Source organism: Meles meles, chromosome Y (assembly GCF_922984935.1).
Source record: "Meles meles chromosome Y, mMelMel3.1 paternal haplotype, whole genome shotgun sequence".
NCBI classification, from domain to species: Eukaryota; Metazoa; Chordata; class Mammalia; order Carnivora; family Mustelidae; genus Meles; species Meles meles.
In genome coordinates, this window is record NC_060088.1 from 19,322,284 (window position 1) to 19,394,372 (window position 72,089).

A 72,089-nucleotide genomic window follows, 5' to 3' on the forward strand; every position below is an offset into this window, starting at 1 on the left:
GTAGGAGGGATGAAAGACTGGCTTGCCGAATATAAGAAGAAACAGTGAAGAGAAAGCAAAACAGGCCATATCACATATAGGTGAAGAAAGAAAGAGAAGAGAAATGAATTCTAGTTTTATTATCTTACTGATTAAAATTGTATGCAATTGCTTTCCTTTAAGGACCTTATTATGTGAATTGGGTCATTGGACATTGTAAATCAGTCTTCCCTCTTCCTACATTTTTGGGAATAGATGAGAAAAACCGACATTACCATTAAATGTCTCGAATTGTGGACCAGGGGTTGATTTGACATGGCTTTCTGTGTGTTGGGAGATCTTTAAGGACTCCTTCTAAAGCCTCAAAAGCTGCTTCAAAAGTCATTAATTAAGACCTCAGATATGTATGACTGATGATCTTGTCATGGTAGTGCGTATGTGTCTTCGAATTTATCCTTTTCTCTCTGGTATTGGATTTGCTGGCATACTTGTGTGTAGGGTTCTTTTAGGTAAGGTTGTTTAATTAATTAAATAATTCTTATAGTTGAGGAGTTAACTTATCCAGTTTGGACGGTTTGTTACTTTGATACTCTAAGCTTTTCTTTTTTTAAGGTATTTTCTCTGAATTTTGCTTCATGAGTGCTATCCCTCACAAGCTCCCTAACTTCTCTGGGACCCTTTTAAGAGTGTGTGGGGTGTGTGTGTGTGTGTGTGTGTGTGTGTGTGTGTGTGTGTATGTGTGTGTGTGGTGTTGTACAAAACGCTAAAACGATATTTTAAGAGATATGAAGCTGCTCTATTCCAGATCACAATTCACCTTCAAATACAGTGGAAACTCACGTTCCACCCCATTTGGCCACATTTCCTGCATTGAATGTCCCTTTTGATCCACTTTTAGAAAGGCAGATTCTGACTAGCATGCCTGGAACAAACACCAAATTTTGTGTGCCTGGTTAGAGTCTCATTGCCTGTCCCTTTTTCTTGCTTTTTCACATGTTTCTTTACTTCCACGAGTGAGAGAAATCGTATGGTAGTTGTCTTTCTGTGACTGACAGATATGACACAGCCCAATGCTCTCTCCCTTTCTGCAACATGTCACAAGGAACAAGAATGCCTTCTTGCTTATGGCTCCATAAGAGTCCACAGTGCATTTGGAACATTGGGAGATGGCAGAAGTGTCTGGGAGCTCCAGGCCTGTCCTCAGCCATCAGCCCAACCAGAACATGACCACATCAATGTGAACATGGCATAAATGGACCTGAAGCCTAGAAATCACATTCCACAGCGAAAGAGAGAAGAAGTCACCAAGACCATGGGGGAAAGATTTAGACAGTGCTTATGGGAGAATTGGACGGTTGGTGCTTCAGAGGTCAGGGAGCCATGGCCAAGACAAAGGCACAAGGGAAATAGCACACTTAGAACCCATAATTTTAATGTTGACCCATAGCTGTTGGCAGAGAATAGGAGAGAGTCTGACGGACATGAGTACTTGCAATGCAAGGATCTTGAGGCCCAGGGATTCCAATGAGCATGCTTTGCAGACATAGACTCCAGACAACACCGTGTATCTCCTGGAGAGGACACCAGCAAGCAACCAGGTGCCGACAGCCTGGAAAACATGATCAGAGACAATACCTGTTGACACCGTGGTAAGATAATTATTGCTTTGGGTGCATTAGTGATGTGTGCAGTGTTGGTGGAGATGCCTCAATGGCCGCCAAAGATACTTGGGCTCTACGAACACCAGCATCAAGAATGAGAAGTGGCCACAGGCAGGATGGTGAGGACATTAGCTGCCTAACGTGCAATCACGGATTCCCAAACCTGAATTCTTCAGGCCACATTGCTTTGTCGCAGGAGAACTGAAAATCCTGCAGGAGACTAGAAGAAAGCCCTGCCCACATCGTCTCACCTAGCCACAGAATTCAGCAGGCCTTGAGTTTTGTGGTTCGGGTTGAATGTCATGTTTCACAGGCACGCCATATTTGGCCCAGACACCAAACACTCTGAATAGAAGGCAAGGAGAACCTCTGCAGAGGATGAGCACGCAGGAGAGTGGACAGCCACAACACAACCCTAGAGGGCATGTCACACACACCTGAGACTCTCTCCAGTGGCAACACTTGGACACTCCATGAGCTCTTCTTCCTAAAGAAATTATCTTCAGGTTAGATAACAGAAAGTGCGTTTTGAATACCAAGAAGACAGAGATCTTTTGTGGATTCACGTTGTCTTCCTGAAACTGGCCCAAAAGCCTTTTCTGAAGGTTTCACATGGGTATTGGTTCTCTTCCAATATGCTCCGTGCTTGTTCCTGTGAGCTCCAAACAGAAGAATCCGCCCTGGGCCTAAGCTTCTAGGGTGTAGGGTCTGATTTTAATGATTGGTAAGCTGGGAAAATTGGGAGGTATTTATGGCATGATTTTTGAGAATGCAAGAAGAACTCGTGTCCTCACTGTTGAAGACTCCAGACAGGTCTTTGCTATGGTTGCGGGTGTTAAATCTGAGCTTTCTTCAGAGGGCGGGGGGCGCTTTTCCTGGTCAGAAGCATCCTGGAAGGGTGTGAGGACCATGAATATGTGGATGGCGTGGAGTTCCCGTGTGAGGCTCTTTGTACTCCTGACTCTTTCTTGACCTTACGTCGATAAGGTAGAATTGCGGATTCTTGCACCTGTCAGGAATCCAGAGGGGTGTTGGTGACAGTCACGACCAAAGACTACAAATTCAGCCATGGAGAAGGTGACCCCAAATCGCTTCACAAACTCTCTTGGGGAAATACCCAGGGAGATCCAGGGGTTTGGAGTGATTTTGATACTCCTGGCTGACGCAGAATTACTCAAGTCAGGTGAAGTGATGAGGCTTGGTTTGGTGAGGAGTGGTTGCTAGGACCTCTGAGCTTTGTGACGTCACAGAAGGTGAGTTCACTGAAGTAGCATCCCCATTTTCATGACATATGAGTCCTATGGCTTTAAGTAGATAGACCTGGTAAGGAACAAGAAAGAGCCATGTTAGCCTGACATTGAACTCAGGTGGTCTTTTCTACTTCTATCCCACTTCCCATTTCTATACAAAGAGAAAAGAAAACGATGTTCTGTATACCACTCTTTAGACCCACATTTCTCCACAGAGAGCAAGGTGTTCCTATTTCCACTGCAATTTCTAGAGATCTCAATCAACAGCGAGGCCTCTTGGCTACCAATAGGTCTCTGGGAGGTTGGATATCCTTGGGTGAGAGGGTGCATTCTTAGCTTCTGTTCCCTATGGTTTCTCTGGTGTAAGGTATGCCTTTGGTGCTTGATCGTCTTGGAAAGTGAGGGAAAAAAGAAGGGAAGGAAAGTCACAATACCAGGGAAAATTGCCAGGGCAGAGATGCATTGTACTGTATGTGTCCTTATCAGCTAGTGTCTTGAAACACCAGTCCCAAGGGATGAAGGCTCTGTCTACCTTACCTTACCTGAAACACCGTTGCAAAGGCTTCATGGAGAGTGAAACACTTCTTCATCCCTACCCCTAAAGATAGAGCCCTGGTCAGCACACCTTGTCATCATTAGTTAATGCTACATGCCATAGTCATGGGGAGCGCCATGTTGAGCAACTCTCTTTACTCAGATGAAAATGAACAGCCAACATCGATGGCCTGCCACGCCCACTCTAGCATCACTGTTGAAGGAACCGAGATACCCATTTAAGCGCTAGTGGATAAAGATGATTATGAAGATGGTGATAAAGAAGAAGATTTCCAAATGAAAATTCAAGCAAACCAAGGGAAATATTCTATGGCTTCACTCCTATGTGGCCCATGAGGAATACCATGGACATGAGTAGTAGTAAGGGAAAACGGAAGGAGCCGAGATACCCTTTTTAGCACTTTGGATAAAAATGATTATGAAGATGATGACAAAGAAGATGATTTCCAAATGAAAATGCAAGCAGACCAAGGGAAATATTCTATGGCTTCACTCCTATGTGGCCATGAGGAATACCACGGACATGAGTCGTAGTAAGGGAAAATGAAAGGAGAAGAATTCAGACAGGGAGACACACCAGGAGAGACTCAGGACTTTAGGGCAAAGCTGAGGGTTACAGGAGCATAAGAGCTGCCATAAAGAGGGAAATGGATAATGGATATGAAGGTGGTGTGGCATTATATGAGGATGAGCACTTGGTGGTATATGCAATTAAAGAATCAGGGAACACTATGTCAAAATACGTAGGAGGGATGAAAGACTGGCTTGCCGAATATAAGAAAAAATAGTGAAGAGAAAGCAAAACATGCCCTTTCACATGTAGGTGAAGAAAGAAAGAGAAGAGAAATGAATTCTATTTTAATTATCTTACTGATTAAAATTGTATGCAATTGGCTTTCCTATAAGGTCCTTATTATGTGAATTGGGTCTTTGGACATTGTAAGTTAGCGTCTTCCCTCTTCCTACATTTTGGGAATAGATGAGAAAAGTCGAGATTACCATTAAATATCTCGAATTATGGACCAGGGAGTGATTTGAACCTGGCTTTCTGTTTGTTGGGAGATGTTTGAGGACTGCTTCAAAAGCCTCAAAATTGGCTTCAAAAATCATTAATTGAAACGACAGATATGTATGACTCATGATCTTGTCATGGTAGTGCATATGTGTCTTGGAATTTATCTTTTTCTCTCTGATATTGGATTAGCTGTCAGACTCCTGTGTAGGGATACATTTAGATAATGTAGTTTAATTAACAAATTAATTAATAAATGATTTATGGACAGGTAAGGAGTTATCTTATCCAATTTGACTTGATCCCTAACTTCTGTGGGTCTCTTTTAAGTGTGTGTGTGTGTGTGTGTGTGTGTGTGTGTGTGTGTGTGTCACAAAATGCTTTAAATGTCTGTACTTGAGATGTCAGATATGTATGACTCATGATCTTGCCATGGTAGTGCATATGTGTCATGGAATTTATCATTTTCTCTCCGGTATTATATTTGCTGACAGATTAATTCTTGATAGGTAAGGAGTTAACTTATCCAGAATGGAGGACAGGAAGATGGTAGAAGTGTCTGTGACCTCCAGGCCTGTCTTCAGCCATCAGCACAACCATAAGATGACCACATCAATGTAAACATGGCATAAATGTACCAGAAGCCTAGAAATCACATTCCACAGCGAAAGAGAGAAGAAGTCACAGAGATCATGGGGAAGGGTGTACACAGGGCTTATGGGAGAATTGGATCGTTGGTTCTTCAGAGGGCAGGGAGCAATGGCCTAAGACAAAGCCGCAGGGGAAGGAAGCACACTAAGAACCCACAATTTGAATGTTGACCCAAAACTGTTGGCGGAGAAAAGGAGAGTGTCTTAATGACACAAGTACTTGCAAACCAAGTGTCCTGAGGACCGGGGGTTCCAGATCAGAATTCTTTGCAGATATAGACTCCAGACAACACTGAGTATCTCCTGGAGAGGACACCAGCAAGAAACCAGGTGTAGCAGCCTGAAAACCATGATCAGAGAAAATACCTGTTGACACCGTGGTAAGATTATTATTTCTTTGTGTATATTGGTGATGAGCAGAGTTGGTGGAGATGCCTCGATTGGACCCAAGATACTTGGGCTCTACGACCACCAGCATCAAGACTGAGAAGTGGCCACAGGCAGGACAGTGAGCACATTAGCTGCCCAAACTGCATCACGGATTCCCAAACCTGGAACACTGTTGGGACTGCCTTAGTCTGGCCAAGATGCTTAGTCCCAGGAGAAGAGAAAATCCTGCAGGGGACTAGAAGAAAGCCTTGCCCACATCCTCTCACCTGGCCACAGAATTCAGCAGGCCTTAAGTTTTTTGGAGTGGTTTCAAAGTCACGTTTCACAGGACCACCATATTTGGTGTTCCTATTTCTTCTGAAATATCTGGAGATCCCAATCAACATCGAGGCCTCTTGGCTAACAATAGGTATCTGGGAGGTTTGATATCCTTGGGTGTGAGGGTGCATTTTTAGCTTCTGATCCCTATGTTTACTCGGGGGGAAGGTCTGCCTTTGGTGCTTGCTCAGCTTGGAAGTTGAGGAAAGGAAGAAGGGAAGGAAAGTCACAATTCCAGGAAAATTGCCAGGGCAGGGAAGAGTTGTGCTTTCTATGTCCTTATCTGCTAGTGTCCTGAAACACCAGTCCTAAGGGATGAAGGCTCTGTCTACCTAACATTACCTTAAACACCTTTGCAAAGGCTTCATGGAGAGTGAAACTCTGCATGATCGCTACCCCGAAAGAAAGAGCCCTGGGCAGCACTCCTTGTCATAATTAGTTAATGCTACATGCCATAGTCATGGGGAGAGCCATGTTGAGCAACTCTCTTTACTCAGATGAAAATGAACGGTCAAAATCGATGGCCTGCCATGCCCACTCTAGCATCACTGTGGAAGGAACCGAGATACCCATTTAAGCGCTAGTGGATAAAGATGATTATGAAGATGATGATAAAGAAGAAGATTTCCAAATGAAAATTCAAGCAAACCAAGGGAAATATTCTAAGGCTTCACTCCTATGTGGCCCATGAGGAATACCATGGACATGAGTAGTAGTAAGGGAAAACGGAAGGAGAAGTCAGAAAGGGAGACGCACCAGGAGAGACTCAGGACTTTAGGGACCATGCTGTGGGTTACAGAAGCATAAGACCTGCCATAAAGAGGGAACTGGATAATGGGTATGGAGGTGGTGTGGCATTTATATGAGGATGAGCACTTGGTGGTATATGCAATTCAAGAATCAGGGAACACTATGTCACAAAATGTAGGATGGATGAAAAGCTGTCTTGACGAATATAAGAAAATATAGTAAATAGGAAGCAAACAGGTAGTTTCACGTGGAGTAGAAGAAAGAAAGAGAAGAGAAATTAATTCTAGTTTTATTATCTTACTGATTAAATTTGTATGCAATTGGTTTTCCTATAAGGTCCTTATGTGAATTGGGTCTTTGGACATTGTAAGTTAGAGTCTTCTCTCTTCCTACATTTTGGGAATAGATGAGAAAAGCCGACATTAACATTTAAAGTCTCGAATTGTGGACGAGGGAATGGATTTGAACCTGGCTTTCTGTGTGTTGGGAGATGTTTGATGACTGCTTCAAAAGCCTCAAAATCGGCTTCAAATGTCAGTACCTGAGAAGTCAGATATGTATGACTCATGATCTTGTCATGGTAGTGCATATGTGTCTTGGAATTTATAATTTTGTCTCCGGTATTGGATTTGATGGCAGACTTCTGTGTAGGCGTCTTTTGGATTAGGTTGTATCATTAATTATTTAATTAATTAATTCTTGATAGGTAAGGAGTTAACTTATCCAGTTTGGATGGTTTGGTACTTTGATTCTCTAAGCTTTTGTTTTTTATGGTATTTTCTCTGAATTTTGCTTCCATGAGTGCTATTCCTCACTTGCTCCCTAACTTCTGTTGGACTCTTTTAAGAGTGTTTGTGTGTGTGTGTGTGTGTGTGTGTGTGTGTGTGTGTGTGTGTGTGTGTTTCACAAAACGCTAAAAATGATATTTTAAGAGATATGAAGCTGCTCTATTCCAGATCGCAATTCACCTTCAAACACAGTGGAAACTCAGGTTACATCCCTTTTGGCCCCATTTCCTGCATTGAATGTCCTATTTGATCCACTTTCCGAAACGCAGATTCTGACTAGCCTGCCTGGAACAAACACGAAATTTTGTGTGCCTCGTTAGACTCTCATTGCCTTTCCCTCTTTCTTGCTTTTTCACACTTTTCATTACTTCTATGAGTGAGTGAATTAGTATGCTAGTTGCCCTCTCTGACTGACAAATATGACACATCCCAATGCTCTCTCCCTTTCTGCCACGAGGCACAAGGAGCAAAAATGCCTTCTTGCTTATGGCTCCATAAGAGTCCGCAGTGTATTTGGAGGACAGAAGTGTCTGGGAACTCGAGGCATGTCTTCAGCCATCAACACAACCAGAAGATGACCACATCAATGTAAACATGGCATAAATGGACCTGAAGCCTAGAAATCACACCCCACCGCAAAAGAGAGAAGAAGTCACAGAGACCATGGGAGAAGTGTGTAGACGGGGATTATGGGAGAGTTGGACGGATGGTGCTTTAGAGGGCAGGGAGCGAGGGCCTAAGACAAAGGCCCAGTTGAGATGAGCACACTTAGAACCCACAGTTTGCATGTTGACCCATAGCTGCTGGCAGAGAAACGGAGAGTGTCTGAAGGACACGAGTTCTTGCAACCCAAGGGTCTTGAGGCCCGGGGATTCCAGATCAGTATGCTTTTCAAACATAGACTCCAGAGAACACTGTGTATCTCCTGGAGAGGAAACCAGCAAGCAACCAGGTGCAGATAGCCTGGAAACCATGATCAGAGACAATACCTGTTGACACCGTGATAAGATTATTGTTTCTTTGTGTGCATTTTTGATGGGCAGTGTTGGTGGAGATGCCTGGATGGGCGCCAAAGATACTTGGGCTCTACGACTGCCAGCATCAAGAGTGAGAAGTGGCCACAGGCAGGACGTGAGGAAATTTGCTGCCCAACCTCATCACGGATTCCCAAACCTGGAATACTGTTGGAAATGCCTTAGACAGGCCAAGATGCTTAGTCCCAGGAAACAGAAATTCCTGCATGGGGACTAGAAGAAAGCCCAGCCCACATCCTCTCACATGGCCACAGAATTCAGCAGGCCTTACATTTTGTGGAGTGTGTTGAAAATCACGTTTCACAGGCACAACATACCTACGAAGCTTAACATCAGCATATTTGGCCCACACACCAAAAACTGAAAGGAAGGCAAGAGAGAATCTGCAGAGGACTCGCCCACAGGAGAGTGGACAGCCACAACACAACCCCAGAGGGCATGCCACACACACCTGAGATTCTCTCAATTGCCAGCCATTGGGCACTCAATGGGCTCTTCCTCCTAAAAATATTTTCTTCAGGGTAGATATCATAATGTGGGTTTTTAATACAGAAAATACAGAGAAGACAGTGACCTTTTGTAGATTCACGTTGTATTCCTGAAAAAGGCTGAAAGCCTCTTCCGATATTTTCACATGGGGATTGATTCTCTTTCAACATGCTCCGTGCTTGCTCCTGTGAGCTCCAAATAGATGAATCCTTCCTGGGCCTAAGCATCTAGGGTGTAGGGTCTGCATTTAATGATTGATCAGCTGGGAATATTGGGAGACAATTATGGCACGATTTCTGGAGTGTAAGAAGAAATCTTGTCCTCAGTGTTGAAGACTCCAGACATGTCTTTGGTATGGTTGCGCATTTCAACTCTGAGCTTTCCTTGGATGGCGGGGGGCACATTGCCTGGTCAGAAGCATCCTGATAGGGTGTGAGCACGATGTACATGTGTATGGCTTGGTGTTCCCCGTGTTAGACTTCTTGTACTCCTGACTCTTTCGTGACCTTACGTGGGTAAGATGGAATTGTGGATTCTTGCCATTCTCAGCAGTCCAGAGGGGTGTTGGAGACAGTCATAGCCAAAGACTACAAATTTGGCCAAGGGTAAGGTCACCCCAAATCGCTTCACAAACTCTCTTGGCAAAATACCCAAGTTGCTCCAGTGGTTTGGACGGATTTTGATACTCCTGGCAGACCCAGAACTACACGTCCTGATAGGGTGTGAGGACCATGTATATGTTTAAGGCGTAGAGTTCCCCATGTGAGGCTGCTTGTACTCCTGACTCTTCCTTGATCTTATGTGGGTAAGAGGAATATTGGATTCTTGCCCTTCTCAGGAGTCCAGAGTGCTGGTGGTGACAGTCACGGCCAAAGACTTGAAATTTGGCCATGAAGAAGGTGACCCAAAATCCTTTCACAAACTGTATTAGTGAAATACACAGGCGACACCAGCGGTTTGGAGTGATTTTGGTATTCCTGCCCGACACAGAACTACTCCAGCCAGGTGAAGTGATGAGGCCTGGTTTAGTGAAGAGTGGTTGTTAGGACCTCAGAGATTTGTGACATCACAGAAGCTGACTTCACTGAAGCACCAATCCCATTCTCATGACATATGAGTCCTATGGTTTTAAGTAGAAAGTCCTGGGAAGGAAAAAGAAAGAGCCCTGTTAGCCTGATCAAGAACTCAGGGTGGTCTCTTCTGTTTATTTTCCACTTCCACATTCTATACAAAGAGAAAAGAAAACGGTGTTCTCTATACCATTCTTTAGACCAACATTTCTCCAGAGAGAGCAAGGTTTTCCTATTTCCACTGCAATTTCCAGAGAACTCAACCCACAGCGAGGCCTCTAGGCTACCATTAGGTCTCTATGAGGTTTGATATCCTTGAGTGAGAAAGTCCATTCTTAGCTTCTGTTCCCTATGGTTTCTCCGGTGTAAGGTTTGCCTTTGGTGCTTTGTCAGCTTGGAAGGTGAGGGAAGGAAGAAGGGAAGGAAAGTCACAATTCCAGGACATTTGCCAGGGCAGGGACGGTTTGTGCTGTCCGTGCCCTTATCTGCTAGTGTCCTGAAACACCAGTCCTAAGGGATGAAGGCTCTGTCTACCTGACATTACCTTAAAAACGCTTGCAAAGATTCATGGAGAGTGAAATGATGCATGATCGCTACCCCTAAAGAAAGGGCAGTGGTTAGCATTCGTTGTCATCATTAGTTAAGGCTACATGCCATAGTCATAGGGAGAGCCATGTAGCTACTCTCTTTATTCAGATGAAAATGAATGGCCAACATCGATGGCCTGCCATGCCCACTCTAACATCATTGTGGAAGGTGCCGAGATACTCTTTTAAGGGCTAGTGGATAAAGATGATTAGGAAGATGATGATAAGTTGATTTCCAAATGAAAATGCAAGCAGACCAAGGGAAATATCCTATGGCTTCACTAATATGTGGCCCATGAGGAATACCATGGAGATGAGTAGTAGTAAGGGGAAAGGAAGGAGAAGAAGTCAGATAGGAAGAGGCACTAGCAGAGTCTCAGGACTTTGGGGACCAAGCTGAGTGTTACAGGAGGATAAGACCTGTCATAAAGAGGGAACTGTTTAATGGGTATGGAATTGGTGTGGCATTATATGAAGATGAGCACTTGGTGGTATATGCAATTAAAGAATCAGGGAACACTATGTCAAAAAACGTAGGATGGATGAAAGCCTGGCTTGCTGAATATGAGAAAAAATAGTGAATAGAAAGCAAAACAGGCGGTTTCACAGGAGCTGAAGAAAGAAAGAGAAGAGAAATGAATTCTAGTTTTATTATCTTACTGATTAAAATTGTATGCAATTGGTTTCCTATAAAGGCCTTATCTGAATGGGGTCTTTGGACATTGTAAATTAGAGTCTTCCCAATACCTATATTTTGGGAATAGATGAGAAAAGCTGAAATTACCATTAAATGTCTCGAACTGTGGACCACGGAATTGATTTGAACCTGGCTTTCTGTGTGTTGGGAGATGTTTGAGGACTGCTTCAAAAGCCTCAAAAACTGCATCAAAAGTCTTTACATGAGACGTGCGAGATGTATGACTCAGGATATTGTCATGGTACTGCGTATGTGTGTTGGAATTTATCCTTTTCTCTCTGGTATTAGATTTGCTGGCAGACTTCTGTGGAGGGGTATCTTAGGTAAGGTTGTTTAATTTATAAAATAATTAATTAATTAACTAATTATTTGAAGTTAAGGAGTTAAATTATCCAGTCTGAACGGTATATTACTTTGATTCTGAAAGATTTTGTTTTTTATGGTATTTTCTCTAAGTTTTGCCTCCATGAGTTCTAATCATCACTTGCTCCATAACTTCTGTGGGGCTTTTTAAGTGTGTGTGTGTGTGTGTGTGTGTGTGTGTGTGTGTGTGTGTGTGTCTGTCTTTGTTGCACCAAACGCTATTTTTTATATATTTATATATATATATATAATATATATTATTTTTATACAAATATTTATATATTTTTATATATAATAATTTATACATGTATAAATTATTATATAATTCCATGAGTCAGTGAAATCGTATGGTAGTTGTCTTTCTATGACTAACAGATATGACACAGCCCAATGCTCTCTCTTTCTGCCATTGTCACCAGGAGCAAGAACGCCTTTGTGCTTATGGCTCCATAAGGGTCCGCAGTGCATTGGGAGGAAAGGGAGATGGTAGATGTGTCTAGGAATTCCAGGCTTGCCTTCAGCCAACAGCACAACCAGAAGATGACCACATCAATGCAAACATGGCATAAATGGACTTGAAACCTAGAAATCACACTCCACAGCGAAAGAGAGAAGTCACAGAGACCATGTGAGAAGGGTGTAGATGGTGCTTATGGGAGAGTTGGATGGTTGGTGCTTTAGAGGGCAGGGAGCCCTGGCCAAAGACAAAGGCCCATTGGAGAGGAGCACTCTTAGAACCCACAATTTGAATGCTTACCCATAGCTAGTGGCGGAGAAACGGAGAGTGTCTGAAGGACAGGAGTTCTTGCAACCCAAGGTTCTTGAGGCCTGGCGATTCCAGATCAGCATGCTTTGCAGACATAGACTCCAGATAACATTCTGTATCTCCTGGAGAGGACACCAGCAAGCAACCAGGTGCAGACAGCCTAGAAACCATGATCAGAGACAATACCTGTGGACACCATGTACGATTCTTATTTCTTTCTGTGCATTACTGATGGGCAGTGTTGGTGAAGATGCCTCGATGGGCGACAAAGCAACTTGGGCTCTATGACCGCCAGCTTCAAGACTGAGAAGTGGCCACAGTCAGGAAGGTGAGGACATTGGCTGCCCAACCCGCAATCACGGATTCCCAAACCTGGAACACTGTTGGGACGCCCTACTTCAGGCCATGTTCTTTCCTCCCAGGAGAACAGAAAATTCTGCAGGGGACAAGAAGAATGCCCTGCCCACATCCTCTCACCTAGCCACAGAATTCAGCAGGCCTTAAATTTTTTGGAGTGGGTTGAAAGGCACGTTTCCAGGCACACCAGACCCACGAAGCTTACCCTCACCATATTTGGCACAGACACCACACACTGTGAATGGAAGGCAAGGAGAGCCTCTGCAGAGGACGAACCCACAGGAGAGTGGACAGCCACAACACAACCCCAGAGGGCATGTCACACCCACCTGAGACTTTCTAAAGTGCCAGAACTTGCGAACTCCATGATCTCTTCTTCCTAAAGAAATTAGCTTCAGTGTAGATAAGAGAATGCGTGTTTCGAATACAGAGAAGATAGAGACCTTTTTACGTTGTATTCCTGAGACTGGCCTAAAAGCCTTCCCAGGGGGATTGGTTCTCTTCCATCATGCACTGTGCTTGCTCCTGTGAGCTCCAAACAGATGAGTCCATCCTGGGCCTAAGCTTCCAGGGTGTAGGGCCTGCCTTTCATGTTTGGTCAGATGGGAAAATGGGGAGGCATTGATGGCACGATTTCTGGAGATGCAAGAAGAACTCATGTCCTCATTATTGAAGACTCGAGATATGTATTTGGTATGGTTGTGGGTGTTACCTCTTAGCTTTCCTCAGAGGGCGGGGGGCACTTTTCCTGGTCAGAAGCATCCTAATAGGGTATGAGGACCATGGACATGTGTTTGGCGTGGAGTTCCCCGTGTGAGGCTGTTTGTACTCCTGACTGTTTCTTGACCTTATGTCGGTAAGATGGAATTTTGGATTCTTGCTCTTCTCAGGAGTCCAGAGGGGTGGTGGTGACAGTCACGGTCAAAGACTACAAATTCGGCCATGTAGAAGATGACTCAAATCGCTTCACAAACTGTCTAGGGAAATCCCCAGGCGGATCCAGCGGTTTAGAGTGATATTGATACTCCTGGCTGACCCAGAACTACACCAGCCAGGTGAAGTGAGGAGGCGTGGTTTGGTGAGGAGTGGTTTCTAGGACCTCAGAGATTTGTGACATCACAGAAGCTAACTTCACTGAAGCAGCAATCCCATTCTCATGACATATGAGTCCTCTGGCTTTAAGTAGAATGACTTGGGAAGGAACAATAAAGAGCCCTGTTAGCCTAAACAAGAGATCAGGTGGTCTTTACAGTTTCTTTCCCACTTCCCCTTTCTGTACAAAGAGAAAAGAAAATGATGTTCTGTATACCATTCCTTAGACTCACATTTCTCCAGAGAGAGCAAGGTGTTCCTATTTCCACTGCAATTTCTAGAGATATCAATCAACAGCGCGGCCTCTTGGGTACAATTGTGTCTCTGGGAGCTTCGATATCCTTGGGTGAAGGGTCCATTCTTAGCTTCTCTTCCCTATGGTTTCTCAGGTGTAAGGTCTGCCTTTGGTGCTTTGTTAGCTTGGAAGGGGAGGGAAGGAAGAAGGGAAGGAAAGTCACAATTCCAGGAAAATTGCCAGGGTAGGGAAGCATTGTGCTGTCCATGTCCTTATCTGCTAGTGTACTGAAACACCAGTCCTAAGGGATGAAGGCTCTGTCTACCTGCCATTACCTTAAACACGGTTGCAAAGGCTTCATGGAGTGTGAAACTCTGCATGATCGCTACCCCTAAAGAAAGAGCCCTAGGCAGCACGCCTTGTCATTCTTAGTTAATGCTACATGCCATAGACATGGGGAGAGCCATGTTGAGCAACGCTCTTTATTCAGATGAAAATGAAAGGCCAACATTGATGGACTGCAATGCCCACTCTAGCATCAGTGTGGAAGGAGCCGAGATACCCTTTTAAGGGCTAGTGGATAAAGATGATTTTGAAGATGATGATAAAGAAGATGATTTCCAAATGAAAATGCAAGTCGACCAAGGGAAATATCCAATGGCTTCACACCTATGTGGCCCCTGAGGGGTACCATGGACATGAGTAGTAGTAAGGGAAAACGGAAGAAGAAGTCAGACAGGTTCTCATGGCAGGAGACACTCAGGACCTTGGGGACCAAGCTGAGGGTTACAGGAGGATAAGTCATGCCATAAAGAGGGAACTGGATAATGGGTTTGGAGGTGGTGTGGCATTATATGAGGATGAGCACTTGGTGGTATATGCAATTAAAGCATCAGGATACACTATGTCAAAAACCGTAGGATGGATGAAAGGCTGGCTTACCGAATATAAGAAAATATAGTAAATAGGAAGCAAAACAGGTCGTTACACATGGAGATCAAGAAAGAAAGAGAAGAGAAATGAATTCTAGTTTTAGTATCTTACTGATTAGAATTGTATGCAATTGATTTCCTATTAGGTCCTTATATGAATTGGCTCTTTGGACATTGTAAATTAGTCTTCCCTCTTCTACATTTTGGGAATAGATGAGAAAAGCTGACATTACCATTAATATCTCGAATTGTTGACCAGGGAATTGAATTAAACCTGGCTTTCGGTGTGTTGGGAGATGTTGGAGGACTGCTTCAAAAGCCTCCAAAGCTGCGTCAAAAGTCTTTACATGAGACATCAGAGATGTATGACTCATGATCTTGTCATGGTAGTGCGTATGTGTCTTGGAATTTATCCTTTTCTCTCCGGTATTGGGTTTGCTGGCAGACTTCTGTGTAGGGGTCTTTTAAGTAAGGTTGTTTATTAATTAATTAATTCTTGATAGGTAAGGAGTTAACTTATCCAGTTTGGACGGTTTGTTACTTTGATTCTCTAAGCATTTGTTTTTTTATGGCATTTTCTCTGAATTTTGCTTCCATGAGTGCTATTCCTCACAAGATCCCTAACTTCGGTGGGACCCATTAAGAGTGTGTGTGTGTGTGTGTGTGTGTGTGTGTGTGTGTGTGTGTGCGTTTTGTACCAAACTCTAAAAATGATATTTTAAGAGATATGAAGCTGCTCTATTCCAGATCACAATTAACCTACAAACACAGTGGAAACTCACATTACATCCCATTCAGCCACATTTCCTGCATTGAATGTCCCATTTGATCCACTTTTAGAAAGGCAGATTCTGACTAGCCTGCCTGGAACAAACACCAAATTTTGTGTGCCTTGTTGGAGTCTCATTGCCTGTCCCTTTTTCTTGCTTTTTCACATGTTTTTTACTCCCATGTCTGAGTAAAATCGTATGGTAGTTGTCTTTCTCTGACTGACAGATATGACACAGCCCAATCCTCTCTCACTTTCTGCCACATGTCACAAGGAGCAAGAATGCCTTCTTGTTTATGGCACCGTAAGAGTCCGCAGTGCATCTGGAGGACAGGGAGACTCTAGAAATGTCTGGGAGCTCCAGGCTTGTCTTCAGCCATCAGCACCACCAGTAGATGATCACATCAATGGAAACATGGCATAAATGGACCTGAAGCCTAGAAATCACACTCCACAGCGAAAGAGAGAAGTCACAGAGACCATGGGATAAGGGTGTAGAGAGGGCTTATTGGAGAATGGGAGGGTTCGTGTTCAGAAGGCAGGGATACATGGCCAGAGACAAAGGCCCAGGGGAGAGGAGCCCACTTAGAACCCACAATTTGATTCTTGACCCATAGTTGTTGGCGGAGAAATGGAGAGTGTCTGAATGACATGAGTTCTTGCAACACAAGGGTCTTGAGGCCAGGGGATTCCAGGTCAACATGCTTTGCAGACATACACTCCAGAACTGCAGAACACTGTGTATCTCCTGGAGAGAACACCAGCAAGCAACCAGGTGCAGACAGCCTGGAAACCATGATCAGAGAAAATACCTGTAGAAACCGTGGTACGATTCTTATTTCTTTCTGTGCATTCCTGATGGGCAGTGTTGGTGGAGAAGCTTCGATGGGCGACAAAGTAACTTGGGCTCTACGACCGCCAGCATCAAGACTGAGAAGTGGCCACAGGCAGGAAGGTGAGGACATTGGCTGCCCAACCAGCAATCACGGATTCCCAAACCTGGAACACGGTTGGGACGGCCTTCTTCAGGCCACGCTTCTTCATCCCAGGAGAAGAGAAAATCCTGCAGGGGACAAGAAGAATGCCCTGTCCACATCCTCTCACCTAGCCACAGAATTCAGCAGGCCTTAAATTTTTTGGAGTGGGTTGAAAGTCACGTTTCCAGCCACACCAGACCCACGAAGCTTAACCTCACCATATTTGGCACAGACACCACACACACAATTCAGATTAAAATTGTATGCAATTTGTTTCCTTCAATGTCCTTATCTGAATTGGGTCCTTGGACATTATTAATTAGTTTTCCCTCTTTCTGCATTTTGGGAATTGATGAGAAAAACCGACATTACCTTTAAATGTCTTGAATTGTGTACCAGGGAATTGATTTGATCCTGCCTTTCTGTGTGTTGGGAGATATATGGGGACTGCTTCAAAAGCTTTCGTCATTATCTGAGACGTCAGATATGTATGACTCATGATCTTGTCATGGTAGAGTGTATGTGTCTTGGAATTTATACTTTACCCTCGGTATTGGATTTGATGGCACCTTGTGTGTAGTGGTCTTTTTTGTAAGGTTGGTTAATTAATTAACTAATTAATTAATTCTTGATAGCTAAGAAGTTAACTTATCCAATTTGGACGGTTTGATACTTTGATTCTCTTAGCTTTTATTTTTTATGGTATTTTTCTGAATTTTTCTTCCATGATTGATAATCTTCACTTGCTCCCTTACTTCTGTGGTACTCCTTTAAGGGTGTGTGTGTGTGTGTGTGTTTCACAAAATGCTAAAAATTATATTTTAAGAGATATGAAGCTGCTCTATTCCAGATCACAATTCACCTTCAAACACAGTGGAAACTCACGTTACATCCCGTTTGGCCCCATTTCCTGCATTGAATGTCTCATATTATACACTTTAGAAACGCATATTCTGACTAGTCTGCCTGCAACAAACACCAAATTTTGTGTGCCTGGTTAGAGTCTAATTGCCTGTCCATTTTTCTTCCTTTTTCACCAGTTTCTTTACGTCCATGAATGTGAAATCGTATGGTAGTTGTCTTTCTGTAACTGACAGATATGACACAGCCCAATGCTCTCTCCCTTTATGCCACATGTCACAAGGAGCTAGAATGCCTTCTTGCTTTTGGCTCCATAGGAGTCTACAGTGCATGTTGAGGACAGGGAGATGGGAGAAGTGTCTGGGAGCTCCAGCATTGTCGTCAGCCATCAGCACAACCAGAAGATGACCACATCAATGTAAACATGGCATAAATGGACCTGAAGCCTAGAAATCACACTGCACAGTGAAAGAGAGAAGAAGTCACAGAAACCATCTGAGAAGTGCGTAGACAGGGCTTATGGGAGAATTGGAGGTTGGTGCTTCAGTGGGCACAGAGCCTTGGCTAAAGACAAAGGCCCAGGGGAGAGGAGCACACTTAGAACCCACAAGTTGAATGTTGACCCATAGCTGTTGGTGGAGAAAAGGAGAGTGTCTGAATGACATGAGTTCTTGCAACCCAAGGGTCTTGTGGCACAGGGATTCCAGATCAGTATGTTTACAGCCATAGACTACAGACACCACTGCATATGTCCTGGAGAGGACACCAGCAAACAACCAGGTGCAGAGAGCCTGGAAACCATGATCAGAGACAATACTTGTTCACATCGTGGTAAGATTATTATGGCTTTGTGTGCACATGTGATATGCAGTGTTGGTGGAGATGCCTTGAAGGGCGCCAAAAATACTTGGGCACTATGACCGCCAGCATCAAGACTGAGAAGTGGACACAGAGAAGATGGTGAGGACATTACCTACCCAATCGGCAATCACGGATTCCAAAACCTTCAACACTGTTGGGACTGCCTTCTTCAGGCGAGGTTGCTTAGTCCCAGGAGAACAGAAAATCCTGCAGGGGACTAGAAGAAAGCCCTGCCCACATCCTCTCACCTGGCCACAGAATTCAGCAGGCCTTAAGTTTTGTGGAGTGGGTTGAAATTCATGTTTCACAGGCACACCAGACACACGAAGCTTAAACTCAACATATTGGGCCCAGACACCACACACTCTGAATGGAAGGCAAGGAGAGCCTCTGCAGAGTACGAGCGCACAGGTGAGTTGGCAGCCACAACACAACCTCAGAGGGTTGTCACACACACCTGAGACTCTCTCAAGTGCCAGCCCTTGGCACTCCATGAGCTCTTCTTCCTAAAGAAATTATCTTCAGGGTAGATAACAAAATACATGTTCGGAATACAGAGAAGAGAGATACCTTTTGTAGATTAACGTTGTATTCCTGAATCTGGCCCGAAAGCCTTTTCTGATGGCTTCACTTGGGGAATGGTTCTCTTCCAACATGCTCCCTGCTTGCTCCTGTGAGCTCCAAACAGATAAGTCCGTCCTGGGCCTAAGCTTCTTGGGTGTAGGTTCTGCCTTTAATCTTTGGTCAGCTGGGAAAATTGGGAGGCATTTATGCACGATTTCTGGAGATGCAAAAAGAACTTATGTCCTCAATGTTGAAGACTCCAGACATGACTTTGGTATGGTTGCAGTTGTTAACTCTGAGCTTTCCTCAGAGGGCAGGGGGCGCTTTTGCTGGTCAGAAGCGTCCTAATAGGGTGTGAGTACCATGAACGTGTGTATGGCTTGTAATTCCCCGTGTTAGGCTCTTTTTACTCCTTGTATGGGCCTGATTAGCCAGAGGAACTGTAAACCCCAGATATAGGGGCGGGCCAGGCCAGATAGCCATATCCAAGTAGTGGGGTGCGCATGTATTAACTGTGGTGGGTTGAAATTCATTGGCCACTTGTGTGTTGACCGGGTTCAACCACTTCTATAAAGGTTAGTCTGTGAGGCTGGGTGGGGGAGAATTTGAAGACGTTAGAATAGCCATTGGAGAAGTGGAGGAGTTAGAATGGCAGTTAGAATAGCAGTTAGAATAGCCGTTAGGGTAGCCTTGGGAGCCATTAGGGTAGTCATAGGTGTGATAGCGTTAGGGTCATCGAGAGCAGCACCGCCCCAAGCCGTGGCCCCGCCGCTGGTGGCCTTGCCGCCACCAGCTGCAGCCCCGCCACCAGGGACCTCACCGCCCTGAGCTGCAGCCCCACTGCGACCAGCCTCGCTGCCTCCAGCAGCATCGCTGCCCCCAGCTGTGGACCCGCTGCCAGCGGCCTCACCGCTCTGAGCTGCGACTAGGTCTGGAATGATTTGGTCGGGAGCGGCCTCGCCAGAGCAGTGTGATTCCAGGGAGCGGCCTCATTGGCATGCGGCCCGTCCTTGAGTGGCCTCGTCCAGAGCAGCCTCTTCATCGTGGGAAGCGGCCTCACCAGTCTGTGGCCCCTTCTGTGGAGTGGCCTTGTTGGAGTGGCATCATGGGGAGCAGAGTCTGTGTCATTGGGGTTGTCATCCTTGTCATCCTCGCCCAGAGCAGCAGTGGAAGCGGCGCTGCCTCGAGCTGTAACATGAGCGAGCGGCACCGCCCCGGGCACCAACCAGAGTAGCAGAGGCAGCGGCATGACCTCAAACAGTACCACCTCAAATGGTACCACCCCATGCTGCGCCCAGGGCAGCATTGGGAGCGGCGCCGCCACCAGCAGCACCACCCCGTGCACCAGAGCAGCAGCAGCAGTGGCGCCACCTCGAGCTGTAGCAGGAGCGGTGCTGCCCATGCACTGCCCAGAGCAGCAGCGGCAGTGGCGCCACCTCCAACAGCTTTGCCCTGTGCACTGCCCATAGCAGCAGCAGACAGCAGCACCACCACAAGCAGCACCTCCCAGAGCAGTAGCTGCAGCAGCGCTGCCACGAGCGATGCCACCCTGAGCCAGAGTATCAGCAGCAGTGCCGCCGCAAGCAGCCACGCTGCCTCGGGCAGTGCCACCATCAGGAGCAGCCTCTCAGGAGCCAAGGGTGCAGACTCGCTGGGAGTGGGTCTGTGGTACAGTGAGGGTGAGGCAGGGATCCTCCAGGAGGGACCCCAGTGACTGGGAGGCGGTGGTCCCCAGTAAGACTTGGGCACCTACCGGTCAGTTTGGTTTCTGATGCAGTTTTGTTTCTAATACAGTTTGGTTTCTGATGCAGTTTGGTTTCTGATGCAGATTGGTTTCTGATACAATTTGGTTTCTGATGCATGGCGTGAAATAAAACATTGTTTGATTCTCCCTTTGTGTCAGTCTCTTTCCTTTGATCATGGACCCTAACACCACGAAGCTTAAATTCACCATATTTGGTGCAGACACCACACACTCTGAATGGAAGGCAAGGAGAGACTCTGCAGAGGACAGGGCCACAGGAGATTGGAAAGCCAAAACACAACCGCAGAGGGCATGTCACACACACCTGATACTCTCTCAAGTGCCAGCCATTGGGCACACCATGAGCTCTTCTACCTAAAGAAATTATCTTCAGGGTAGATAACAGAATGCGAGTTTTGAATACCGAGAAGGCAGAGACCATTTGTAGATTCACGTTTTATTCCTGAAACAGGACCATAAGCCTTTTTAGATGGCTTCCCATGGGGATTGGTTCTCTTCAAACATGCTCTGTGCTTGCTCCTGTGAGCTCGAAACAGATGAGTCCATCCTGGGCCTAAGCTTCCAGGGTGTAGGGTCTGCCTTTAATGTTTGGTCATCTGGGAAAATTGGGAGGCATTATTGGAAGGATTTCTGGAGATGCAAGAAGAACTTGTGTGCTCACTGTTGAAGACTCCAGACATGACTTTGGTAGGGTTGCGGGTGTTAACTCTGAGCTTTCCTCAGAGGGCGGGGGCGCTTTTCCTGGTCAGAAGCATCCTGATAGTGGGTGAGGACCATGAACATGTGCATGGCGTAGAGTTCCCCATGTGAGGCTGCTTCTACTCCTGATTCTGTCTTGACCTTACATGATTAAGATGGAATTGTGAATTCTTGACATTCTCAGGTGACCAGAGGGGTGGTGGCGACAGTCACGTCCATAGACTACAAATTCGGCCATGGAGAAGGTGACCCCAAATCGCTTCACAAACTGTCTTGGTGAAATACCCAGGCGGCTCCAGCGGTTTGGTGTGATTTTGATACTCCTGTCTGACCCAGAACTACTCCAGCAAGGTGAAGTGATGAAGCCTGGTTTACTGAGAAGTGGTTGCCAGGACCTCAGAGCGTTGAGATGCCACAGAAGCTGACTTCTCTTAAGCAGCAATCCCATTCTCATGACATATGAGTCCTATGGCCTTAAGTAGAAAGACGGGGGGAGGAACAAGAAAGAGCCCTGTTAGCCTGAACCTGATCTCATGTGGTCTTTTCTGTTTCTTTCATACTTCCATTTTCTATACAAAGAGAAAAGAAAACGATGTTCTGTATACCATTCTTTAGACCAATATTTCTCCAGAGAGAGCAAGGTAACCCTATTTCCACTGCAATTTCTAGAGATCTCAGTCAATAGCGAGGCCTCTTGGCTACCATTAGGTCTCTGGTAGGTTGCAAATCCTTGGGTGAGAGGGTCCATTCTTAGCTTCTGTTACCTATGTTTTCTCAGATGTAAGGTCTGCCATTGGTTTTAGGTCAGCTTTGAAGGTGAGGGAAGGAAGTAGGGATAGGAAAGTCACAATTCCAAGAAAATTGCCAGGGCAGGGATGCGCTCTGCTGTCCATGTTCTTATGTGCTAGTGTCCTGAAACACCAGTCCTAAGGGATGAAGGCTCTGTCTACCTGACATTACCTTAAACACCGTTGCAAAGGCTTCATGGAGAACTCTCCATGATCGCTACCCCTAAAGAAAGAGCCCTGGGCAGCACTCCTTGTCATTTTTAGTTAATGCTACATGCCATAGTCATGGGGAGAGCCATGTTGAGCAACTCTCTTTATTCAGATGAAAATGAATGGCCAACATCGATGGCCTGCCATGCCGACTCTAGCATCACTGTGGAAGGAGCAGAGATACCCTTTTAAGGGCTAGTGGATAAAGATGATTATGAACATGATGATAAAGAAGATGATTTCCAAATGAAAAAACAAGCAGTCCAAGGGAAATATCCTATGGCTTCACTCTTATGTGTCCCAGGAGGTATACCATGGACATGAGTATTAGTAAGGGAAAACGGAAGGAGAAAGTGTAAGACACACCAGGAGAGACCCAGGACTTTGGTGACCAACCTGAGGGTTATAGGAGGATAAGACCTGCCTTAAAGAGGGAACTAGTTAATGGGTATGGAGGTGTTGTGGCATTATTTGAGGATGAGCACTTGGTGGTATATGCAATTAAAGAATCAGGGAGCACTATTTAAAAAACGTAGGATGGATGAGAGGCTGGCTTGCTGAATATAAGAAAAAATATTGAATAGAAAGCAAAACAGACCGTTTCACGTGGAGATGAAGAAAGAAAGAGAAGAGAAATGAATTCTAGCTTTATTATCTTACTGATTAAAATGGTATGCAATTGGTTTCCTATAAGGTCCTTATCTGATTTGGGTCTTTGGACATTGCAAATTAGAGCCTTCTCTCTTCCTACATTTTGGGAAAAGATGAGAAAAGCTGACATTACCAATAAATATCTCAAATTGTGGACCAGGGAATTGATTTGAACCTGGCTTTCTGTGTGTTGGGAGATGTTTGAGGACTGCTTCAAAAGCCTCCAAAGCTGCGTCAAAAGTCATTACCTGAGAAGTCACATATGTATGACTCATGATCTTGTCATGGTAGTGCGTATGTGTCTTGGAATATATCATTTTTTCTCCGGTATTGGATATGCTGGCATACTTGTGTGGAGGGGTCTTTTAGGTAAGGTTGCTTAATTAATTATTTAATTCTTGGTAGGAATGAGTTCACTTATCCTGTTTGGACGGGTTTTTACTTTGATTCTCACACACATTACAACCCGTTCAGCCATATTTCCTGCATTGAATGTCCCATTTTATCCACTTTTAGAAAGGTGAATTCTGACTAGCCTGCCTGGAACAAATACCAAATTTTGTGTGCCAGGTTAGAGTCTCATTGCCTGTCCCTTTTTCTTGCTTTTTCCCATGTTTCTTACTTCCATGAGTGAGTGAAATCATATGGTAGTTGTCTTTCTATGACTAACAGATATGACACAGCCCAATGCTCTCTCATTTCTGCCATTGTCACCAGGAGCAAGAATGCCTTCTTGCTTATTACTCCATATGATTCTGCAGTGCACTTGGAGGACAGGTATATGGTAGAAGTTTCTGGGAGCTCCAGGCTTGTCTTCAGCCATCAACCAAAATATGACCATATCAATGTAAACAAGGCATAAATGGACCTGAAACCTAGAAATCACACTCCACATCGGAAGAGAGGAGAAATCACAGAGACCATAGGAGAAGGGTGTAGAGAAGGCTTATGGGAGAATTGGACAGTTGGTGCTTCAGAGGGCAGGTAGCCATGGCCACAGAAAAAGTCCCACTGGAGAGGAGCAAACTTAGAACCCACAATTTGAATGTTGAATCATAGCTGTTGGCGGAGAAAAGGAGAGTGTCTGAAGGACATGATTTCTTGCAACCCAAGGGTCTTGAGGCCCTGGGATTCCAGATCAGCCTGCTTTGCAGACATAGACTACAGAGCACACTGTGTATCTCCGGGGGAGGACACCAGCAAGCAACCATGTGCAGAGCCTGGAAACCATGATCAGAGACAATACCTGTTGACACCGTGGTAAGATTATTATTTCTTTGGGTGCACTCGTGATGGGCAATGTTGGTGGAGATGCCTTGATGGACGTGAAAGATACTTGGGCACTTCAACCACCAGCATCAAGAGTGAGAAGTGGCCACAGAGAGGATGGTGAGGATATTAGCTGCCCAACCTGCAATCACGGATTCCCAAACCTGGAACACTGTTGGGACTGCCTTCTTCAGGCCAGGTTGCTTAGTCCCAGGAAAACAGAAAATCCTGCAGGGGACTAGAAGAAAGCCCTGCCCACATCCTCTCACCTGGCCACAGAATTCTGCAGGCCTTAAGTTTTGTGGAGTGGGTTGAAAGTCACGTTCCACAGACACACCAGACCCACGAAGCTTCACCTGATCATATTTGGCCCAGACACCACACATTCTGAAAGGAAATCAAGGAGAGCCTCTGCAGAGCACGAGCCCACAGGAGAGTGGAGAGCCACAGCACAACACCAGAGGGCATGTCACACACACCTGAGACTCTCTCAAGTGCCAGCACATGGGACTCCATGAGCTCTTCTTCCTAAAGAAATTATCTTCAGAGTAGTTAACAGAATGCGCATTTTGAATACAGAAAAGACAGCGACCTTTGGTAGATTCACGTTGTATTCCAGAAACTGTCCAAAAGCCTTTTCAGATGGCTTCACATGGGGATTGGTCTCTTCCAACATTGCCCATGCTGGCTCCTGTGAGCTCCAAAGAGATGAGTCCGTCCTGGGCCTAAGCTTACGGGGTGTAGAGTCTGCCTTTAATTTTCGGTCAGGTGGAAATTTGGGAGGAATTTATGTCACGATTTCTGGAGATGCAAGAAGAACTCGTGTCCTCACTGTGGAAGACTCCAGACATGTCTTTGGTATGGTTGCGGGTGTTAACTCCAAACTTTCCTCGGAGGGCCTGGTACGCTTTTCCTGGCAAGAAGCATCCTGATAGGGTATGAGGACCATAAACATGTGTATGGCGTGGAGTTCCCCTTGTGAGGCTGCTTGTACTCCTGACTCTTTCTTGACTTTAGGTCCGTAAGATGGAATTGTGGATTCTTGCCCTTGGCAGGAGTCCAGAGGGGTGTTGGTGACAGTCATGGCAAAAGACTACAAATTCGGCATGGAGATGATGACCCCAAATCGCTTCACAAACTGTCTTGGTGAAATACCCAGGAAGGTCCAGCGGTTTGGAGTGATTTTGATACTCCTGGCTGACCCAGAACTACTCCAGCCAGGTGAAGTGATGAGGCCTGGTTTAGTGAGGAGTGGTTGCTAGGACTTCAAAGCATTGTGACGTCACAGAAGCTGACTTCACTAAAGCAGCAATCCCATTCTCATGACACATGAGTCCTAAGGAATTAAGTAGAAAGTCCTGGGAAGGAATAAGAAAGATCCCTGTTAGCCTGATCATGCACTCAGGCATTCTTTTCTATTTCTTTCCCACTTCCCCTTTCTATACAAAGAGAAAAGAAAACGATGTTCTGTATACCATTCTTTAGACCAACATTTCTCCAGAGAGAGCATGTGTTCCTATTTCCACTGCAATTTCTAGAGATCTCAATCAACAGCGAAGCCTCTTGGCTCCCATTAGGTCTCTGGGAGGTTGGATATACTTGGGTGAGAGGGTCCATTCTTAGCTTCTGTTCTCTCTGGTTTCTCGGGTGTAAGGTCTGCCTTTGGTGCTTGGTCAGATTGGAAGCTGATGGAAGGAAGAAGGGAAGGAAAGTCACCATTCCAGAAAAATTGCCAGGGCAGGGATGCGTTGTGCTCTCTGTGTCCTTATCTGCTATTGCCCTGAAACACCAGTCCTAAGGGATGAAGGCTTGTCGACCTGACATTACCTTAAACACCGTTGCTAAGGCTTCATGGAGAGTGAATCTCTGCATGATCGCTACCCCTAAAGAAAGAGCCCTGGTCAGCACTCCTTGTCATCATTAGTTAATGCTACATGCCATAGTCATGGGGAGAGCCATGTTGAGCAACGCTCTTTATTCAGATGAAAATGAAGGGCAAACAACGATGGCCTGCCTTGCCCCCTCCAGCATCACTGTGGAATTTCCCGAGATACACATTTAAGGGCTAGTGGATAAAGATGAATATGAAGATGATGATAAAGAAGATGGTTTCCAAATGAAAATCCAAGTCGTCCAAGGGAAATATCCTATGTCTTCACTCCTATGTGGCCCATAAGGTATAAAATGGACATGAATAGTAGTAAGGGAAAACGGAATGAGAAGAAGTCAGAGAAGGAGACGCAAGAGGAGAGACTCAGGACTTTGGGGACCAAGTGGAAGGTAAAAGGAGGATAAGACCTGTCATAAAGAGGGAACTGGATAATGGGTATGGAGGTGGTGTGGCATTATATCAGGATGAGCACTTGGTGGTATATGCAATTAAAGAAGCAGGGAACACTATGTCAAAAAACGTAGGATGGATGAAAGCCTGGCTTGCCGAAATTCTGAAAAAATAGTGAATAGAAAGCAAAAGAGGCCCTTTCACATGGAGCTGAAGAAAGAAAGAGAAGAGAAATGAATTCAACCTTTATTATCTTACTGATTAAAATTGTATGCATTTGGTTTCCTATAAGGTCCTTATGTGAATTGGGTCTTTGGACATTATAAATTAGAGTCTTCCCTCTTCCTACATTTTGGGAATAGATGAGAAAAGCCCACATTACCATTAAATGTCTTGAATTGTCTACCAGCGAATTGATTTGTACCTGGCTTTTTGAGTGTTGGGAGATGTTTGAGGACAGCTTCAAAAGCTTTAGTCATTACTTGAGACGTCAGATATGTATGACTCATGATCTGTCATGGTAGTGCTTATGTGTCTTGGAACTTTTCCTTTCTCTCCTGTATTGGATTTGCTGACATACTTGTGTGTAGGTAAGGTCTTTTCATTAATTAATTAATTAATTAATTAATTCTTGATAGGTAAAGAGTTAACTTCTCCAGATTGGACGGTTTTTTACTTTGATTCTCTAAGATTTTTTTTTTTTTTAGTTATTTTCTCTGAATTTTGCTCCTATGAGTGATATTCTTCACTTGCTCCCTAACTTCTGTGGGACTCTTTTAAGGGTGTGTGTCTCTGTGTGTGTGTGTGTGTTTCAGAAACGCAAAAATTATATTTTAAGAGATATGAATCTGTTCTCTTCCAGATCACAATTCATCTTCAAACATAGTGGAAACTCACGTTACATCCCGTTTAGCCACATTTCCTGCATTTAATATCCCATTTGATCTTCTTTTGAAACGCATATTCTGACTAGCCTGCCTGCAACAAACACCAAATTTTGTGTGCCTGGTTAGAGTCTAATTGCCTGTCCCTTTTTCTTGCTTTTTCACAGGTTTCTTTACGTCCATGAGTGAGTGAAATCGTATGGGAGTTGTCTTTCTGTGACTGACAGATATGTCACAGCCCAGTGCTCTCTCCCTTTCTGCCACATGTCACAAGGAGCTAGAATGCCTTCTTGCTTATGGCTCCATAGGAGTCTGCATTGCATTTGGAGGACAGGGAAATGGTGGAAGTCTCTGGGAGCTCCAGGCCTGTCTTCAGCCATCAGCAAAACCAGAAGATGACCACATCAATGGGAACATGGCATAAATGGACCTGAAGCCTTCAAATCACACTCCATGAGAGAAGAAGTCACAGAGACCATGGGAGAAGGGCGGAGACTGGGAATATGGGAGAATTGGATGGTTGGTGCTTCAGAGGGCAGGGAGCCATGGCCAAAGACAAAGGCCCAGGATAGAGGAGCACACTTAGAACCCACAATTTGAATGTTGACCCATAGCTGTTGGTGTAGAAATGTATAGTGTCTGAATGACATGGGTTCTTGAAGCCCAAGTTTCTTGAGGCCTGGGGATTCCAGATCTGCATGTTTGCAGATATAGACTCAAGACAACACTGCATATGTACTGGAGGGAACACCAGCAATCAACCAGGTGCAGACAGCCTGGAAACCGTGATCAGAGACCATAACTGTTGACACCGCAGTAAGATTATTATTTCTTTCTGTGTACATGTGATGGGCATTGTTGGTGGAAATGCCTCGATGGGCGCCAAAGATACTTGGGCTCTACGACCGCCAGCATCAAGACTGAGTAGTGGCCACAGGCAAGACGGTGAGGACATTAACTGCCCAACCTGCTATCACAGATTCCCAAACCTGGAACACTGTTGGGACTACCTTCTTCAGGCCACATTGCTTAGTCCCAGGAGAACAGAAAATCCTGCAGGGGACTAGAAGAAAGCCCTGCCCACATCCTCTCACCTGGCCACTGAATTCAGCACTCCTTACGTTTTGTGGAGTGGGTTGAAAGTCACGTTTCAAAGGCACACCAGACCCACGAAGATTAACCTCACCATATTTGGCCCAGATACCAAACACTCTGAATGGAAGGCAAGCAGAACCTCTGCAGTGGACGAGCCCAAAGGAGAGTGGACAGCCACAACACAACCCTGAGGGCATGTCCACATGCACCTGAGACTCTCTCAAGTGCCAGCCCTTGGGCACTCCATGAGCTATTCTTCCTAAAGAAATTATCTTCAGGGTAGATAACAGAATGCTTGTTTCATATACAGAGAAGACAGAGACCTTTTGTAGATTCATGTTGTATTTCTGAAACTGGCCCGAAAGCCTTTTCCGATGGCTACAAATGGGGATTGGACTCTTCCAACATGCTCCATGCTTTCTCTATGAGCTCCAAATAGATGAGTCCATCCTGGGCCTAAGCTTTTAGGGTGTAGGGCCTGCCTTTAATCTTTGGTCAGCTCGGAAAATGGGGAGGCATTTATGGCATGATTTCTGGAGATGCAAGAAGAACTCGTGTTCTCAGTGTTGAAGACTCCAGACATGTCTTTGCTATGGTTGCGTGTGTTAACTCTGATTTTCCTTGAAAGGTGGGGGGTGCTTTACCTGGTCAAAAGCATCCTGATAGGGTGTGTTGACCTTGAACATGTGTATGGCCTGAATTCCCTGTGTGAGGCTGCTTGTACTTCTTGTAGGTGCCTGATTATCCAGAGGAACTCTAAACCCCGGATATAGGTGTGGGCCAGGCAATATAGCCATATCCAATTAGTGGGGTGTGCATATATTAACTTGGTGAGTGAAATCCCATTGGCCACCTGTGTGTGGGTCGGGTTCAACCACCTCTATAAAGGTTAGTCTGTGAGGCTGGGCGTGGGGAGACATAGGAGTTGTTAGAACAGCCATTGGAGATGTAGGAGGAGTTAGAATAGCCATTGGATAAGTAGGAGAAGTTAGAATAGCGGTTGGAGAAGAAGGAGATGTTAGAATAGCCATTGGAGAAGTAGGAGGAGTTAGAATGGAAGTTAGAATAACAGTTAGAATAGCCATTAGGGTAGACTTTGTGAGCCATTAGGGTAGTCATAGGAGTTATAGTGTCAGGGTAATCGAGAGCAGCACTGCCCCAAGGCGCGGCCCCGCCGCCGGTGGCCTCCCCGCCCCCAGGTGCAGCCCTGCTGCCAGGGACTTCGCCGCCCTGAGCTGCAGCCCCACCACGACCAGCCTCGCTGACTCCAGCAGCCTCATGGCCCCCAGCTGCAGCCCCACTGCCAGAGGCCTCGCTGCTCCAAGCCGCGACCAGGGCTGGAGTGGCCTGGTCTGGAGTGGCCTCGCCAGAGCGGCGTCATTCCAGGGAGAGGCCTCATTGGCATGCGGCCCCATCCTTGAGTGGCCTTGTGCAGAGTGGCCTCTTCATCGTCAGAAGCAGCCTCGTCCGGGGAGTGGCCTTGTTGGAGTGTCATCATGGGGAGCAGAGTCTGTGTCGTCGTGGTTGTCGTCCTTGTCATCCTTGCCCAGAGCAGCATCGGAATCGGTGATGCCTCAAGCTTTAACACGAGCGGCGCCGCCCCGTGCAACGCCCAGAGCAGCAGCAGCAGCGGGGCCATGGCCAGCAGAACCACCCGTGTATCAGAGCAGCGGCGGCAGTGGCAGCGGCGTTGTCTTGAGCTGTAACACGAGCGGCGCCACGCCGTGCACCAACCAGAGCCACAGCGGTAGCGGTGCCTCCTCGAGTGGCATCACTCTGTGCACCACCCAGAGCAACAGCAGCAGTTGCAACACCACGACTGGCACCATCCCGAGCACCAGAGCAGCAGCAGCAGCTGCGCCACCATGAGCGGCACTGCCCAGAGGAGCAGCGGCAGCGGCGCTGCCAAGAGCAATGCCACCCTGAGCCAGAGTATCAGCAGCAGTGCCGCCGCAAGCAGTCACGCTGCCTCGGGCAGTGCCTCCATCAGGAGCAGCCTCTCAGGAGCCAACAGTGCAGCCACGCTGGGAGTGGGTCTGTTATACAGTGAGGGTGAGGCAGGGAGCCTCCAGGAGGACCCCAGCGACTGGGAGGCGGTGGTCCCAGTAAGACTCGGGCGCCTACTGATCAGTTTGTTTTCTAATGCAGTTTGGTTTCTAAAGCAGTTAGGTTTCTGATGCAGTTTGGTTTCTGATGCAGTATGGTATCTGATGCAGTTTGGTTTCGATGCATGGCGTGAAATAAAACTTTGCTTGATTTTTGCCTTCTGTCAGACTCGTTCCTTTGATCATGGACCCTAACACCACGAAGCTTAAATTCACCATATTTGGCGCAGACACCACAACCTCTGAATGGAAGGCAAGGAGAGCCTCTGCAGAGGACGAGTCCACAGGAGATTGGACAGACAAAATACAACCCCAGTGGGCATGTCACACACACCTGAGACTCTATCAAGTGCCAGCCTTCGGGCACACCATGAGCTCTAAATCCTAAAGAAATTATCTTCAGGGTAGATAACAGAATGCGTGTTTCGAATACACAGAAGACAGAGACCTTTTTTAGATTCACTATGTATTCCTGAAAATGGACCGAAAGCCTTTTCTGATGAATTCACATGGGGATTGCTTCTCTTCCAACATACTCTGTGCTTGCTCCTGTGAGCTCCAAAAAGATGAGTCCGTCCTGGGCCTAAGCTTCCAGGGTGTAGGGTCTGCCTTTAATGCTTGGTCAGCTGGGAAAATTGGGAGGCATTTATGGCACAATTTCTGGAGATGCAAGAAAAATTCATGTCCTCACTGTTGAAGACTCCAAACATGTCTTTGGTATGGTTGCGGGTGTTAATTCTGAGCATTCCTTGGAGGGAGGGGGCGCTTTTCCTGGTCAGAAGCATCCTGATAGGGTATGAGGACCATGAACATGTGTTTGGCATGGATTTACCCGTATGAGGCTGCTTGTACTCCTGACTCTTCCTTGACCTTACATGGGTAAGATGGAATTGTGGATTCTTGCCCTTCCCAGGAGTCCAGAGGTGTGGTGGTGACAGTCACGGCCAAATACTAGAAATTTGGCCACGGAGAAGGTGATCCAAATCACTTCACAAACTGTCTTGGTGAAATCCCCAGGCGTCTCCAGATGTTGGAGTGATTATGTTACTCCAGGCTGACCCAGAATTAATCCAGGCAGGTGAAGTGATGAGGCGTGGTTTGCTGAGGAGTGGTTGCTAGGAACTCAGAACTTTGTGACATCACAGAAGCTGACTTCACTGAAGCAGCAATCCCTTTCTCATGACATATGGGTCCTATGGCTTCATGTAGAAATTCCTGGGAAGGAAAAGGAAAGAACCCTGTTACCCTGATCATGAACTCAGGTGGTCTTTTCTGTTTCTTTCCTACTTCCACCTTCTATACAAAGAGAAAAGAAAACGATGTTCTGTATACCATTCTTTAGACCAACATTTCTCCAGAGAGAGCAAGGTGTTCCTATTCCCACTGCAATTTCTAGAGATCTCAATCAACAGCGAGGCCTCTTGGCTGCCATTAGGTCTCTGGGAGGTTGGATACCCTTGGGTGAGAGGGTCCATTCTAAGCTTCTGTTCCCTATGGTTTCTCGGGTGTAAGGGCTGACTTTGGTGCTTGTTCAGCTTGGAAGGTAAGGGAAGGAAGAAGGGAAGGAACGTCACAATTCCAGGAAAATTGTCAGGAGAGTGATGCGTTGTGCTGTCCGTGTCATTGTCTGCTAGTGCCTGAAACACCGGTCCTAAGTGATGAAGGCTCTGTCTAACTGCCATTACCTTAAACACCATTGCAAAGACTTCATGGAGATTGAAATTCTGCATGATCACTACCCCGAAAGAAAGAGCCCTGGTCAGCACTCCTTGTCATCTTTAGTTAATGCTGCATGCCATAGTCACGGGGAGAGCCATGTTGAGCAACTCTTTTATTCAGATGAAAATTAATGGCCAATATCGATGGCCTGCCATGCCCACTCTAGCATCACTCTGGAATGAGCCGATATACCCTTTTAAGGCCTATTGGATAAAGATGATTATGAACATAATGATAAAGAACATGATTTCCAAATGAAAATGCAAGCCCACCTAGGGAAATATCCTATGGCTTCACTCTTATATAGTGTAGGAGGTATACCACGGACATGAGTATTCATAAGGGCAAACGGACAGAGAAGAAGTCAGACTGGGAGGCGCACCAGAGAGACTCAGGACTTTGGGACCAAGCTGAGGGTTACAGGAAGATAACACCTGCCATAAAGAGGGAACTGGTTAATGGGTATGGAGGAAATGTGGCAGTATATGAGGATGAGCACTTGGTGGTATATGCAATTAAAGAATCAGGGAGCACTATGTAAAAAACGTAGGATGGATGAAAGGCTGGCTTGCCAAATATCAGGAAAAAATAGTGAATAGAAAGCAAAAGAGGTCATTTCACGTGGAGATGATGAAAGAAAGAGAGGAGAAATGAATTCAACCTTTATTATCTTACTGATTAAAATTGTATGCAATTGGTTTCCTATAAGGTCCTTATCTGAATTGGGTCTTTGGACATTGTCAGTTAGAATCTTCCCTCTTCCTACATTTTAATAATAGATGAGAAAAGCTGAAATTCTCGAATTGTGGACTAGGGAATTGATTTGAACCTGGCTTTCTGTGTGGTGGGAGATGTTTTTGGACTGCTTCAAAAGCCTCAAAAGCTGCTTCAAAAGTCATTACCTGAGACGTCAAATATGTATGACTCTTGATCTTGTCATCGTAGTGCATATGTGTCTTGGAATTTATCATTTTATCTACGGTATTGGATTGTGGTATACTTGTGTGGAGGGTTTTTTTAGGTAAGGTTGTTTAATTAATTAATTCTTGATAGGTAAGGAGTTACCTTATCCAGTTTGGATGGTTTGTTACTTTGATTCCCTAAGCTTTTGTTTTTTATGGTATTTTCTCTGAATTTTGCTTCCATGAGTGCTATTCCTCACTTGCTCCGTACCTTTTGTGGGACTCTTTTAAGTGTGTGTGTGTGTGTGTGTGTGTGTGTGTGTGTGTGTGTTTGTGTTTCACCAAACGCTAAAAATGATATTTTAAGAGGAATGAACCTGCTCTATTCCAGATCACAATTCACCTTCAAACACAATGGAAACTCACGTTACATCCTGTTTTCCAACACTTATGCATTGAATGTCTCATTTGATCCACTTTTAGAAATGCAGATTCTGACTTGCCTGCCTGGAACAAACACCAAATTTTGTGTGCCTAGTTAGAGTCTCATTGCCATCAGGGAGATTCAAATTAAAACAACATTGAGATACCACCTGACACCAGTTAGAATCTCCAAAATTAGCAAGACAGGAAACAACGTGTGTTGGAAAGGATGTGGAGAAAGGGGAACCCTCTTACACTGTTGGTGGGAATGCAAATTGGTGCAGCCACTTTGGAGAACAGTGTGGAGATTCCTGAAGAAATTAAGAATAGAGCTTCCCTATGACCCTGCAATTGCACTGCAGGGTATTTACCACAAAGATACAGATGTAGTGAAAAGAAGGGCCACCTGTACCCCAATGTTTATTGCAGCAATGGCTATGGTTGCCAAACTGTGGAAAGAACCAAGATGTCCTTCAGCGGATGAATGGATAAGGACGATGTGGTCCATATACACAATGGAGTATTATGCCTCCATCAGAAAGGAAGAGTACCCAACTTTTGTAGCAACAGGGACGGGACTGAAAGAGAATATGATGAGCAAAATAAGTCAAGCAGAGAGAGTAAAGTATCATATGGTCTCACTTATTGGTGGTGCATAAAATATAACATGGAGTATATGGGGAGATGGAGAGGAGAGGGAGTTGAGGGAAACTGGAAGGGGAGATGTACCATGAGAGAATATGGACTCTGAAAAAAAACCAGAGGGTTTTGAAGAGGCTGGGGGGTGGGAGGTTGAGGAACCAGGTGGTGGGTAATAGGGAGGACACGTAATGCATGGAACACTGGGTGTGATGCCAAAATAATGAACACTGTTATGCTGTAAATAAACAAATAAAAACATAAATAAAATTATAAAAAAAAGTCATTACCTGGGACGTCAGATATGTATGAATCATGATCTTGTCATGGTAGTGCATATGTGTCTTGGAATTTATCCTTTTCACTCCGGTATTGGATTTGCTGGCAGACTTCTGTGTAGGGGTCTTTTAGGTAAGGTTGTTTAATGAATTAATTAAATAATTAATTGTTGATAGGAAAGGAGTTAACTTATGCAGTTTGGACGGTTTCTTACTATGATTCTCTTGGCTTTTGTTTTTTATGATATTTTCTCTGAATTTTGCTTCCATGAGTGCTATTCTTCACTTCCTCCCTAACTTCTGTGGGACTTTTTAAGGGTGTGTGTGTGTGTGTGTGTGTGTGTGTGTGTGTGTGTGTTTCACAAAACACTAAAAATGATATTTTAAGAGATATGAAACTGCTCTATTTCAGATCACAAGTCACCTTCAAACATAGTCTAAACTCACGTTACAACCCGTTCAGCCACATTTCCTGCATTGAATGTCCAATTTGATCCACTTTTAAAAAGTCAGATTCTGACTAGCCTGCCTGGAACAAACACCAAATTTTGTGTGCCTGGTGAGAGTCTCATTGCCTGTCCTTTTTCTTGCATTTTCACATGTTTCTTTACTTCCATGAGTGACTGAAATCGTATGGTAGTTGACTTTCTGGGACTGACAGATATGACACAGCCCCATGCACTCTCCCTTTTGACCACATGTCACAAGGAGCAAGAATGCCTTCTTGCTTATAGCTCCATAAGAGTCCACAGTGCATTTGGAGGACAGGGAGATGGGAGAAGTGTCTGGGAGCTCCAGGCTAGTCTTCAGCCACCCGCACAACGAGAAGATGACCACATCAATGGAAACATGGCATAAATGGACCAGAAGCCTAGAAATCACACTCTACAGTGAACGAGAGAAGAAGTCACAGAGACCATGGGAGAAGGGTGTAGACAGGCCTTATGGGAGAATTGGACGGTTGGTGCTTCAGAGGGCAGAGAGCCATGGCCAAAGACAAAGGCCCAGGGGAGAGGAGCACACTTAGAACCCACAATTTGAATGTTGACCCAAAGCTTTTGGCGGAGAAAGGAGAGTGTCTGAATGACATGAGTTATTGAAACGCATGGGTCTAGAGGCCCAGGGATTTCAGATCAGCATGCTTTGCAGACATAGACTCCAGAACTGTAGAAGACTGGGTATCTCCTGGAGAGGTCACCAGCAAGCAACCAGGTGCAGACGGCCTGTAAACCATGATCAGAGAAAATACCTGTTGACACCGTGGTAAGTTTATTATTTCGTTGTGAGCACTCATGATGGGCAATGTTGGTGGAGAGGCCTCGATGGGCGCCAAAGATATATGGGCTCTCCGACCGCCAGCATCAAGACTGAGAAGTGGCCACAGGCAGAACGGTGAGGACATTAGCTGCCCAACCTGCAATCACGGATTCCCAAACCTGGAACACTCTTGGGACTGCTTTCTTCAGGCCACGTTGCTTCATACCAGGAGAACACAGAAACTTGCCGGGGACTAGAAAAAAGCCCTACCCACATCCTCTCACCTGGCCACAGAATTCAACAGGCCTTAAGTTTGTTGAGTGGGTTGAAAGTCAGGTTTCACAGGCACACCACACCCACGCAGCTTAACGTCACCATATTTGGCCCAGTCACCAAACACTCTGAATGGAAGGCAAGGAGAGCCACTGCAGAGGACGAGCCCTCAAGAGAGTGAACAGCCACAACACACCCGAGAGGGCATGTCACACACATCTGAGACTCTCTCAAGTGCCAGCCCTTGGGCACTCCATGAGCTCTTCTTCCTACAGAAATGATCTTCAGGATTGATAACAGAATGCGCATTTCGAATACAGAGAAGACAAAGACCTTTTATAGATTCAGGTTGTATTCCTGAAACTGGCCCGAAATCCTTTTCAGATGGCTTTACATGGGGATTAATACCCTTCCAACATTCTCCGTGCTTGCTCCTGTGAGCTTCAAACAGATGAGTCCGTCCTGGGCATAAGCTTCTAGGGTGAAAGGTCTGCCTTTAATGTTTGGTCAGCTGGGAAAATGGGGAGGCATTTATGTCACGATTTCTGGAGATGCAAGAAGAAGTCGTGTCCTCACTGTTGAAGACTCCAGACATGTCTTTGTTATGTATGGGTGTTAACTCTGAGCTTTCCTCAGAGGGCGGGGGCGCTTTTAGTGGTCAGAAGCATCCTTATACGGGGTGAGGACCATGAATATGTGTTTGGCGTGGAGATTCCCATGTGAGGCTGCTTGTACTCCTGACTCTTTTTTGACCTTATGTCTCTAAGATGGAATTGTGGATTCCTGCCCTTCTCAGGATTCTAGAGTGGTGGTGGTAAAGCCACGGCCAAAGACTAATAATTCATCCATGGGGAAGGAGATGCCAAATCACTTCACAAACTGTCTTGGGGAAATACCCATTCGGCTCCAGCGGTTTGGACCCAGAACTACTGCAGCCAGGTGAAGTGATGAGGCATGGTTTGGTGTGGAGTGGTTGCTAGGACATCAGAGCTTTGTGATGTCACAGAAGCTGACTTCACTAAAGCAGCAATCCCATTCTCATGACATAGGAGTCCTATGGATTTAAGTAGGAAGTCCTGGGAGGGAACAAGAAAGAGCCCTGTTAGCCTGATCATGAAATCAGGTGGCCTTTTCTGTTTCTTCCGCACTTCCACTTTCTATACAAAGAGAAAAGAAAACGATGTTCTGTATACCATTCTTTAGACCAACATTTCTCCAGAGAGTGCAAGGTGTTCCTATTTCCACTGCAATTTCTAGAGATCTCAATCAACAGCGAGGCCTCTTGGCTGCCATTAGGTCTCTGGGAGGTTGGATATCCTTGAATGGTAGGAGCCATTCTTAGCTTCTGTTCCCTGTGTTTTTTCTGTTTTAAGGCCTGCCTTTGGTGCGTGGTCATATTGGTAGTTGAGGGAAGGAAGAAGGGAAGGAAAGTCACAATCCCAGGAAAATTGTCAGGGCAAGGATGTGTTGTGCTGTCCATGTCCTTATCTGCTAGTGTCCTGAAACAGCAGTCCTAAGTGATGAAGGCTCTGTCTACCTGACATAACCTTAAACACCTTCGCAAAACCTTCATGGAGAGTGAAACTCTGCATGATCGTTCCCCCTAAACAAGAGCCCTGGTCAGCACTCCTTTTCTTCAATAGTTAATACTACATGCCACAGTCTTTGGGAGAGCCATGTTGAGCAACTATCTTTGTTCAGTTGAAAATGAACGGCCAACATCAATGGCCTGCCATGTCCAATCTAGCATCACTGTGGAAGGAGCCGAAATTCGCTTTTAAGGGCTAGTGGATTAAGATGATTATGAAGATTATGATATGAAGATAATGATAAAGAAGATGATTTCCAAATGAAAGAGCATGCAGACCAAGGGCTATATCCTATGGCTTCACTCATATGTGGCCCATGAGGAATACCATGGACATGATTAGTAGTAAGGGAAAACGGAAGGAGAAGAAGTCAGACAGGGAGAAGCACCAGGAGTGACTCAGGACTTTGGAAGCAAGCTGAGGGTTACAGGAGGATAAGACATGCCATAAAGAAGGAACTGGATAATGGGTAAGGAGGTGGTGTGGCATTATATGGGGATGAGCTCTTGGAGGTATATGCAGTTAAAGAATCAGGGAACACTGTGTCAAAAACGTAGGATGGATGAAAGGCTGGCTTGCAGAATATAAGAAAATATAGTGAATAGAATGCAAAACAAGTCATTTCCCGTGGAGATGAAGAAAGAAAGAGAAGAGAAATGATTTCTAGTTTTAGTGTATTACTGATTAAAATGTATGCAATTGATTTCCTCTAAGGTCCTTATGTGAATTGGGTCTTTGGACATTGTAAATTAGAGTCTTCCCTCTTCCTAGACTTCGGGAATAGATGAGAAAAGCTGATATTACCATTGAAAGTCTCGAACTGGGGAGCAGGGAATTGATTAGAACCTGGCTTTCTGTGTGTTGGGAGATGTTTGAGGACTGCTTCAAAAGCCTCCAAAGCTGCTTCAACAGTCATTACCTGAGACGTCAGATATGTATGACTCATGATCTTGTCATGGTAGTGCATATGTTTCTTGGAATTTTTCCTTTTCCTCTGGCATTGGATATGCTGGCAGAATTCTGTGTAGGGGTTATTTAGGTAAGGTTGTTTAATCAATCAATCAGTGATTTAATTAATTAATTCTTGATAGGTAAGGATGTAACATATCCAGTTTGGATGGTTTTTTCTTTGATTCACTAAGCTTTTGTTTTTTTATGGTATTTTCTCTGATATTTGCTTCCATGAGTGCTATTTCTCAATTGCTCCCAAACTTTTGTTGGTCTAAGAGTGTGTGTGTGTGTGTTTCAGAAAATGCTAAATACGATATTTTAAGAGATATGAAGCTGCTCTCTTCCAGATCACAATTCACCTTCAAACACAGTGGAAACTCCCGTTACATCCCATTCAGCCACATTTCCTGCATTGAATGTCCCATTTAATTCACTTTGAGAAAGGCATACTCTGACTAGCCTGCCTGGTACAAACACCAAATTTTGTGTGCCTGCTTAGAGTCTAATTGCCTGTCACTATTTCTTGCTTTTTCAAATGTTTCTTTACTTCAATTAGTGAGTGAAATCATATGGTAGTTGTCTTTCAGTGACTGACAGATATGACACAGCACAATGCTCTCTCCCATTCTGCCACATGTCAGGAGGAGCAAGAATGCCTTCTTGCTAATGGCTCCATAAGAGTGCACAGTGCATGCGGAGGGCAGGGAGATGGTAGAAGTGTCTGGGAGCTCCGTGCCTGTCTTCAGCCATCACCACAACCAGAAGATGACCATAATAATGTAAACATGGCATATATGCACCTGAAGCCTAGAAATCACATTCCACAGCGACAGAGAGAAGAAGTCACAGAGACAATGGGAGAAGGGTGTAGACAGAGCTTAGGGGAGAATTGGAAGATTGGTGCTTCAGAGGGCAGGGAGCCATGGCCAAAGACAAAGGCCCAGGGCAGAGAAGCAAAATTAGAACCCACAATTTGAATGTTGACCCATAGCTCTTGGCGGAGAAAAGGAGAGTCTCTGAATGACATAAGTACTTGCAACCCAAGGGTCTTGAGGCCTGGGGATTAAGGATCAGCAGGCTTTGCCGACATAGACTCCAGAGAACACTGTGTATCTCCTGGGGAGGACACCAACAAGCAACCAGGTGCAGCCAGCCTGTAAACCATGATCAGAGACAATAAATGTTGACACCGTGGTAAGATTATTATTTCTTTGTGTGCATTCGTGATGGGCACTGTTGGAGATGACTCGATGGGCGCCCAGGATACTTCAGCTCTAGGACCGCCAGCATCGAGACTGAGAAGTGGCCACAGGCAGGACGGTGAGGACATAAGCTGCCCAACTTGTAATCACGGATTCCCAAAACTGGAACACTGTTGGAACTGCCTTCTTCAGGCCACGTTCCTTAGTCCCAGGAGAACAGAAAATAATGCAGAGGATTAGAAGAGAGCTCTGCCCACATCCCCTTACTTGGCCACAGAATTCAGCAGACCTTAAGTTTTGTGGAGTGGGTTGAATGTCCCGTATCACAGGCACACCCTATTTGGCCCAGACACCACACACTCTGAATGGAAGGCAAGGAGATACTCTGCAGAGGACGAGCCCGCAGGAAAGCTGAGAGCCCCAACACAACCGCATATGGCATGTCACACACACTTGATACTCTCTCAAGTGCCCGCACTTGGGCACTCCATTAGCTCTAATTCCTAAAGAAATTATCTTCAGTGTAGATAACAGAATGCGCGTTTCGAATACAGAGAAGGCAGAGACTTTTTTTAGATTCACGTTGTATTCCTGAAAATGGCCCGAAAGCCTTTTCCGATGGCTTCACATGGTGATTGGTTCTCTTCCAACATGCTCCGTGCTTGCTCCTGTGATCTCCAAACAGAAGAGTCCTTCCTGGGCCTAAGCTTCTAGGGTGTAGGTTATGCTTTAATGTTTGGTCAACTGGGAAAATTCGGAAGCATTTCTGGCATGATTTCTGGAGATGCAATATGAACTCGTGTCCTCACTGTTGAAGACTCCAGACATGTCTTTGGTATGGTTGTGGGTGTTAGCTCAAAGCTTTCCTCGGAGGGCGGGGGTGCTTTTCCTGGTCAGAAGCATCCTGATAGGGTGTGAGGACCATGAACATGTGTATGGAGTGGACTTCCCCGTGTGAGGCTGCTTGTACTCCTGACCCTTTCTTGACCTTACATGGGTAAGATGGAATTGTTCTTTCTTGCTCTTCTCAGGAGTCCAGAGTTGTGGTGGTGTCAGTCATGGCCAGACTACAAAATCTACCATGGAGAAAGTGACCCAAATTGCTTCACAAACTGTCTTGCGGAAATACCCAGGCAGCTCCAGCAGTTTGGAGTGATTTTGATACTCCTGATTAACCCAGAACTACTGAAGCCAGGTGAAGTGATGACGCCTGGCTTGGTGAGGAGTGTTTGTTAGGACCTCAGAGCTTTGTGACGTTACAGAAGCTGACTTCACTGAAGCAGAAATCCCATTCTCATGACATATGAGTCCTATGGCTTTAAGTAGAAAGACCTGGGAAGGAACAAGAAAGAGCCCTGTTAGACTGATCATGAACTCAGGTGATCTTTTCTGTTTCTTTCCCACTTCCACTTTATATACATAGAGAAAAGAAAATAATGTTCTGTATGCCATTTTATAGACCAGCATTTCTCCAGAGAGAGAAAGGTGTTCATATTTCCCCTGCAATTTCTAGAGATCTCAATCAACAGCAAGGCCTCTTGGCTATGAATAGGTCTCTGGGAAGTTGGATATCCTGGGGTGAGAGGGTCTATTCTTAGCTTCTGGTCCCTATGGTTTCTCAGGTGTAAGGTCTGCCTTTGATGCTTGGTCAGCTTGTAAGCGAGGGAAGTAAGAAGGGAAGGAAAGTCACAATTCCAGGAAAATTTCCAGGGCAGGGATGCATTGCGCTGTCCGTGTCCTTATCTGCTAGTCTCCTGAAACACAAGTCCCAAGGGATGAAGGCTATGTCTACCTGACATTACTTTAACACCGTTGCAAAGCTTCATGGAGAGTGAAATTCTACATGATCGCTACCCCTATAGAAGGAGCCCTGGTCAGCACTCCTTATCATCATTAGTTAATGCTACATGCCATAGTCATGGCGAGAGCCATATTGAACAAATCTCTTTATTGAGATGAAAATGAATGGTCAACATCGATGGCCCGCCATGCACACTCTAGCATCACTGTGGAAGGAGCCGAGATACCCCTTTAAGGGCTAGTGGATAAAGATAATTATGAAGATGATGATAAAGAAGATGATTTCCAAATGAAAATGCAAGCAGACCAAGGGAAATATCCGATGGCTTCACTCATATGTGGCCCATGAGGAATACCATGGACATGAGTATTAGTAAGGGAAAATGGAAGGAGAAGAAGTCAGACAGGGAGACACACAAGGAGGGACTGAGGATTTTGGGGACCAAGCTGAGGGTTGCAGGAGGATAAGACCTGCCATAAAGAGGGAACTGGATAATGTTTATGGAGGTGGTGTGGCATTATATGAGGATGAGCACTTTGTGGTATATGCAATTAAAGAATCAGGGAACAATATGTCAAAATACATCAGATGAATGAAAGAATGGCTTGCCGAATATAAGAAAATATAGTGAATAGAAAGCAAAACAGGTCGTTTCACGTGGAGATGAAGAAAGAAAGAGAAGAGAAATGAATTCTAGTTTTATTATCTTACTGATCAAAATTCTATGCAATTGGTTTCCTATAAGGTCCTTATATGAATTGTGTCTTTGGACATTGGTATTAGAACCTTACCTCCTCCTACATTTTGGGTATAGATGAGAAAAGCCAAAAGTACCAATAAATGTCTCAAATTGTGGACCAGGGAATTGATTAGAACCTGGTTTTCTGTGTGTTGGGAGATGTTTGAGGACTGCTTCAAAAGCCTCCAAAGCTGCGTCAAACGTCATTACCTGAGACGTCAGATATGTATGACTCATGATTTTGTATGGTAGTGCGTAGGTGTCTTGGAATTTATCCTTTTCTCTCCGGTATTGGATTTTCTGGCAGAATTATGTTTAGGGGTCTTTTAGGAAGGTCGTTTAATTAATTAATTAATTCTTGATAGGTAAGGAATTAACTTATCCAGATTGGACGGTTTGTTACTTTGATTGCCTAAGCTTTTGCTTTTTATGGTTCTTTTCTCTGAATTTTGCTTCCAAGTATGCTATACCTCACTTGCTCCCTAACCTCTGTGGGAGGATTTTAAGAGTTTGTGTGTGTATGTGTGTGTGTGTGTGTATATGTGTGTGTTTCACAAAATGCTATAAATGATATTTTAAGAGATATGAAGCTCCTCTATTGCAGATATCAATTCACCTACAAACACTGAGGAAACTTACATTACATCCCGTTCAGCCACATTTTCTGCATTGAATGTCCCATTTGATCCAGTTTTAGAAACGCAGATTCTGACTAGCCTGCCTGGAACAAACACCAAATTTTGTGTGCCTGGTTAGAGTCTCATTGCCTTTTCTTTATCTTGCTTATTCACATGTTTCTTTCCTTCCATGAGTGAGTGAAATCGTATGGTATTTGTCTTTCTGTGACTGACAGATATGACACAGCCCAATGCTCTCTCCCTTTCTGTCACACTTCACGACGAGCAAGAATGCCTTCTTGCTTATGGCTCCATAAGAGTCGGCAGTGCGTTTGGAGGACAGAGAGATGGTAGAAATATCTGGAAGCACCAGGTCTGTCTTCAGCCATCAGCAAAACCAGAAGATCACCACATCAATGGAAACATAGCATAAATTGCCTTGAAGCCTAGAAATCACACTCCACATCAAAACAGAGAAGAAGTCACAGAGACCATGGGAGAAGGGTGTAGACAGGGCTTATGGGAGAATTGGACGGTTTGTGCTTCAGAGGGCAGGGATCCATGGCCAAAGACAAAGAACCAGGGGAGAGAAGCACACTCAGACCCCACAATTTGAATGTTGACCCATAGCTCTTGGCGGAGAACAGGAGAGTGTCTGAATGAAATGAGCTCTTGCAACCTAAGGGGCTTGAGGCCCAGGGATTCCAGATCAGCATGCTTTGCAGACATAGACTCCAGAGCACACTGTGTATCTCCTGGAGAGGACCCAAGCAAGCAACCAGGTGCAGACAGCCTGGAATTCATGATCAGAGTCAATACCTATGGACACCGTGGTAAGATTATTATTTCTTTGGCTGCATTCGTGATGGGCAGTGTTCGTGGAGATGCCTCGATCGGCGCCAAAGATACTTGGGTTCTACAACTGCCAGGATCAAGACTGAGAAGTGGCCACAGGCAGGACGGTGAGGATATTAGCTGCCCAACCTGCAATCACGGATTTCCAGACATGGAATACTGTTCGGACTGCCTTCCTCGGGCCACATTGCTTAGTTCCAGGAGAACAGAAAATCCTGCAGGGGACTAGAAGAAATCCGTGCCCACATCCCTTCACCTGGTCAAAGAATTCAGCAGGCCTTAAGTTTTGGGGTGTTGGTTGAAAGCCACATTTCACAGGCACAACATATTTGGCCCAGACACCAAACACTGTGAATGGAAGGCAAGGAGAGCCTCTGAAGAGGAGGAGCCCACAGGAGAGTGGACAGCCACAACACAACCCCAGAGGGCATGTCACACACACCTGAGTTTCTCTGCAGTGCCAGTCCTTGGGCACTCCATGAGCTCTTCTTCCTAAAGAAATTATCTTCAGGGTAGATAACAGAATGCGCGTTTTGAATACCGAGAAGACAGCGATCTTTTGTAGATTCACGTTGTATTCCTAAACTGGCCCAAAAGCCTTTTCTGATGGCTTCACATGGGGATTGGTTCTCTTCCAACATGCCCCGTGTTTGGTCCTGTGAGCTCCAAACAGATGAGTCTGTCCTGGGCCTAAGCTTCTAGGGTGTAGGTTCTGCCTCTAATATTTGCTCAGTTGGGAAAATTGGGAGGAGGCATTTATGGTATGATATCTGGAGATGCAAGAAGAACTCCTGTCCTCACAGTTGAAGACTCCAGACATGTCTTTGTTATGGTTGCGGGTGTTAACTCGGATCTTTCCTTGGAGTGCAGGGGGCGCTTTTCCAGGTCAGAAGCATCCTGATAGGGTGTGAGGACAATGAACATGTGTATGGGGTGGAGTTCCCCGTGTGAGGCTGCTTGTACTCCTGACTTTTTCTTGACCTTACATCAGTAAGTTGGAATTGTGGATTCTTGTCCTTTTCAGGAGTCCAGAGTGGTGGTGGTGACAGTCATGGCCAAAGACTACAACTTCTGATATGGAGAAGGTGACACAAATCGCATCACAAACTGTCTTGGGGAAATACAAAGGCAGCTCCTGTGGTTTGGAGTGATTTTGATACTCCTGGCTGACCTCGAACTACTCCATCAAGGTGAACTGATGAGGCGTGTTTTGATGAGGAGTGGTTGCTAGGACCTCAGATCATTGTGTCGTCACAGAAATTGACTTCACTGAGGCAGGAATCCCATTCTCATGACATATGAGTCCTTTGGATTTGAGTAGAAAGACCTGGGAAGGAACAAGAAAGAGCCTTGTTAGCCTGATCATGAAATCAGGTGGCCTTTTCTGTTTCTTTCCCACTTCCACATTCTATACAAAGAGAAAAGAAAACGATGTTCTGTATACCATTCTTTAGACAAATACTTATCCAGAGAGAGAAAGGTGTTCCTATTTCCACTGCAATTTCTAGAGATCTCAATCAACAGCAAGGCCTCTTGGCTCCCATTAGGTCTCTGGGAGGTTGGATATCCTTGGATGAGAGGGTCCATTTTTAGCTTCTGTTCCCTGTGGTTTTTCTGTTGTAAGGCCTGCCTTTGGTGCGTGGTCATCTTGGTAGGTGAGGGAAGGAAGAAGGGAAGGAAAGTCACAATCCCAGGAAAATTTCCAGGGCAGGGATGTGTTGTGCTGTCCGTGTCCTTATCTGCTAGTGTCCTGAAACAGCATTCCTAAGGGATGAAGGCTCTGTCTACCTGACATAACCTTAAACACCTTTGCAAATGCTTCATGGAGAGTAAAACTCTGCATGATGGTTCCCCCAAAAGAAAGAGCCCTGGTCAGCACTCCTTTTCTGCAACAGTTAATAGGACATGCCACAGAGTTTGGGAGAGCCATGTTGAGCAACTCTCCTTACTTAGATGAAAATGAATGGCCTACATCGATGGCCTGCCATGCTCACTCAAGCTACACTGTGGAAGGAGCCGAAATTTGCTTTTAAGGGCTAGTGGATTAAGATGATTATGAAGATTATGATATGAAGATGATGATAAAGAAGATGATTTCCAAATGAAAATGCAAGCAGACCAAGGGCTATATCCTATGGGTTAACTCATATGTGGCCCATTAGGAATACCATGGACATGATTAGTAGTAAGAGAAAATGGAAGGAGAAGAAGTCAGACAGGGAGAAGCACCAGGAGTGACTCAGGACTTTGGAAGCAAGCTGAGGGTTACAGGAGGATAAGACATGCCATAAAGAAGGAACTGGATAATGGGTAAGGAGGTGGTGTGGCATTATATGGGGATGAGCTCTTGGAGGTATATGCAATTAAAGAATCAGGGAACACTGTGTCAAAAATGTAGGATGGATGAAAGGCTGGCTTGCAGAATATAAGAAAATATAGTGAATAGAAAACAAAACACGTCCTTTCCCTTGGAGATGAAGAAAGAAAGAGAAGAGAAACGAATTCTAGTTTTATTATCTTACTGATCAAAATTGTATGCAATTGGTTTCCTCTAAGGTCCTTATGTGAATTGTGTCTTTGGACATTGGATATTAGAGTCTTCCCTATTCCTACATTTTGGGAATAGATGAGAAAAGCCGGCATTACCATTAAATGTCTCGAATTGTGGACCAGGTAATTGATTAGAACCTGGCTTTTTTGTGTGTTGGGAGATGTTTGATGACTGCTTCAAAAGTCATTACCCGAGACGTCAGATATGTATGACTCATGATCTTGTCATGGTAGTGCATATGTTTCTTGGAATTTATCCTTTTCTATCCGGTATTGGATTTGCTGGCATATTGTGTTTACGGGTCTTTTAGGTATGTTGATTAATTAATTAATTATTGATAGGTAAGGCGTTAACTTATCCAGTTTGGACTGTTTTTTACTTTGATTCACGAAGCTTTTGTTTTTTATGGTATTTACTCTGATATTTGCTTCAATGAGTGCTATTTCTCAATTGCTAGCAGATAAGGACACGGACAGCACAAGGCATCCCTGCCCTGGCAATTTTCCTGGAATTGTGACTTTCCTTCCCTTCTTACTTCCCTCACTTTCAAAACTGACCAAGCACCAAAGGTAGACATTACACCCGAGAAACCATAGGGAACAGAAGCTAAGAATGGACCCTCTCACCCAAGGATATCCAAACTCCCAGAGACCTAATGGGAGCCAAGAGGCCTCGCAGTTGTTTGAGATCTCTAGATATTGCAGTGCTCTCTCCGGAGAAATGTTGGTCTAAAGAATCATTTTCTTTTCTCTTTGTAAAGAAAGTAGAAGTGGGAAAGAAACTGAAAAGACCACCTGAGTTCATGATCAGTCTAACAGGGCTCTTTCTTGTTCCTTCCCAGGTCTTTCTACTTAAAGCCATAGGACTCATAGGTCATGAGAATGGGATTGCTGCTTCAGTGAAGTCAGCTTCTGTGATGTGACAAAGCTCTGAGGTCCTAACAACCACTCCTCACCAAATCACGCCTCATCACTTCACCTGGCTGCAATAGTTCTGGGTCTGCCAGGAGTATCAAAATCACTCCAAACCTCTGTAGCCACATGGGTATTTCCCCAAGACAGTTTGTGAAGACTTTTGGGGTCACCTTCTCCATGGAATAATTTGTAGACTTTGGCCTTGACTGTCACCACCACCCCTCTGGTCTCCAGAGAAGGGAAAGTATCCACAATCCCATCTTACCTACGTAAGGTCAAGAATGTGTCAGGAGTACAAGCAGCCTCACAAGGGGAACTCCACACCATACACATGTTCATGGTCCTCACACCATATCAGGATGCTTCTTACCAGGAAATGCGCACCCCGCCCTCCGAGGAAACTCAGAGTTAACACCCGCAACCATACCAAAGACCTGTCTGGATTCTTCAACACTGATGACACGAGTCCTTCTTGCATCACCAGAAATCGTGCCATAAATGCCTCCCAATTTTCCCAGCTGAAAAAACATAAAATGCAGACCGTACACCCTATAAGCATAGGCCCAGGATGGACTCATCTGTTTGGAGCTCCCAGGAGCAAGCACAGAGCATTTTGGAAGAGAACCAATCCCCATGTGAAGCCATCAGAAAAGGCTTTCGGGCCAGTTTCAGGAAGACAACATGAATCTACAAAAGGTCTCTGTCTTCTCTGTATTTGAAACGTGCATTCTTGGCTCCCTTCCCTATGAAGCACCAATCGTCCAATTCTCCCAGAAGACCTGTCTACACCCTTCTCCCATGGTCTCTGTGACTTCTTCTCCTTTTCACTGTGGAGTGTGATTTCTGGGCTTCAGGTCCATTTATGCCATATTTCCATTGATGAGGTCATCTTTGGTGTGCTGATGGCAGAAAATAGGCCTGGAACTCCCAGACACTTGACCATCTCCCTGTCCTCCAAATGCACTGCAGTGTCTTATGGAGCCATAAGCAAGAAGGCATTCTTGCTCCTTGTGACATGTGACAGAAAGGGAGAGAGCATTGGGCTGTGTCTTATCTGTCAGTCCCAGAAGACTACTACCATAGGATTTCACTCACTAATGGAAGTAAAGAAACATGTGAAAAAGCAAGAAAAAGGGACAGGCAATTCGACTCTAACCAGGCACTCAAAATTTGCTGTTTGTTCCACGCAGGCTAGTCAGAATCTGCGTTTCTAAAAGTGGGTCAAATGGGATATACAGTGCAGGAAATGTGGCCGAAATGAATGTAACATGAGTTTCCACTGTGTTTGAATGTGAATTGTGATCTGGAATAGAGCAGCTTCATATCTCTTAAAATATCATTTTTAGCATTTTGTGAAACACACAAACACACACACACACACACACACACACACACACACAATTAAAAGAGTCCCACAGAAGTTAGGGATCAAGTGAGGAATAGCAATCATGGAAGCAAAATTCAGAGAAAATACCATAAAAAACAAGAGCTTAGAGAATCAAAGTAACAAAGCGCCCAAACTGGATAAGTTAGCTCCTTACCTATCAAGAATTAATTAATTAATTAATTAATCAACCATACGTAAAAGACCCGTCCACACAAGTATGCCAGCAAATCCAATACCGGATAGAAAAGGATAAATTCCAAGACACATACGCACTACCATGACAAGATCACGAGTCATACATATCTGACATCTCAGGTACTGACATTTGAAGCACCTTTTGAGGCTTTTGAAGCCGTCCTCAAACATCACCCAACACACAGAAAGCCAGGTTCAAATCAATTCCCTGGTCCACAATCGAGACATTTAATGGTAATGGCGGCTTTTCTCACCTATTCCCAAAATATTGGAAGAGGGAAGACTCTAATAGACAATGACCAAAGACCCAATTCACATAAGGACCTTATAGGAATCCAATTGCATACCATTTTAAACTGTAAGATAATAAAACTAGAATTCATTTTTCTTATCTTTCTTTCTTCATCTCCATGTGAAACGGCCTGTTTAACTTTCTTTTCAGTATTTTTTCTTATATTAGGCATGCCAGCCTTTCATCCATCCTACGTTTTTGACATAGTGTTCCCTGATTCTTTAATTGCATATACCACCAAATGCTCATCCTCATATAATGCCACACCACCTCCATACCCATTAAGCAGTTCCCTCTTTGTGGCAGGTCTTATCCTCCTGTAATCCTCAGCTTGGTCCCCAAAGTCCCGAGTCTCTCCTCCTGCGTCTCCCTGTCTGACTTCTTCTCCTTCCATTTTCCCTTACTACTACTAATGTCTACGGTATTCCTCATAGTCCACATATGAATGAAGCCATAGGATATTTCCGTTGGTCTGCTTGCATTTTCATTTGGAAATCATCTTCTTTATCATCATCTTCATAAACAACTTTATCCACTAGCCCTTAAAAGTGTATCTCAGCTCCTTCCACAGTGATACTAGAGTGGGCAAGGCAGGCCATCGATGTTGGCCGTTCATTTTCATCTGAATAAAGAGAGTTGCTCAACATGGCTCTCCCCATGACTATGGCATGTAGCATTAACTAATGATGACAAGGAGTGCTGACCGGGGCTCATTCTTTAAGGGTAGCTCTCATGCAGAGTTACACTCTCCATGAAAATTTTGCAACGGTGTTTAAGGTAATGTCAGGTAGACAGAGCCTTCATCCCTTAGAACTGGTGTTTCAGGACACTAGCAGATAAGGACCTGGACAGCACAACGCATCCCTGCCCTAGCAATTTTCCTGGAATTGTGACTTTCTTTCCCTTCTTCCTTCCCCCACCTTCCAATCGGACCAAGCCCAAAGGCAGACCTTACACCCGAGAAAACATAGGAAAGAGAAGCTAAGAATGGACCCTCTCACCCAAGGATATCCAACCTCCCAGAGACGTAATGGTAGCCAAGAGGCCTCGCCGTAGTTTGAGATCTCTAGATATTGCAGTGCTCTCTCCGGAGAAATGTTGGTCTAAAGAATGGTATACAGAACATCCTTTTCTTTTCTCTTTGTATGGAAAGTGGAAGTGGGAAAGAAACTGAAAAGATCACCTGAGTTCATGATCATTCTAACAGGGCTCTTTCTTGTTCCTTCCCAGGTCTTTCTACTTAAAGCCATAGGACTCATAGGTCATGAGAATGGAATTGCTGCTTCAGTGAAGTCAGCTTCTGTGATGTGACAAAGCTCTGAGGTCCTGGAAACCACTCCTCACCAAACCACGACTCATCACTTCACCTTGCTGCAATAGTTCTGGGTCAGCCAGGAGTATCAAAATCACTTCAAACCGATTTAGCTGCATGAGTATTTCCCCAAGACAGTCTGTGAAGCCTTTTGGGGTCACCTTCTCCATGGCCGAATTTGTGGTCTTTGACCTGGACTGTCACCACCACCCCTCTGGACTCCAGAGAAGGGAAAATATCCACAATCCCATCTTACCTACGTAAGGTCAAGAAAGTGTCAGGAGTACAAGCAGCCTCACAAGGGGAACTCCACACCATACACATGTTCATGGTCCTCACACCCTATCAGGATGCTTCTGACCAGGAAATGAGCACCACGCCCTCCGAGGAAAGCTCAGAGTTAACACCCGCAACCATACCAAAGACATGTCTGGAGTCTTCAACACTGACGACACGAGTTCTTCTTGCATCTCCTGAAATCGTGCCATAAATGCCTCCCCATTTTTCCAGCTGAGCAAACATAAAATGCAGACCGTACACCTTATAAGCCTAGGCCTAGGACGGACTCATCTGTTTGGAGCTCCCACGAGCAAGCACGGAGCATGTTGGAAGAGAACCAATCCCCATGTGAAGCCATCAGAAAAGGCTTTTGGGCCAGTTTCAGGAAGACAACGTGAATCTACAAAAGGTCTCTGCCTTCTCTGTATTCGAAACGTGCATTCTGTTATCTACCCTGAAGATAATTTCTTTCAGAAGAAGAGCTCATGGATTTCCCAAGGGCTGGCCCTTGAGAGAGTCTCAGGTGTGTGTGACATGCCCTCTGTGGTTGTGTTGTGGCTGTCCACTCTCCTGTGGACTTATCCTCTGCAGAGGCTCTCCTTGCCTCCCATTCAGAGTGTGTCGTGTCTGGGCCAAATATGGTGAGGTTAAGCTTCATGGGTCTGGTGCGCCTGTGAAACGTGACTTTCAAACCACGCCACAAAACTTAAGGCCTGCTGAATTCTGTGGCCAGGGGTGAGAATATGGGCAAGGCTTTCTTCTAGACCCCTGCAGGATTTTCTGGTCACCTGGATTAAGCAACGAGGCCTGAAGAAGGCAGTCCCAACAGTGTTCCAGGTTTGGGAATCCCTGATTGCATGTTGGGCAGCTAATGTCCTTACCGACTTGCCTGTGGCCACTTCTCAGTCTTGATGCTCCCAGCCGTAGAGCCCAAGTATATTTGGCGCCCTTCAAGGCATCTCCAACAACACTGCCCAACACCAATGAACACAAGAAAATAATAATCTTACCATGGTTTCAACAGGTATTGTCCCTGATCATGGTTTCCAGGCTGTCTGCACCTGGTTGCTTGCTGGTGTCCTCTCCAGGAGATACACAGTGTTCTCTGGAGTCTATGTCTTCTGAGCCTGCTGATTTGGAATCTCTGGGCCTCAGGTCCCTTGGGTTGCCAGATCTCGTGTCCTTCAGACACTCTCCTTTTCTCCGCCAACACGTATGTGTCAACATTCAAACTGTGGGTTCTATGTGTGCTCCACTCCCCTGGGCCTTAATCTTTGGCCATGGCTCCCTGCCCTCTGAAGCACCAACCGTCCAATTCTCCCATAAGCCCTGTCTACACCCTTCTCCAATCGTCTCTGTTATTTCTTCTCTCTTTCGCTGTGGAGTGTGATTTCTAGGCTTCAGGCCCATTTATGCCATGTTTGCATTGATGTGGTCATCTTCTGGTTGTGCTGATCCCTGAAGACAAACCTGGAGCTCCCAGACACTTCTATGGTGTCCCTCTCCTCCAAATGCAATGCGGATTCTATGGAGCCATAAGCAAGAAGGCATTTTTCCTCCTTGTGACACGTGATAGAAAGGAAGAGAGCTTTGGGCAGTGGCATAACTGTCAGTCACAGAAGGGCAACTATCCTATGATTTCACTCAATCATGGAAGTAAAGAAACATGTGAAAATGCATGAAAATTTAACAGGCTTTGGGACTCTAACCAGGCACACAAAATTTGGTGCTTGTTTGATGCAGGCTAGTCAGAATCTGCGTTTGTAAAAACGGATCAAATGGAACATTCAATTCAGGAAATGTGGCTGAACAGGAGCATAACGTGAGTTTCCAATGTGTTTGAAGGTGAATTGTGATCTGGAATAGAGAGCTTCATATCTCTTAAAATATCATATTTAGCTTTTTGTGAAACAAACACACACACACACACACACACACACACACACACACACACACACACACATAACAGTGTCCCACATAACTTAGGGAGCAATTGAGGAATAGAACTTATGGAAGCAAAATTCAGATAAAATACCATTTAAAAAAAGCCTTCAGAATTGAAGTAACAAACCGTCCAACCTGGATAAGTTAACTACTTACCTGTCAAGAATTAATTAATTAAATTAGCCAACATTACCTAAGGGACCCCTACACACAAGTATGCCAGGAAATCCAATACCAGAGAAAATAATAAATTCCAAGACACATACACACTACCATGACAAGATTATGAATCATACATATCTGACATCTCAGGTATTGTCGAAAGCTTTTGAAGGAGTCCTCAAGTATCTCCCAACACACAGAAAGTCAGGTTCAAATCAATTCCCTGGTCCACAATTCGAGACATTTAATGGTAATATCAGCATTTCTTATCTATTCCTAAAATATAGGAAGAGGGAAGTCTCTAATTTAAAATATCCATGACCAAATTCAGATAAAGACCTCATAGGAAACCAATTGCATACAATTTTAATCAGTAAGATAATAAAACTAGAATTCATTTCTCTTCTCTTTCTTTCTTCATCTCCATGTGAAACGGCCTGTTTTGCTTTCTATTCACTATTTTTTCTTATATTCGGCAAGCCAGCCTTTCATCCATCCTACTTTTTTTTGACATAGTGTTCCCTGATTCTTTAATTGCATATACCACCAAGTGCTCATCCTCATATAATGCCTCACCACCTCCATACTATTAACCAGTTCTCTCTTTTGGGCAGGTCTTATCCTCCTGTAACTCTCAGCTTGGTCCCCAATTTCTTGAGTCTCTCCTGGTGCGTCTCCCTGTCTGACATCTTCTCCTTCCATTTTCCCTGACTACTACTCATGTCCATGGTATTCCTTATGGGCCACATATGAGTGAAGCCATAGAATATTTCCCTTGGTCTGCTTGCATTTTCATTTGGAAATCATCTTCTTTATCATCATCTTCATAATCATCTTTATTCACTAGCCCTTAAATGGGTATCTCGGCTCCTTCCACAGTGATGATAGAGTAGGCATGGCAGGCCATTGATGTTGACCATTCATTTTCATCTGAATAAAGAGCATTGCTCAACATGGCTCTCCCCATGACTATGGCATGTACCTTTAACTAATGATGACAAGGAGTGCTGACCAGGGCTCTTTCTTGAGGGTTATTGATCATGCAGTGTTTCACTGTCCATGAAGCCTTTGCAATGGTGTTTAAGGTATTGTCAGGAAGACAGAGCCTTCATCCCTTAGGACGGGTTTTTCAGGACAATATCAGATAAGGACACAGAGAGCACAACGAATCCCTGCCCTGGTAATTTTCAAAGAATTGTGTCTTTCCTTCCTATATTCCTTTCCTCAACGTCCAAGCTGACCAAGCACCAAAGGTCGGCATTTCAACCGAGAAACCATAAGGAACAGAAGCTAAGAATGTCCGCTCTCACCCAAGGATATCCAACCTCCCAAAGGCCTAATGGTAGTCAAGAGGACTCGCTGTTGATTGAGATCTCTAGAAATTGCAGTGGAAACAGGAACACCTAGTCTCTTTGGAGAAATGTTGGTCTAAAGAATGGTATACAAAACATCGTTTTCTTTTTTCTTTGTACAGAAAGTGGAAGTGGGAAAGAAACTGAAAGGACCACCTGAGTTCATGATCAGGCTGACAGGGCTCTTTCTTGTTCCTTCCCAGGTCTTTCTCCTTAAAGCATAGGACTCATATGTCATGAGATTGGGATTGCTGCCTCAGTGAAGTTAGGCTCTGTGACGTCACAAAGCTATGAGGTCCTAGCAACCACTCCTCACCAAAAAACGCCTCATCACTTCACCTGGCAGAAGTAGTCTGGGTCAAACAGGAGTATCAAAATCACCCCAAACCGCTAGAGCTGACTGGGGATTTCCCGAGACAGTTTGTGAAACTATTTGGGGTCACCTTCTCCATGGCCGAATTTGTAATCTTTGGCCAGGACTGTCACCACCACCCCTCTGGTTTCCAGAGAAGGGCAATAATCCATAATTCCATCTTACCCACGTAAGGTTAGAAAGAGTCAGGAGTACAAGCAGCCTCCAAGGGGAACCCCACGCCATACACATGTTCATGGTCCTCAACCCTATCAGGATGCTTCTGACCAGGAAAAGCACTCCTGGCCCTCTGAGGAAAGCTCAGAGTTAACACCCGCAACCTTAACAAAGACATATATGGAGCCTTCAACAGTGAGGACAGGAGTTCTTCTTGCATCTCCACAAATCATGCCATAAATGCCTCTCAATTTTCCCAGCCTAGCAAACATTAAAGTCAGACCCCAAACCTAGAAGCTTAGGCCCAGGATGGACTCATCTGTTTGGAGCTTTCAGCTGCAAGCTCGGAGCATGTTGGAAGAGAACCAATCCCCATGGGAAGCCATCTGAAAAGGATTTCAGGCCAGTTTCAGGAATACAACCTGAATCAACAAAAGGTCTCTGTCTTCTCATTATTTGAAACATGCATTCTGTTATCTATTCTGAAGATAATTTCTTTAGGAACATGAGATAATGGAGTGCCCAAGGGCTGGCACTTGAGAGATTCTCAGGTGTGTGTGACATGCCCTTTAGGGTTGTGTTGTGGCTGTCCACTCTCCTGTGGACTGGTCCTCTGCAGAGGGTCTCCTTGCCATCCATTCAGAGTATGTGGTGTCTGGGCCACATATGGTGTGCCAGCGAAACATGCCCTTCCTCCCACTCGACAAAACTTAAGGCCAGGTGAATTCTGTGGCCAGGTGAGATGATGTGGGCAGAGCTTCTTTCTAGTCCCCTGCAGGATTTTCTTTTCCCTGGCACTAAGCAACATGGCCTGAAGATGGCAGTCCCAACATTGCTCCAGGTTTGGGAATCTGATTGAATTTTTGGCAGCTAATGTCCTCACCGTCCTCCCTGTGGCCTCGTCTCAGTCATGATGCTTTCGGTCGTAGATCCCAAGTATCTTTGTCGCCCATCGAGGCCTCTCCACCAACACTGCCCATTATGAATGCACACAAAGAAATAATAATCTTACCACGATATCAACAGTTATTGTCTCTGATCATGGTTTCCAGGGTGTCTGTACCGGTTGCTTGCTGGGGTCCTCTCAAGGAGATACACAGTGTTTGCAATTGCGGAGTCTATGTCTGCAAAGCATGCTGATCTGGTGTCCCCGGGTCTCAAGACCCTTGGGTTGCAAGAACTCATGTTATCCAGACACTCTCCTTTTCTCCGCCACCAGCTCCTCTCCCCTGGGCCTGTACTCCTCTCCCCTGGCCCTGTGCTCCTCTCCCCTGGGCCTGTGTCTTTGGCCAGGGCTCCCTGCCCTCTGAAGCACCAACCGTCCAATTCTTCCATAATCCCTGTCTACACCCTTCTCCCATGGTCTCTGGGACTTCTTCTCTCTTTCGCTGTGGAGTGTGATTTCTAGGCTTCAGGTCCATTTATGCCATATTTCCATTGATGTGGTCTTCTGGTTGTGTTGATGGCTGAAGACAATCCTGGAGCTCCCAGATACTTCTACCATCTCCCTGTCCTCCAAATGCACTGCGGACTCTTATGGAGCCATAAGCAAGAAGGCATTCTTTCTCCTTGTGACATGTGGCCGAAAGGGAGAGAGTATTGGCCTGTGTCACATCTGTCAGTCACAGAAAGACAAGTACCATACTATTTCACTCAAATACCGGAGTAAATAAACATGTGAAAAATCAAGAAAAAGGGACTGTCAATTAGTCTCTAACCAGGCACACAAATTACAGTGTTTGTTCCAGAAAGTCTAGTCAGAATATACGTTTCTAAAAGTGGATCAAATCGACATCCAATGCAGGAAATGTGGCCGTACGGGATGTAACATGAGTTCCACTGTGTTTGTAGGTGAATTGTGATCTGGAATAGAGAAGCGTCATATCCCTTAAAGTATCATTTTATCATTTTGTGAAAACACAAACACACACACACACACAGACACAGACACAGACACACACACACACACACACACACACATAAAAGAGTCCCACAGAAGTTAGGGAGCAAGTGAGAAATAGCACTGATGGAAGCAAAATTCAGAGAAAATACAAAAAAAAAAAAAAAAGCTTAGAGAATCAAAGTAACAAACGCTTCAAATGGGATAAACTAACGCCTTAACTATCAAGAATTAATTAATTAATAATTAATTAATTAAAGAACCTTACCTAATGGAACCGTCCACACAAGTATGTCATCAAATCCAATACTGGAGAGAAAAGAATAAATTCCAAGACACATAAGTACTACCATGACAAGATCACGAGTCATACATATCTGACGTCTCAGGTAATGACTTTTGAAGCAGTTATTCAGGCTTTTGAAGCAGTCCTCAAACATCTCCCAACACACAGAAATCCTGGTTCAAATCAATTCCCTGGTCCACAATTCGAGACATTAATGGTAATGTCGGCTTTTCTTATCTATTCCCGAAATGTAGGAAGCGGGAAGACTCTAATTTACAATGTCCAAAGACCGAATTCAGATAAGGACCTCCATGCTAGAGTGGAGGGCTCTACGACCTCAAGACTGAGAAGTGGCCACATGCAGGACGGTGAGGACATTTGCTGCCCAACCTGCATTTACGGGTTCCTAAACCTGGAACACTGTTGGGTCTGCCTTCTTCAGGCTACGTTGCTTAGTCCCAGGAGAACAGAAAATCCTACAGGGGACTAGAAGAAATCCCTGCCCACATCCTCTCACCTGGCCACAGAATTCAGTAGGCCTTAAGTTTTGTGGAGTGGGTTTAAGTTCACGTTACACAGACACAGCAGACCCATGAAGCTTAACCTCACCATATTGGCCCAGACACACACAATCTGAATGGATGGCAAGGAGAGACTCTCAGAGGATGAAACTGCAGGAGAGTGAACAGCCACAACACAACTCGAGAGGGCATGTCAAACACACCCGAGACTCTCTCAAGTTCCAGCCCTTGGGCACTCCAAGAGCTCTTCTTCCTAAAGCAATTATATTCAGGGTAAATAACAGAATGCGCATTTCAAATACAGAGAAGACAGAGACCTTTTGTAGATTCACGTTGTATTCCTGAAACTGTCCCAAAAGCCTTTTCCGATGGCTTCATAAGGGGTTTGGTTCTCTTCCAACGTGCTCCGTGTTTGCTCCTGTGAGCTCCAAACAGATGAGTCCGTCGTGGGCCTAACTTCTAGGGTGTAGGTTCTGTCTTAAATGTTTGGTCAGCTGGGAAAATTGGGAGGCATTTATGGCACGATTTCTGGAGATGCAAGAAGAACTCTTGTCTTCACTGTTAAAGACTCCAGACATGACTTTGGTATGGTTGCGTGTGTTAATTCTGAGCTTTCCTCAGAGAGCCGGAGGCAAATTTCCTGGTCAGATGCATCCTGATAGGGTGGGAAGATCATGAACATATGTATGGCGTGGAGTTCCCCATGTGAGGCTGCTTGTACTCCTGACTCTTTCTTGACCTTATGTGGGGAAGATGGAATTGTGGATTCTTGCCCTTCTCAGGAGTCCAAGGGGTGGTGGTGACACTCGGCCAAAGACTACAAATTTGGCCATGGAGAAAGTTTAACCAAATTGCTTCACAAACTGTCTTGGGGAAATACACAGGCCGCTCCAGCGTTATGGAGTGATTTTGGTATTCCTGGCCTACTCAGAGCTACTCCAGCCAGTGAAGTGATAAGGGTTTTTTTGGTGAGGAGTGGTTGCTAGGACCTCAGAGTTTTGTGACATCACAGAAGCTGACTTCACTGAAGCAGCAATCTCATTCTCATGACATATGAGTCCTATGGCTTTAAGTAGAAAGACCTTGGAAGGAACAAGAAAGAGCCCTGTTAGACTGATCATGAACTCAGGGGGTCGATTCTGTTTCTTTCCCACTTCCACTATCTATATAAAAAGAATAGAAAACTATGTTCTGTATACCATTCTTTAGAGCAACATTTCTCCAGAGAGAGCAAGGTGTTCCTATTTCCATTGCAATTTCTAGAGATCTCAATCAACAGTGAGGCCTCTTGGCTCCACTAGGTCTCTGGGAATTTTGATATCCATGGGTGAGTGGGTCCATTCTGAACTTATTTTCCCTACGGTTTCTCGGGTGTAAGGCCTGCCTTTGGTGCTTGGTCAGTTCGGAAGTTGTGGGAAGGAAGAAGGGAAGGATAGTCACAATTCCAGGAAAATTGCCAGGGCAGGTATGCGTTGTGCTGTCCATGTCCTCATCTGCTAGAGTCCTGAAACACCATTCCCAAGGGATTAAGGCTCTGTCTATCTGACATTACCATAAACAGCGTTCAAAGGATTCTTGGAGAGTGAAACTCTGCATGGTCATTACCCCGAAAGAAAGAGCCCTGGTCAGCACTCCTGGTCATCATTAGTTAATGCTACATGCCATAGTCATGGGGAGAACTATGTTGAGCAACTCTCTTTATTAAATGAGAATGAACGGCCAACATCGATGGCCTGCCATGCCCACTCTATCATCACTGTGGAAGGAGCCGAGAAACACTTTTAAGTGCTAGTGGATAAAGATGATTATGAAGATGATGATAAAGAAGATGATTTCCAAATGAAAATGCAAGCAGACCAAGGGAAATATCCTATGGCTTCACTCATATGTGACCCATGAGGAATACCATGGACATGAGTAGTAGTAAGGGAAAACGGAAGGAGAAGAAGTCAGACAGGGAGACGCACCTGGAGACACTCAGGACTTTGGGGTCCAAGATGATTGTTACAGGAAGATAAGACCTGCCACAAAGAGGAAACTGGTTATTGGGTATGGAGATTGGGTGGCATTATATGAGAATGAGCACTTGGTGGTTTATGCACTTAAAGGATCAGGGAACACTATGTTAAAAAACGTAGGGTGGTTTAAAGACTGTCTTTCCGAATATAAGAAAAAATAGTGAATATAAAGCAATACAGGCCCTTTCACATGGAGATGAAGAAAGAAAGAGAAGAGAAAGGAATTGTAGTTTTATTATCTTACTGATTAAAATTGTATGCCATTTGTTTCCTATAAGGTCCTTATGTGAATTGGGTCTTTGGAAATTGTAAATTAGAGTCTTCCCTCTTCCTACATTTTGGGATTAGATGAGATAAGCCAACATTCCCTTTAAATGTCTCGATTGTGGACCAGCGAATTGATTTGAACCTGGCTTTATCTGTGTTAAGAGGTGTTTGAGGACTGCTTCAAAAGCCTCAAAAGCTGCTTAAAAAGTCATTTCCTGAGACGTCAGATATGTATGTCTCATGGTCTTGTCATGGTATTGTGTATGTGTCTTGGAATTTATTGTTTTCTCTCCGGTTTGGATTTGCTAGCATCTTTGTGTGGAGGGGTCTTTTAGGTAAGGATGCTTAATTAATTAATTAATTAATTCATTCATTTGTTTGTTTGTTTGTTTAAAGCATAACAGTGTTCATTGTTTTGGCATCACACCCAGTGCTCCATGCAGTACCTGCCCTCCCTATTACCCACCACCTGGTTCCTCCACCTCCCACCCCCCCGCCCCTTCAAAACCCTCTAGTTGTTTTTCAGAGTCCATAGTCTCTCATGGTTCATCTCCCCTTCCAGTTGCCCTTTACTCCCTCTCCTCTCCATCTCCCCATGTCCTCCATTTCTTTGTTATGCTCCACAAATAAGTGAGACCATATGATAATTGACTCTCTCTGCTTGACTTATTTCGCTCAGCATAATTTCTTCCTGTGCTATGGCTTTAAGTAGAAAGACCTGGGAAGGAACAAGAAAGAGCCCTGTTAGCCTGATTATGAACTCAGGTGGTCTTTTCTCTTCCTTTCACACTTCAGCTTTCTATACAAAGAGAAAAGAAAACGATGTTCTGTATACCATTCTTTAGACCAACATTTCTCCAGAGAGAGCAAGGTGTTCCTATTTCCACTGCAATTTCTAGAGATCTCAATCAACAGCGAGGTCTCTTGGCTACCAATATATATATACATATATATATACAATATACATATATATATGTATATTGTATATACATATATATATGTATATTGTATATATATATATACAATATAATATATATATATATATATATATATATACACCACTATACCACCTATACCTACCGCATAGGTCTCGGGAGGTTTGATATCCTTGGTTGTGAAGGTCTATTCTGCCCTTCAGTTCCGTATGATTTCTCAGGAGTAAGGTCTGCCTTTGGTGCTTGGTCAGCTTGGAAGTGAAGGAAGGCAGAAGGGAAGGAATGTCACAATTCCAGGAAAATTGCCAGGGCAGGGATGCGTTGTGCTGTCCGTGGTCCTTATCTGCTAGTGTCCTGAAACACCAGTCCTAAGTGATAAAGGCTCTGTCTACCTGACATTACCTTAAGCACTGTTGCAAATGCTTCATTGAAATTGAAACTCTGCATGATCGCTACCCCTAAAGAAAGAGCCCTGTTCTGCAGTACTTGTCATCATTCGTTAATGCTACATGCCATAGTCATGGGAGAGCCATGTTGAGCAACTCTCTTTATTCAGATGAAAATGAATGGCCAACATCGAGGGCCTGTCATGCCCATTCTAGCTTCACTGTGGAAGGATCCGAGATAATCTTTCAAGGGCTAGTTGATAAAGATGATTATGAAGAAGATGATAAAAATGTGATTCCCAATGAAAATGGAAGCAGACCAAGGGAAATATCCTATGGCTTCACTCATAAGTGGCCCATGAGGAATACTAGGGTCATGAGTAGTTTGAAGTGAAAATGGAAGGAGAAGAATTCAGACAGGGAGGCTCACCAGGAGAGAATCAGGACTTTGGGGACCAAGCTGAGGGTTACAGGAGGATAAGACATGCCATAAAGAGGGAACTGGTTAATGGTTATGGAGGTGGTGTGGCATTATATGAGGATGAGCATTGGTGGTATATGCAATTAAAGCATCAGGGAACACTATGTCAAAAAACGTAGGATGGATGAAATGTTGGCTTGCTGAATAAAAGAAAATATAGTGAATAGAATACAAAACAGGCCATTTCACATGTAGTCGAAGAAAGAAAGAGAAAAGAAATGAATTTTAGTTTTATTATCTTATTTATTAATATTGTATGCAATTGGTTTCCTATCAGGTCCTTATCTGAGTTGGGATTTTGGACATTGTAAATTAGAGACTTCCCTCTTCCTACATTTTGGGAAGAGATGAGAAAAGCCGACATTACCATTAAATGTCTCGAATTGTGGACCATGGAATTTATTTGATAGGTTGTTTAATTAATTAATTAATCAATTAATTAATTAATTCTTATTTATTTATTTTTTTATTTTGTTATTATTATTTTTTTTTTACCACATATCAGTGTTCATTGTTTTGGCATCACACCCAGTGCTCCATGCATTACGTGCCCTCCCTATTACCCACCACCTGGTTCCTCAACCTCCCACCCCCCCAACCCTTCAAAACCCTCTGGTTGTTTTTCAGAGTCCACAGTTTCTTTTGGTTCATCTCCCCTTCCATTTTCCCTCAAATCCCTCACCTCTATATCTCCCCTTGTCCTCCATGTTATTTGTTATGCTCCTCAAATAAGTGAGACCATATGATACTTGACTCTCTCTGCTTGACTTATTTCGCTCATCATAATCTTGTCCAGTCCTGTCCATGTTGCTACAAAAGTTGGGTATTCATCCTTTCTGATGGAGGTATAATACTCCATTGTGTATATGGACCACATCTTCCTTACCCATTCATCCGTTAAAGGGCATCTTGGTTCTTTCCACAGTTTGACGACTGTAGCCATTGCTGCAATAAACATTGGTGTACCGACCACATCTGTATCTTTGGGGTAAACACCCATCAGGGCAATTGCAGAGTCACGGGGAATCTCTATTCTTAATTTCTTCAGGAATCTCCACACTGTTATACAAAGTGGCTGCACTAACTTGCATTCCCACCAAAAGTGTAAGAGGGTTCCCCTTTCTCCACATCCTCTCCAACACACGTTGTTTTCTGTCTTGCTACTTTTGACCATTCTAACTGGTGTCAGGTGGTATCTCAATGTTGTTTTAATTTGAATCTCCCTGATGGCTAGTCGTGAATAACATTTTTTCATGTGTCTGATAGCCATTTGTATGTCTTCGTTGGAGAAGTGTCTGTTCATATCTTCTGCCCATTTTTTAATATGATTATCTGTTTTGTGTGTGTTGAGTTTGAGAAGTACTTTATAGATCCTGGATATCAACCTTTTGTCTGTACTGTCATTTGCAAATATCTTCTCCCATTCTGTGGGTTGCCCTTCTGTTTTGTTGACTGTTTCCTTTGCTGTGCAGAAGCTTTTGATCTTGATGAAGTCCCCAAAAGTTCATTTTTGCTTTTGTTTCCTTGGCCTTTGGAGACATATCTTGAAAGAAGTTTCTGTGGCTGATATCGAAGAGGTTACTGCCTATGTTCTCCTCTAGGATTCTAATAGATTCCTGTCTCACATTGAGGTCTTTTACCCATTTCGAGCTTATCTTTGTGTATGGTGTAAGAGAATGGTCGACTTTCATTCTTCTACATATTGTTGTCCAGTCCTCCCAGCACCATTTATTGAAGAGATTGTCTTTTTTCCATTGTATATTTTTTCCTGTTTTGTCGAAGATGATTTCACTATAGAGTTGAGGGTCGATATCTTTGCTCTCCACTCTGTTCCACTGGTCTTTGTGTCTGTTTTTATGCCAGTACCACGCAGTCTTGGTGATCACAGCATTCTAGTAGAGCTTGAAATCGGGTAACGTGATGCCGCCAGTTTGTTTTTGTTTTTCAACATTTCCTTAGCAATTTGGGGTCTCTTCTGATTCCATACAAATTTTAGGATTATTTGCTCCAGCTCTTTGAAAAATACCGGTTTAATTTTGATTGGAATGGCATTAAAAGTATAGATTGCTCTAGGTAGTATAGACATTTTAACAATGTTTATTCTTCCAATCCAAGAGCATGGAACAGTCTTCCATCTTTTTGTGTCTTCTTCAATTTCTTCATGAGTGTTCTGTAGTTCCTCGAGTACAGGTCCTTTACCTCTTTGGTTAGGTTTATTCCCCGGTATCTTATGGTTCTTGGTGCTATAGTAAATGCAATCGATTCTCTAATTTCCCTTTCTGTATTTTCATTCTTAGTGTATAAGAAAGCCACTGATTTCTGTACATTGACTTTGTATCCTGCCACGTTACTGAATTGCTGTATGAGTTCTAGTAGTTTGGGGGTGGAATCTTTGGGGTTTTCCATATAAAGAATCGTGTCATCTGTGAAGACAGAGAGTTTGTTTAATGGGTATGGAGATGGTGTGGCATTATATGAGGATGAGCGCTTGGTGGTATATGCAATTAAAGAATCAGGGAACACTATGTCAAAAACGTAGGATGGATGAAAACCTGGCTTGCTGAATATAAGAAAAAGTAGTGAAGAGATAGCAAAACAGGCGGTTTCACATGGAGATGAAGAAAGAAAGACAAGAGAAATGAATTCTAGTATCATTTTCATACTGATTAAAATTGTATGCAATCGGTTTCCTATAAGGTCCTTATGTGAATTCGGTCTTTGGACATTGTAAATTAGAGTCTCTCCTCTTCATACATTTTGGGAATAGATGAGAAAAACCGACATTACCATTAAATATCCAGAAGTGTGGACCAGGGAATTAATTTGAACCGGGCATTCTGTGTGTTTGGAGATGTTTGAGGAATGCTTCAAAAGGTTTTATCATTACCTGAGACGTCAGATACGTATGACTCATGATCTTGTCATGGTAGTGCATATGTTCTTGGATTCATCCTTTTCTCTCCAGAATCGATTTGCTAGCAGACATGGGTGGAGGGTCTCATAGGGAACGTTGTTTAATTAATTAATTAATTAATTCTTGATAGATAAGGAGTTAACTTATCCAGTTTGGACGATTTGTTAGACTGATTCTCAAATTTTTGTTTTTTATGGTATTTTCTCTAAATTTTGCTTCCATGTGTGCTATTCCTCATGGTGCCTAAACTTCTGTGGGACACTTTTAAGTGTGTGTGTGTGCATGTGTGTGTGTGTGTGTGTGTGTGTGTGTGTGTTTCACAAAATGCTAAAAATAATGTTTTAAGAGATATGAAGCTGCTCTGTTCCAGATCACAATACACTTTCAAACACAGTGGAAACTCACGTTATATACCGATCTGCCACATTTCCTGCATTGAGTGTCCCATTTGATCCACTTTTAGAAACGCAGATTCTGACTAGCCTGCCTGGAACAAATACCAAATTTTGTGTGCCTGGTTAGAGTCTAATTGTCTGTCCCTTTTTCTTCCTTTTTCACATGTTTCATTACTTCGATGAGTGAGTGAAATCGTATTGGATTTGTCTTTCTGTGACAGACAGATATGACACAGCCCAATGCTCACTCTCGTTCTGCCACATGTCACAAAGAACAAGAATGCCTTCTTGCTTATGGCTCCATAAGAGTCCGCAGTGCATTTGGAGGACAGGGAATGGAAAAAGTGTCTGGGAGCTCTAGGCTTGTCTTCAGCCATCAGCACAACCAGAAGATGATCACATCAATGGAAACATGACATATATGGACCTGAAGACTAGAAATCACAGTCCATAGTGAAAGAGAGAAGAAGTCACAGAGACCATGGGAGAAGGGTGTAGACAAAGCTTATTGGAGAATTGGACATTTGGTGCTTCAGAGGGCAGGGAGCCATGGCCAAAGACAAAGGCCTAGGGGAGAGGAGCACACTTAGAACCCACAATTTGAATGTTGACGATAGCTGTTGGTGGAGAAACGGAAAGTGTCTGAACGACATGAGTTCTTGCAGCCCAAGGGCCTTGTGGCCTGGAGATTCCACATCAGCATGCTTTGCAGACATAGACTCCAGAGAACACTGTGTATCTCCTGGAGAGGACACCAAAAAGCAACTAGGTGCAGACAGCCTGGAAAGCATGATCAGAGACAAATACCTGTTGACACCGAGGTAAGATTATTTTTTTCTTTGTGGACATTCGTGATGGACAGTGTTGGTAGAGATGGCTCGATGGGTGCCAAATGTACTTGGGCTCTATGACTGCCAGCATCAAGACTGAGAAGTGGCCACAGGCAGGACGGTGAGGACATTAACTGCCCAACCTGCAATCACGGATTCCCAAAGTAGAACACTCTTGGAAATGCCTTCTTCAGGACACTTTGCTTAGACCCAGGAGAACAGAAAATCCTGCAGGGGACTAGAAGAAAGCCTGTCCGCATCCTCTCACCTGGCCACAGAATTCAGCAGGCCTTAAATTTTGTGGAGTGTGTTGAAAGTCACGTTTTACAGGCACAGAAGACCCACGGAGCTTCACCTCACCATACTTGACCCAGACACCACAAACTGTGAATAGAAGGCAAGGAGAGCCTCTGCAGGGGACGAACCCACAGGGGAGTGGACAGCCACAATACAGCACCAGAGGGCATGGCACACACACCTGAGACTCTCTCACGTGCGAGCTCTTGGGCACCCCATGAGCTCTTCTTCCTAAGAAATTATCTTCAGGGTAGATAATAGAATGCATGTTTCGAATACAGGGAAGACAGAGACCTTTTGTAGATTCACGTTGTATTCCTGAAACTGGCCCGAAAGCCTTTTCTGATGGCTTCACATGGGGATTGGTTCTCTTCCAAAATGCTCTGTGCTTGCTCCTGTGAGCTCCAAACAGATGAGTCCGTCCTGGCCCTAAGTTCTTAGAGTGTAGGGTCTGCCTTTAATGTTTGATCACCTGGGAAAATGGGGAGGCATTTATGGCACGATTTCTGGGGATGCAAGAAGGAATCGTGTACTCACGCTTGAATACTCAAGACATGTCTTTGGTATGGTTGTGGGTGTTAACTCTGAGCATTCCTCTGAGGGCGGGAAGTGCTTTTCCTGTTCAGAAGCATTATGATATGGTGTGAGGACCATCGACTTGTGTTTTTTGTGGAGTTCCCCGTGTGAGGCTGCTTGTACTGACTCTTTCTTGACCTTATGTGGGTAAGATGGAATTTTGGGTCTTGCCATTCACAGCAGTCCAGAGGGGTGGTGGAGACAGTCATGGGTAAAGACTACAAATTCGGCCATGGAGAATGTAAACCCAAATTGTTTCACAAACTCTCGTGGCGAAATACCCCGGCAGATCCAGTGGTTTGGAGTGATTTTGATACTCCTGGCAGACCCAGTACTACTCCAGCCTGGTGAGCTGGTGAGGCGTGCTTTGGTGAGGAGTGGTTTCTATGACATCACAGCTCTGTGACGTCACAGAAGCTGACTTCACTGAAGCAGCAATCCCATTCTCATGACATATGAGTCCTATGGCTTCAAGTAGAAAGACCTGGGAAGGAACAAGAAAGAGCCCTGTTAGCCTGATTATGAAATCCAGTGGTCTTTTCTGTTTCTTTCCCACTTCCACTTCTATACAAAGAGAATAGAAAACGATGTTCTGTATACCATTTTTAGACCAACATTTCTCCAGAGAGCGCAAGTGTTCCTATTTCCACTGCAACTTCTAGAGATCTCAATCAACAGAGAGGCCTCTTGGCTACCTTTAGGTCTCTGGGAGGTTGGATATCCTTGGATGAGAGGGTCCATTCTTAGCTTCTGTTCCCTATGTTTTCTCGGTTATAAGGTGTGCCTTTCGTGCTTGGTCAACTTGGAAGGCGAGGGAAATAACAACGGAAGGAAAGTCACAATTCCAGGAAAATTGCCAGGGCAGAGATGCATTTGCTGTTTGTGTCCTTATCTGCTAGTGTCCTGAAACACCAGTCCTAAGGGATGAAGTCTCAGTCTACCTGACATTACCTTAAACACCATTGCAAAGGCTTCATGAAGAGTGAAACTCTGCATGATTGCTACCAGTAAAGAAAGAGCCCTGGGGGGAGGAGTCAAGACAGCAGATAGGTAGCAAGCTGAGACTACTTCAGGTAGCAGGAGATCAGCTCAATAGCTTATCTAAACATTGCAAACACCTACAAATCCAATGGGAGAATGAAGAAAAGAAGAACAGCAATTCTAGAAATAGAAAATCAACCACTTTCTGAAAGGTAGGAGTGGCGGAGAAGTGAATCTAAATCGACGGGAATATAGAACGCAGGGGCGAGGGGCTCCCAGCAAGTGGCGGAGCAACAGAGAACAAAATCAGGACTTTTAAAAGTCTGTTCCACTGAGGGACATTGTTCCAGAAGCTAAACCGGGGTGAAGCCCATGCGAAGTCAGCGTGGCCCCAGGTCCCGCAGGGTCAAAGAAGGATCAGTGGTGTCAGAGTGTCACAGAGCTCGCAGGTATTAGAACAGAGAAGCCGGCTACAGAGACAAAGCCAAGGACTGAACTCTCAGCTCGGGGTTACCTTTAACAGGTCATGGCTGGGTGAGCTCGGAGCACGGCTGGAGACTGGGGATACGGGAGTGATTGGGTGCTGTCCTCTGGGGGGGCACTGAGGAGAGGGGCCCCAGGCTCTCGGATCCTCTGGGCCGGAGACTGGAAGGCCGCCATTTTCATTCCCTTCCTCCAGAACTCTATGGAAAGCGTTCAGAGAACAGAAGCTCCCAAAAGCAAACCAGAGCTGATTACTTAGTCCGGCCCCTGGTAAGCGCAGTACAATCCTGCCTCTCACAAGGACACTTTCGAGTCACTACAACAGGCCCCTCCCCCAGAAGATCAACAAAATATCCAGCCAGGACGAAGTATATCTATCAAGGAAAGCAGGTTCAATTTCTAAGACAGCAGCGGTAATCCAGAGGAGGAGAAAGCAAAGCACGGAACTCATGACTTTCTCCCCAAGATTCTTTAGTCTTGTGGTTAATTCAATTTTTTATTCTTTTTTCAATTTTTTTTCTTTCTTTTTTCTTCTTCTGCTACATTTTTAAAACTTTTACCCTTTTCATTTTAACGTTTTTTGACTAGTTTGTCTAAATATATATATATTTTTCTTTCTTTTTTATATTTTTTCTTTATTTGTTTTATTTTTTTAATTTTTTTCTTTGTTTTCCTGAACCTCTTTTTAACCCCTTTCCCACCCCACAATTTGGGGTCTCTTCTGATTTGGTTATAGCGCATTTTTCTGGGGTCTCAGCCACCCATTTAGTATTTTATTTGATCCTTCATATCCTCTTATCTGGACAAAATGACAAGGTGGAAAAAATCACCACAAAAAAAGAACAAGAGGCAGTACCGAAGGCTAGGGACCTAATCAACACAGACATTGGTAATATGTCAGATCAAGAGTTCAGAATGACGATTCTGAACGTTCTAGCCGGGCTTGAAAAAGGCATGGAAGATATTAGAGAAACCCTCTCTGGAGATATAAAAGCCCTTTCTGGAGAAATTAAAGAACTAAAATCTAACCAAGTAGAAATCAAAGAAGCTATTAATGAGGTGCAATAAAAAATGGAGGCTTTCACTGCTAGAATAAATGAGGCAGGAGAAAGAATTAGTGATATAGAAGACCAAATGACAGAGAATAAAGAAGCCGAGCAAAAGAGGGACAAACATCTACTGGACCATGAGGGGAGAATCGAGAGATAAGTGACACCATAAGACGAAACAACATTAGAATAATTGGGATTCCATAAGAAGAAGAAAGAAAGAGGGGAGCAGAAGGTCTATTGGAGAGAATGTTTGGAGAGTATTTCCCTAATATGGCAATGGGAACAAGCATCAAAATCCAGGAGAGGGGTGCCTGGGTGGCTCAGCGGTTTAAGCCTCTACCTTTGGCTCAGGTCATGATCTCAGGGTCCTGGGATCGCGCCCCGCATTGGGCTCTCTGCTCAGGAAGGAGCCTGTTTCTTCCTCTCTCTCTGCTTGCCTCTCTGCCTACTGTGACCTCTCTCTGTCAAACAAATAAATAAAAAATATTTTAAAAAATCCAGGAGAGGCAGAGAACCCCCCTCAAAGTCAACAAGAATAGGTCCACACCCCGTCACATAATAGTAAAATTTACAAGTCTTAGTGACAAAGAGAGAATCCTCAAAGCAGCCCGGGAAAAGAAGTCTGTAACATACAATGGTAAAAATATTAGATTGGCAGCAGACTTATCCCCAGAGACCTGGCAGGCCAGAAAGTGCTGGCATGATATATTCAGAGCAATAAACGAGAAAAACATGCAGCCAAGAATACTCTATCCAGCTAGGCTATCATTGAAAATAGAAGGAGAGATAAAAATGTTCCAGGACAAACAAAAACTGAAAGAATTTGCAAACACCAAACCAGCTCTACAGGAAATATTGAAAGGGGTCTTCTAAGCAAAGAGAGAGCCTAAAAGTAGTAGATCAGAAAGGTACAGAGATGATAAACAGTAACAGTCACCTTACAGGCTAATAATGGCACTAAATTCATATCTCTCAATAGTTACCCTGAATGTTAATGAGCTAAATACCCCAATCAAAAGACACAGGGTATAAGAATGGATAAAAAATCAAAACCCATCAGTATGTTGGCGACAAGAACTCATTTTAGACGCGAAGACACCTCCAGATTTAAAGTGAGGGGGTGGAAAACAATTTACCATGCTAATGGGCATCAGGAGAAAGCTGGGGTGGCAATCCTTATATCAGATCAATTGAATTTTAAGCCAAAGACTATAATAAGAGATGAAAAAGGACACTATATCCTACTCAAAGGTTCTGTCCAACAAGAAGATCTAAGAATTTTAAATATCTATGCCCCTAACGTGGGAGCAGCCAACTATATCAACCAATTAATAATAGTAGGGGACTTTAACACTCCCCTCACTGAAATGGACAGATCATCCAAGCAAAAGATCAACAAGGAAATAAAGGCCTTAAATGACACAGTGGACCAGATGGACATCACAGTTGTATTCAGAACATTTCATCCCAAAGCAACAGAATACACATTCTTCTGTAGTGCACATGGAACCTTCTCCAGAATAGATCGTATCCTGTGTCACAAATCAGGTCTCAACCGGTATCAAAAGATTACGATCATTCCCTGCATATTTTCAGACCACAATGCTGTAAAGCTAGAAATCAATTACAAGAGGAAAGCTGGAAAGTACCCAAATACATGGAGACACACCTGAGTTTCTCTGTAGTGCCAGCCCTTGGGCACTCCATGAGCTCTTCTTCCTAAAGAAATTATCTTCAGGGTTGATAACAGAATGGGCTTTTCGAATACAGAGAAGACAGAGACCTTTTGTAGATTCACACTGTATACCTTAAACTGGACCAAAACCCTTTTCTGATGGCTTCACATGCGTATTGGTTCTCTTCCAACATGCTCCGTCCTTGCTGTTGTGAACTCCAAACAGTTGAGTCCGTCCTGGGCTTAAATTTCTAGGGTATAGGGTCTGCCTTAATATTTGGTTAGCTGGGAAAATTGGGAGGCATTTATGGCATGATTTCTGGAGATGCAAGAAGAACACGTGTCCTCACAGTTGAGGACTCCAGACATGTCTTTGTTATGTTTGCTGGTGTGGTTATCTCTGAGGTTTCCTCCGAAGGCATGGGATGCTTTCCCTGGTCAGAAGAATCCTGATAGGGTGTGAGGACCATGACATTGTGTATGGCGTGGACTTCCTCGTGTGAGGCTTCTTGTACTCCTGAATCTTTCTTGACCTTACGTGGGTAAGATGGAATTGTGGATTCCTGCCCATCTCAGGAGTCCTGAGCGGTCGTGGTGACAGTCAAAGCCAAAGACTAGAAATTTAGCCATGGAGAAGGTGAGCCCAAATCGCTTAACAAACTGTCTTGGGGAAATACCCACGCGGCTCCAGCAGTTTTGAGTGATTTTGATAATCCGGTCTGACCAGAACTACTCCAGCCATGTGAAGTGACGAGGCGTGGTTTGGTGAGGAGTGGTTGCTAGGACCTCAGAGCTTTGTGACACCACAGAAGCTGACTTTACTGAAGCACAATCCCAATCTCATGACATATGAGTCCTAGGGCTTTAAGTAGAAAGACCTGGGAAGGAACAAGAAAGAGCCCTGTTAGCCTGATCATGAAATCAGGTGGTCTTTTCTGTTTCTTTCCCACTTCCACTTATTATACAAAGAGAAAAGAAAACGATGTTCTGTATACAATTCTTTAGACCAACGTTTCTCCAGAGAAAGCAAGGTGTTCCTATTCCGCTGAAATTTCTAGAGATCTCAATCAACAGCGAGGCCTCTTGGCTACCATTAGGTATCTGGGAGTTTTGATATCCTTGGATGAGAGGGTATATTCTTAGCTTTTGTTCCCTATGGTTTCTCGGGTGTAAGTT